The sequence below is a fragment of the Phyllostomus hastatus genome, unplaced genomic scaffold (genome assembly GCF_019186645.2).
Source record: "Phyllostomus hastatus isolate PE091 unplaced genomic scaffold, TTU_PhHast_1.1 phas_contig_58, whole genome shotgun sequence".
NCBI classification, from domain to species: Eukaryota; Metazoa; Chordata; class Mammalia; order Chiroptera; family Phyllostomidae; genus Phyllostomus; species Phyllostomus hastatus.
The window spans coordinates 20,620,303-20,681,250 of record NW_025333916.1 but is presented as its reverse complement, the minus strand read 5'-3'; the positions used below and the strand labels follow the sequence as shown (position 1 = coordinate 20,681,250).

The 60,948-nt window shown below is 38.3% G+C and overlaps 1 protein-coding gene across 9 annotated transcripts; it reads right to left on the bottom strand.

Annotated features, from left to right (window-relative positions):
• Positions 1 to 228: 228 nt before the first annotated feature.
• POC5 (POC5 centriolar protein) lies at positions 229 to 38,515 on the bottom strand. Of its 9 annotated transcripts, none has more exons than XM_045848223.1 (14): positions 38,368 to 38,482; positions 37,555 to 37,690; positions 35,149 to 35,244; positions 32,873 to 33,014; positions 30,858 to 30,944; positions 24,361 to 24,566; positions 22,805 to 22,981; positions 20,041 to 20,145; positions 14,994 to 15,173; positions 13,696 to 13,849; positions 7,407 to 7,675; positions 5,428 to 5,547; positions 3,876 to 4,052; positions 230 to 653 (listed from the first exon to the last, which is right to left on the bottom strand). In XM_045848223.1, the coding sequence occupies exons 3-14, from the start codon at positions 35,230 to 35,232 to the stop codon at positions 510 to 512; spliced, it is 1,845 nt and encodes a 614-aa protein (XP_045704179.1). In that variant the 5' UTR covers positions 35,233 to 35,244; positions 37,555 to 37,690; positions 38,368 to 38,482; the 3' UTR covers positions 230 to 509. The 9 variants fall into 9 exon arrangements, with proteins under 9 accessions (XP_045704181.1, XP_045704179.1, XP_045704178.1 ...); XM_045848222.1 differs by having other exon boundaries at positions 37,555 to 37,653; positions 38,368 to 38,479; XM_045848224.1 differs by having other exon boundaries at positions 37,555 to 37,650; positions 38,368 to 38,477.
• Between the last annotated feature and the right edge of the window lie 22,433 nt (positions 38,516 to 60,948).

Genomic DNA, 60,948 nt, shown 5'->3' with positions numbered 1-60,948 from the left:
CCTACTTTTAATTACTAAAGTACTAGAAAATGAAGATAAATATACTATAGTCACAAAAAAATTTGTGATGAAAATATTACTCTTAGTCTTTATCTTTTTCACTTAAAGATAAAAATACCTTAGTTTCTAATAGTTTTAATAATTTTTAAAGTACACCTTTGAAAAGTTTACTTGGTAACACGGGAAATGATTAATTTTGGAATAATATATAGAGAATAGAATTTATATACTTTGATGATATAATCAGCCACAGGCTGAATCTATTAAAAAATATAGTCCAATTTCTTTTTAATTTAAAAAAGTTTTACTTAATTGCTTAAATTAAAAAATAACATTAAAATAATCCTACATATAGTTACAAATGATGGTGTGGCTTGAAAAAGTCTCTTGTGATTTTGAAAAGATGAGCATCATGTATCCACGATGGAAAAATGTAAAACTAACGACTTCTAATCCTTGATAAAACCAGAGGACTTAAAATAAAAGATCCTAATATGAACATATGCATTTTAGTCAACCACTTTGATGGAATGAACGCTTGCGAGAGACTGAGTATGAGTTGATCTGGTTCCCAGAGATCTGGAAGCCAAAGTAGTACTTTCAGGATGAATAGTCCGGGGATATTTTGCTGCAGCAGCTTGAGGAATGGTTTGCTGAAAAGATAAAAACCTGTTTTAATAATCCCATAAAATTATACATATTAAATATCATTTTATCATCTATAATTTAACCCAACAATCATTGTATCAGTGGATATAAGCAATGAATTGGATGAAGCAGCCATTAAAACAAACAAGATGTGGTCCTTATCTGTAAGGAACCCCACCAGTTAGACTGACTGCCCAATACCCACAGTCTGCACCAGAGCTGTACTCCAGAGGAGCACGAGAAGAGCCATGGGAGCCATCTATTCCTCAAGGAGGCCTCGGGTGGGTGGAATCTTGTCATGTTTATAGAAGCTAAGTATAGAAAGGGACTTTGTGGTGTTTGGAAGAAGGGTCCACCCCAAGCTCTCCTATCCGCTCATTCTATCCAACTTCCTCCTCCTCGTATCCGATTGTAAATATGTGGAGTCCAATCCTGGGGAACATGCAGGAAGCCCTGGAGGAATCCGGTCTGGTCCTTGCTTCAAACCAGTGTAAAGCAGGTCCCTCATATTTCACCTGGTTCACCTGGGAGTTGACTAAACATTTTATGATCACACATGAGGTAGTCTTCCTAGAGGCCTGGTGCTCTCTTAATATGGACCACAACTTTCTAAATACGTAAAGAGATAACTAGATGCTGAGCCCCTCTGCTGAGGGGAGGATGTGTGCACTGTGTCCATGCTCAGAGGAAATCTTAGACATGAGCACTGAACCATTAAAGTCAGGGCATATATGCCTTCACCTGTACATGCAAGACGTTCAAGTTCATACTATGTTCATAAGTACATGTTACATGTATACACATGCATAATATATACACATATAAAACTTTCCTGTATTATAGCCAAAACAGCTTCTTAGTAGGCAGTAGTGGGATTTGTTATGCAGATGAGTCACTCAGTCCATGTCACTGACCAGCACATATAGATTCTGATTCAGTCTTCTACTTAGAAAAGTCATCTCAAATACTTGAAGTAAAATTATATATTTGATTAAAACATTCACTATAAGCCCTGGCTGGTGTAGCTCAGTGGATTGAGCGCGGGCTGTGAACCAAAGTGTCGCAGGTTCAATTCCCAGTCAGGGCACATGCCTGGGTTGCAGGCCACGGCCCCCAGCAACCGCACACTGATGTCTCTCTCTCTCTCTTTCTCCCTCCCTTCCCTCTCTAAAAATAAATAAATAAGATCTTAAAAAAAAACAAACAAAAAAACATTCACTATATATTTCAAAAGCTCTATGACACAGCTATGCAGGTCTTCATTTTAGATTCTGCTTTAAGAATAAAAGTTCCTTTTTAATAAAATGGAAAAATAACCTTCTTAAAGTATTTTATATAAATGTTTCCTTGTACATAAATAACTGGGTAATCATTACAAATGGAAGATATTCTTGCCACTAGTATGAAATTTTAGTTGCTAACCCCCTAATCTAACCCTGTTCAAAGAGGTATTTTTCCTTGAGGAGGACGGGCAAGAGGAACTGTGGAAGTGGATTTGCGTTACCACTGTTATCATGGTCTACAAAATCCGGAATGAAGTAGCCCTAGGGGCAAGCAATCACCCCGCAGGTGGGGCTACAGTGTCAGAGATTTGATTACTGTTTTATTAGTAATAAGTGTTTCTAGTAGTTCTAGATTTTGATTCCTGGGGAAAGGTGAAAAATTTTACAGAGGACTGCCACCGTGTCTGTCACATAATCCAAATTAGGCAACGATTGGAGCTGTGTGTGGCTTTCTGATTCCTGGCCAGTTACTGGAGAAGTGCTGCATGAGCTGAATAAGCAAAGGGCAGTTTGGGAGATAAACATCATAAACAGGTTATAAGTCTTTAGTTCAGTTCCTTATTTCTCTTCTGTAAAACATGAATTTCTATTATTGATCCAAAAGCAAAAGGTTGTCTAAATTAAAAATAAACACATGTGTTCTGTGAGCCTTCTTTGTCTCAGTGGACATCCTTATATACCTCGTAAGTGCTGATAAAAATAAAATGTGTTCATGTCTTCTCATTTCTGATGATCTCACATATTAAACAATACATAGAGATGTCATCTAAGGACTTTCAGAGTCCATCCAGTTTATGAAGCCTGCGACGGCCCTCCCCCTCCCCGTCCTCTATCTGACTGGTGCCTCTGTGTCAGTCTTCCACCTCACTGTGGTCACACTTTACCTGAGGCTAAATTTAAATCATCAGTCCAGCTTCTCTGGACTTAATCTAGTGACCAGAATAAAAAGGATTTAAAATCATTCCATATGTCTTTTTTGCTGATACTCTGACGTACTGAGCAGGCAGGATGTTGTCTAATATTGAGAATTTATATAGAGGGCTATTCTCTTTTGAAATCAATCCTGTTTCTCTTTAGGGATATAGTCTTATAGCTTTAAAAATTAAACTTTTTGACATAATTATTGATTACATACAGTTTATAAGAAATAGTACAGAGGTACCCCTGTATCCTTCCCTAGTAATTTTTATTAAATTAAATTTGCTTATAGTTTACAGTTTACAAAGTACCTTTCTACATCTCATTTAACTTTCACATTAACCCTAAATTCTGACAATAAACCCTAGGAGCTAAGTAGTCTCATCACTCCCATTTTACACAAGAGAACATGGAGGCCCCCATATTTTACTTGTTTTCCATATGATCACAAAGGCAATAAGTAGCACAACTGGGGCACTAACTTAGGGGTATTTTTGTTTATTATTGCTTAAATTCCATATACTTTTCTTTATGGCACATGCATTTATAGTAAATTGAATTTTTTTCCTAACTAGAAATATGCCAACAATTGTATTGAAAAAGGGGAAGATGACTTTTTTTAAAAGGAGCAAAAATTAAAGTAGGGAAGTGTTTCTTGTAATCAAAAACCTGCTACATGGACAGCTAGTTAATGAGTTGACTGTTTTTCATTATTTTTTTAAATTAATGAGTAATTATTTATATATTTTACCCTTCTGACCATTGACGTACTAGATTACTTTTTGTATTTGATCATTTTTACACTATTGAGAAGAAACAATGTTTTTGAAATTAATTTCTTAAAAGAAAAAAGGCAGATTCAGAGCAGGTGTGATCATTCTAAGTGTAGAAAGACATAACAGTAGAAGGCAGAATAAGAACTGGTCATCATGAATGTTGATCTCCTCAGCATGTCATTTAAGTGTTTAATTGTGTACAAATCTCAGGAAAATGATTTTGACAAAAGGTTATTAAATGCGGACTCACCACCGTGACTGGATGATGTTTTTCCACAACAACTGAGCTCATGGGAGGAGAAACTCCCATTATAGCTAAACTGCTGCTAATTCTGTGTTTTGAAGCGAAGTCACATCTCCCTGTGATGCGGGCCGTAATTGTCCTTCCAGCTTTCTGCTGTGCAGATGTCACAACTCTGGGTACGTGCTAAAGAAGCAAAGAAATACCCAGTTGGTAGAAAATCCACAGCCAAATTTACAGTACTGTTGGTTCTATAACTTATGAAGAAAATACATAGGCACTTAAAGTAATTGTATACTGAACCAACTTTAACGTGGAAAATATAAAAATTTAAAACAATGAGACAAAAATCAAAACATAAAACCGAGCACTGCAAAACTTTAACTTTGGTATGCCAACTATTTTATAGGACTTCATAAAGTTTTTAAAGGAATTTTATTTAGAAGTAATTATAGATTTATAGGAAGTTGCCAAGAAGGTGTAGAGAGATCCTGAGTATTCTTCACCCCGATAATTGTGATATTAAAACCAGATAGCTAACGTTGACATAATGCATGGGCACAGATCTGTATCACTTTATTACATGTGTGGATTCCTGTAACTGTCACAGCAATCAAGAACCATCACATAGAACTATCCCATCACCACAAAGACCTCCCTCACACACCCTTCAGTCATCTCCATCTCCCTTCCCCCACCACCCCTAGCCCTGGGCAACCACTCATCTGTTTTATGAACTCTTCTGACCCTTATGCATGATTAATATCATCATTAATCAAATGCTTTGTGTTCTGCCTTTTTTCTTAGCTTTTTTAGCGTACTTTTCCATGAATAGAGAATTGCTATAATTTTTGAGAGATTTTAAAGCCAACAAACTGCAGTTTATCTAATTATCTCAGTTCTCTTACTATTATACATAGCAAAGTTTTGTAAAAAAAAGAATTCCAATTTTCTTATGAGATTTCCTGTAGAATATACTGCAAAACAGTGCAATAATCTGATCAAAAGGTCACACACGGGAGCTTTTACAGCTTTTGTTGCTTCCTGCTTGACAGTGCTTCGTAAAAAATATTTACATCAGGAGCAATACATATGTGTACTCACTTTTTCCTTCTGTCAGCTAATTACATTAGCTGGGCCAAAAGCAAAAGGAATAAGAAAAGAAAGGGAACTGCAGTATTTTATATTCTACTTCTGTTATTAATTGTGTCCACAGCCACGTTACTCTCTCTAAGCCTCAAGCTCGTCATTTACAAAATGGGAGAGCAGCAGCAATGGCCTAATGATACCCTTTCATATTCATTCAGATGAAGAAAAAGTTAGAAGATAAACTTTACTAAATAGCTTAAAAATCCAACAAAATCCCTCAGTTATATATCTCAAATGCAGTTAGAAAAAGCAAAGCACCACCTATTGTTCAAACTCATGAACTGCAATTTATTTGCTTGTATAACTGCTTAATGTTTTTTTTTTGAAAAATGTTTCCTACCATGAAATTCTGAAATTTAACATATTGAGAATGTATGCAGAAAGGAAAGACTTTTGCAAGTGAGGAGATTACTTCACTAGAATGATTATCCTCCTTTCTCCAGTTACTTGTTTCCCAAATCACACTCTTCCCTTTAGCTGGTGGATGTACTGAGGAAGACTGGAAAAAGTTTTGAGTGTCCGCAGGAAGCCTCTGTGAGTAAAATGGAGAGAACAATAACTAGGTCTGGATCACGAATCTCTCTTCTTTTCCTGTTCCTAACAATGATGATTTCACACTAGGTAAGTTATCCAGCTAATTTACAGGGTGGGGGAAAGGAGGTGTACAGTTGTGGGCACACAAACAGAGCTTATTCTTGTATTATTATTTATTGCATTAAATTGAACAACTGTAAATCCTACTTTTGTTATTTTGGTTCTTTTTAAAAACAAGAAGACATATTGAGGTGAATCTGAGTATTATAATTATACAAGGAAGGACAAAACTAGCCTTACACTTTGATTTGTGGTTCTCTTCTCTCCCCAGCCCTACAGGCTATACATCTGTGGATGAAACTGAATGTGTATTTGTTTCTGCAGGAGTAGAACATAGCTGGAGGGGTGGGATTGAAGAAGGGCTGTTTTTCAAGTTTCAAAGACTTCAAAATTAACTCAGGTGATCAATTGTGTTTAAAAGTTAGTAACAAAAAGTGTGGTAAGCACACTCATTCATTCAATTCTTCCCATGCATCTTCAGATTTATATATAAATGCAGATGAATAAATGGTGTAGTCACATTTTAAGAGAATTTTGAAAAAATCTAGCTCATGTGTGTTATATGCAATATGAATGACAAACCAGAAATTTAAATGTTTATTTAAATGAGATCATCTGTATAGAATCACAAATCAAAGTGCATAATCATGAAAAATAAACACAGCTGAATATATTCAGGGTTGAATTTTGGTGTCTTATTTCTAAGTCAAAGCTCCCTCACACATTCAAGTTTCTCTTAACATTTTTTTAAACTTCTTTCAATCAAGAGCAAACATGATAAAGAGCAGATCTCAATATATTTTCCCTTAAAGTTAGCAGTTCCCAGAAGGCAGCTGGAATGCTAAGGATGACCAGTTGCCCTGCTGACTCTGAGCAAAGGTGCCTTCTGATGGCCTGCAGGGGGACAGTAAGACCTAAGACCTGCTCTGCCATTACCTTTCCTCCTGTGTAAGTGGTCAGGTGGGAAGAAGAGGGAGACAAGCACATCAAAACCATCTCAGGATCTTTACAAAATTATACATGACTTTATGCTGAGCTAGAGGAGGGAAGGGTATAGTGTTTTAAAACAAAGCCCTGCAGAGGTGAGCCTGATAAGCTTGCCTTGTATCCCTACACCTTTTCTCTGAGAAACATTGAAGGTACAGGTTTAGCACCAGGAGGCTGAGGAGTCAGAAGCACAAGGTACTTGCTCTCTCTGCCATGTTTTCTTACCATGTTTTAACAGCATGGTTCTTTTCACTTTGCGCCAGTTCTTGCACAATTACTCCACTCCCAGACAACACTCTTCCGCTCTAAGCATTCTGTAATGGTGACTCTAGGAACACTGTTCCTATTTTCACTTCATTTGTGAATCAAAAATTAAAGCCTAACCAAATCAAGACGGTGTTACTATGGAGTAGTACTGTTAATAATATCCTGCATCCAGGAAAAGGGAAAGCTGCCGTTGAACAGCAAATATACAAAAGGGCCATTACCTAGTAAGTCCTTTAATATAACAAGTTTTCTTTAAAATTAAAAAAACCCTCTAAATTAAATCTATTTTTCCCAAGTAGTTCTGGCAAATGTAAAATGAAGAAGTTATTTAGTTTTGTTCAATTATCACTACTGTAATAGAAGTTTTAATAGAACTTACAAATTAATGTTTTAGCCACTTTGTGTATTACTTTCTGTGACTTGGCCTAAAACCATATAGGCGTTTTTCTCCATGAGATAGTATGTTCTAAGTTCAAAATATCCAATATGCAAACAAGTCAGGAACACTTTCCCAGCGCAGGCACCCACATGGACCTCACTAACCATTTCTTCCGGTGCAGCAGGAGCTGTAGGTCCAGCACCGAGAGGAGCGGAAACAGGAAGGTGGGTGTAGGAAGCGGAAGCAGCCCCGGTGGAAGTGATGGAAGCCACAGAGGGAAATGCAGCAGTGCTGGTCACTCCCACAGTGGCTGCTGATGAGGATGGTGCTGGTGCAACTGCTGAGGGTACCGAAGAATCCAAATGAACAGGATGTTCTTTTCCTTGAACACTGGGACCATATTCTTCCTTTTTATTATTTGTGAAGTCTACCCCTATAAATTACAAATTAATTCCATTAAAATTCTACCAAGATTGCTTTCACCCCCACCCCCCAACAATAAAAATACATAATAGGTAGGTCATAGGGAGGAGGGGGATAAAGGGGATAAGAAAAAATAGGAAAAAAATATATAATAGCTACAATTTGTTTTTTTAATTTTGATATAGCTTATTGATGATGCTATTACAGTTGTCCCATTTTTTTCTCCCCTCTGTTCCCCTCTACCCTGTACCTCCCCTACCACCATCATTCTACCACCTTAGTTCATGTCCATGGGTCATACATATAAGTTCTTGGGCTTCTCCATTTCCTATACTATTCTTAACCTCCCCCTGTCTATTTTGTACCTACCATTTATGCTTCTTATTCCCTGTACCTTTTCCCTGATTCTTCCCCCGCCCCCTCCCTGCTGATAACCATCCACATGATCTCCATTTCTGTGATTCTGTTCCTGTTCTGGTTGGTTGCTTAGTTCGGTTTTGTTTTTTTGGTTCAATTGTTGATAGTTGTAAGTTTGTTGTCATTTTACTGTTTGTATTTTTGATCATCTTTTTTTTAAGATAAGTCCATTTAACATTTCTTCTAGTACGGGCTGGGTGATGATGAACTCCTTGAACTTGACCTTATCTGGGAAGCACTTTATCTGCCCTTCCATTCTAAATGATAGCTTTACTGGATAGAGTCATCTTGGATGTAGGTCCTTGCCTTTCACGATTTCGAATACTTCTTTCTGGCCCCTTCTTGCCTGCAAGGTTTCTTTTGAGAAATCAGCTGATAGTCTTATGGGAACTCCTTTGTCAGTAACTGTCTCCTTTTCTTTTGCTGCTTTTAAGATTCCTTATCTTTCATCTTGGGTAATGTAATTATGATGTGCCTTCATTTGTTCCTCCTTGGGTCCAACTTCTTTGGGACTCTCTGAGCTTCCTGGACTTCCTGGAAGTCTATTTCCTTTGCCAGATTAGGGAAGTTTTCCTTCATTATGTTTTCCAAGTAAGTTTTCAATTTATTGCTCTTCTCCTTCTGGCACCCCTATGTCTTGGATGTTGGAACATTTAAAGTTGTCCTGGAGGTTCCTAAGCCTCTCCTGTCCCCGCCCCTGCCCCCAATTCTTGTTTCTTCATTCTGTTTTGGTTGAATGTTTGTTTCTTCTTTCTGCTCCAAATCATTGATTTGAGTCCTGGTTTCCTTCCCTTCATTGTTGGTTCCCTATACGTGTTCCTTTATTTCACTTTGCATAGCCTTCACTTTTTCCTCTCTTTTGCGACCATACTCAACCATTTCTGTGAGCATTCTGATTACCACTGTTTTGAACTCTGCATCTGATAGATTGGCTATCTCTTCATCACTTAGTTGTATTTTTTCTAGAGCTTTGATTTGTTCTTTCATTTGGGCCATGTTTTTTTTTGCCTTGGAGCACCTGTTACGTAGTAAGAGGCAGAGTCTTAGGTGTTTACCAGGGTGGGGCAACCCATATCGCTGCTTGGTGATGCTGTATGTGGGGGAGGGATCCAGAGGGAACAGTGCTGCTTGCTCCACTCTCTGCCAGCTTTCAGTCACTTCTTCCACTACCCACGAGCAAATTGGGCCTTTCAGGTACTGATTCCCGGTTTGGGTGGGTTTGTGTGCATTCTAGGACCCTATGGGTCTCTCCAACGAACTCTCCTGTGAGGCTGTGAGTTTCTCCCGCTGCTGCCTCAACCCCCACAGGTGTTTTCAATTGGTATTTTGAGGCTGTATGTCTCCCTCGCTGGAGCCCTGGGTTGCGTGGTTTGTCTCACTCACCAGTTGTTTCTCCTGGTTTATCCGCACGTCAATGTGGGACTGCCAGCTCCACTAGCCCCTGCCTTGCCTTGAGTCCTCTCTGCCCAGCTGCCGTCTCCACTCTTCCTACTGGCCTTGATGAGTGTTTCTTCTTTAATTCTTGGTTGTTGGACTTCCATACAGTTTGATTTTCTGGCACTTCTGGGTTTTTTTTTTTTTTTTTAGTTTTTACATTTGTTGTTGTCTTCTTTTGGTTGTGCAAGGAGGCAAAGTGTATCTACCTATGCCTCCATCTTGGCCGGAAGTCTCTACAATTTGGTTTTAATAGAAGTGTAGAAATTTGTCATAGATTGGACACAATGTTCAGCTACTAGTTTGTCAGTATTAACTGGTTAATGTCAGCATTAACCACTAAAGACTTCAGACCACTTCTTTCAACATGTAAAAGCTAATGAATGGCTTGCTCTTATTTAAAAGATAAAAATAAATTATGTGCTCAGGCAGAACCTCAGTTGAGTAAAGTGTACTGCAGTCACAACCATTACAATAGTAAGACTGCACAAGCCTAAGGACACATGCCCTTTCACATTATTTCATGCAACTACCCCGATAAATGACCTGTTATTTAGATCTTTAGAATAATTTTGTATCACTATACACTCTTTTCCTTCTGTTGCTCCTCTCCTAACCAAAACAATGTATTTTTATTTTTGATTTTCCAGCAAATAATAATAAATCAGTAAGTAAATTTTGACATTGTAAAAAAAAATGAGCTCTTGCAGGTAGATTATGTAAGTCATGAATTAAGAGCATATTTTGCACACTTAACTGATTTTTATGAAACACATGTAACCTTCTCTCCTTAGGTCAAGGGAGTGAATATCAGCTTCCACAAGCTAGGATAAAGGGTACTTTTTAGAGTTTTTGCTCCCAGTATTAAAATTTGGTTAAAATTTCTAAAACTCTATGTGATGCCAAAGACCAGGGTGAGGGTTTCACAATTCAGTCACTGAGATGTTTCAGACTATCTAAATAGAGTGTGTAACCCTGTGGATAAATAGTTTTCTATGTTATTCTCTTTCCATCTACAAATTTGGGCCTTGGAATAAGTCCTTTTCTTAGACTAAATGTGTGTAAAATATGTAAGCTTTATTAACAAAGTTTAATGAGGATTATAATGCAGGGGTCTTTTGAAATCATTTGATAAAAGGGACTAATTCAATATAAAATACTTTTACTTTGAAATACACACACACATACACACACTGAGTTTTAACATGTTTTTGATAGAAAGTGATTCTGACTGTCACTTTCTAGGTGGGTGGTAGACTTCGTATGAGATGTGGGACCAATGCACAGGTCATGTCTGGCCAAGGGACTCCCTGGAAGAAAAGAGAGGTGGACCAACTCTCACTGATGTGGGTGGACGTATACACTTCCTGTTTGTGAAATAACTAAGTTTTCATAATTATTCTTACTTTAACTTCCATAAACTGAGATGCACTACAGATGACAGACAGCAGAGAATCAGGACAAATAAAAAAATCAAATACTAGTTTTGTTCTAACAAGACAGATATATTAGGAACATTGGCATTATTAAAAATTGCATTATGCCCTGGCTGGGTGGCTCAGGTGGTTGGAGCCCTGTCCCATACACCAAAAGATGGCAGGTTCGATTCCTGGTCAGGGCACAGACCTAGATTGCAGGTTCTATCCCTGGTTGGGGTATGGGAGGCAAGTGATCGCTGCTTCTCTCTCACATTGACGTTTGTTTCTCTCTCTCTGCCCCCTTTCTCTCTAAGATCAATAAACATATCCTTGGGTGAGGATTAAAATTTTTTTTAACAAAAAATTGCATTATAAAAAGCAAATGTTTAAAAGAAGGGGCCAAATGTAATTTTTTTCTTGTGAGAATTAACAACTGTCTTTAAAATGCCATAAAACCTAAACATCACAGAGCAAATCCAGCATTAGATTATGAGAGGGGACCCCCCTAAACCCTGGAATTTATTTATAAAAAACTGTGTATTTATTCTTATGTGTTTAAACTTCAGTCACCTTCAAGGTACCCTCCATTTGATGCACTACGCCTATTGAAACTTTTTTCTACTGCTCAAAACAGTTTCTGAACTCATTAATGTTATGCCTTTTAGTGTTTCTGCTGTTTTTTTGTTTCACTTCTTCCACATCAACAAGACATTTCCCTTTGAGGATTTTTTTCATCCAGGAAAAGAACAAAAAAAGTCTTGCAGGGTGAGATCAGGTGAATAGGTATGGTGGGGCACAGGGGTCATGCCATATTTCGTCAAAAACTGCTGAACACTCAGCACAGTGTGGGGAATTGCACTTGTAAATCAGCCATCATGAAATGGACAAACATTAAAAGAGTCTTCAAAAAAATTCACTGGAGCCAAACACAAACTCTCACAACACCATCAGCTGGTACACTGATACAGAGGAGTTCCTAGAACATTCACCTAGTGGGGGAAGCCTGCATTACAAGGGGCCCGCCCTCCAGAAGATAATTCCTGTTTTTTTTGGTCTTGCCTCGTACACTGAACTTTTGCCTTTGGTAGCTCCACCAACATTATTGCTTAACTCTATGTCTTCTTATTCCTGTTATATCTGTCCCTCACTGTTAAGATTAACAAGGCCACTCAAAACAGCTGGGTTCCCAGAACTTGACATTAACCACAGAAGATGCTAATGTGAATGCAACAGGAACAAAACAAATCATGTTTGGTAATTATCAGAGTGTATTTTCTCTGAATCCTATTATGAATGTTTGCCTGTAGGAGACAGCTGTATTTATTTAAGATATTCAGTTTATAAAAGTGGCAAAATACTTTGTCCTAAGTCAATTCATAATCTTCATAAGTAGATTATGAGAAACAGATTAAAGAAATTATATATGTTTTAATAATAATTTGTCACCTTGTGAAGCCCAATATCTCCTCTAAGTAGACAAGTAAATTTTTAATTTAATACATATAACTTGCTAATAATTAGAACTGAAAGCAGACTGTCCTATTATTGGAGATAGTGAGTTGTTTTCAGCATTGATACTTAATTAAAAGACCATTTATTACAGAAATCAAGCACACTTGGGGTATCGGCAAGATAAACTATTTAGCTTTGATAATCTATAATTCTAAGTTTCTAACTTACATATGGGCCACACAGTCAAACTGTTTCAGAGAGAAAATTTGCCTTAACTCACTGCCACCCGCAACATGAACAATTTAAATAATAAAAGTTTGTTGATGCACAAAAATGAGGCACAACAAGCACAGAGGAGTGATTCCCTGGAATGGAATCATGTTAATGCTGTTACGAAATGAAATTGTCTCATTGATAAGTTAACCATGAGTCTCAAATAGGATTTACTATAATACTGCAAAAATACTCATGTGTTTGCATGAAGCACGGGAGGCCAACTTGAATAAATGAAGACTACAGTAACCATATCACAATTATCATTTTACAGGCCCAAGTATTTTTTGTCTTTTAAAGTGTTTTCAAGTATATTTCACTGTATTCCCACAAGAACCACCTATTAAGCAGGTAATAAAAGGTAAATTATCTTCTTTATTCAGATAAGAAAACTAAAACCCAATAAGGAAAATAGGGCTAATTGTAAATTGGTGGCAAAGGATTCTGTCATATGCTCTTCCAAGCCATGGTGATGAAACTGACACAAACAACTCAGATCCAAGGCAATATATGGACTTTTCTTGAAATTAAATTATTATTATTTTTTTACTTCTATAGATAGTCCTGTGTTTATAACTATTGAAACTGAATTTTAGTTGAGGTTTCTCTTAAACTGGAAAATAAGCGATATTCAAAAACAGGAAACCATGACCAGATAAGAAATATTTAATTAAAAAAATAGTCCAAGGAATTTGGCTACTTAGGAAAAAAACAATAGAAGTTTTGAACTTAAAGGCATTATAATTATTAAAGAGCCTTAAAAATGTTACACATTCAAAGCATTATGGTAACATTGAACCTAAATACTTAAGAGTTGACAGTTTACTTGTTCATATCTAAGATACCATAAGTAACCCCACAGGAGTGAATGTTCATGACATTTAAAACTGGAAATGGAACGACACTATGAAGTTAAAAATACAGTGCCTGGATGAGACATAGCTGTTGCAGAAAATTAGCACTGTAGGCCGTACCAGTCACTGAAATCCCAAGTCCTTTCTGAAAGTAGGCAGAGAATCATAAGTAAGACACTAACCTGTATCATTTCTGTTTTGAAATATTGTCATGGCTTCAAGATTTAATGCACAAACACCCCGCATGAAAGCTTTCTTCATGGAATCTTCAAACTGCTCTTTTTCATGCTGCATTCTTTGGATTTCAGCTTTTGCATTTTCCAAAGCTCCAGATAACTAAAATAAGGAGTTTTGTTGTTTGTTAAAAGAAAAAGATTCATAAGGAAGAATATTATTTATTGTTAAAAATAAATTTATTCTGTGAAGTTATTTTTATGTGAAATACTAAATACAATTTCCCACATACCTCTTCTGCTACGTGTCTCAATTTCTTTTGTTTCTGTCAACAAACCATTTTCATTTCTAACCAGGAAGTCAAAGTTCAAACAAAGGGAATTTCATACCAGTCCCACTGAAGGTTGCTGATGTGTTTTAATTATACAAAAAGATAATGCCAGTTTTTACTGTAAATCTTTTATGTAGGATGTTGAACAAAATACATTAAGGGCCACAGATAGCCCTCAACACTTTAGAAAAAAAAAATAACTAAATGCATGCAATATTAACAGAATTTTAAAAAACTAAATGTTACTACAGAATTCACAGTGCAAAGTGGTATTAGTTACAATACACTTTCCCATAGAGCAAATCTAAACAGACTCTTGCATGTCATTTGCAATTGCAGAAAATTATCTGTATTATGACACTGACTTTTAATATTAAGAACCCGTACTATAATGATGATTTTTTCCCTATTAGTATTTGATTTCAAGAGGCCTATTGCATTCTTCAGTATGGTTTTTATTTCACTTTGAGTTTTAAATGTATTCCCATGGAAACAATGCTCATTTTATTATTAAAAGTCAACGGGAAAATAATTCCAATTTATATACAACTGCTTTAAATCAACCTTATATAAAAAAAGTTCATTTACATTAAGACGATAAACATTTTTTTTTTTGGTCTCTATTCTTGGCAAAATAAAAGCCAAAGAAGAGCATAAGTAAGTGCACTATCTTAGAGATGTAGGGGATCTATGGGTGATTTACATTTTCAAGAGACAGGTACACGTCTACAAACAAGATTCAACACAAGTTTGGAGGCCATAAGAGTTATAATATTTGAAAGAATAAATAAGCCTGGAAGTCTGACTTAGTGTTGTTCTTTCCCAAATAGTCAAGTAGTCTCATCTGAAGACAAACTGCATTAAATGGAATTAGAGAGCTAGGTCACGCTGCCCAACTACAGACTGTGAGTGATGCTACCCATCTTTATTTCTTTCTATTAAAGGAAAGTGAAAATTATAAAGAAAATGTTTTACCATAGCAACTTTGGCTTCATAATCATTGGAAATCTGGACACAAACTTCTTCAGCTCTTGCTTGACAAGCTCGCTCCACCACGTCTTTCCACTTCTTCTGCACTGTGGAACGCCAGGCTCTCCAGACTTTCTTCAGCAAAGTTCTTTGGAAGTGCTGGTCAGCTAGTTTACCTTCATAAACCTACATGAAGTGATATAACCTTAAAACAGAGTGTACTGGAAAATATTCCGGCTGTAATAAGACATGTAACAGTGTGGTAAGCATTATACATACATTATCATTCAATCCTGTGTAATTATTATCTGCAGAAAGGAGAACAGACTTAGAGTGGTTAAGTAATCTGCCCAGGTCACACAGCAGATAGGAAAAAGCCGTCCTTGTTTTATCCCAGAGCCGAAACTCTTTCGTATCCCTTACATCATTTTAAGTAACTAATTGAGTTAGGGAAACAACAACAACAAACAAGTGAAAGAAAATGAGTAACTTGCCAATTGCCATCTTAGTTCAGAATCTGCATGCCCTTGAGCTGAAAGCAGGGCAAGGAGAACAACAGTGGCTGGAAGGTAGGAAGCGGACTGTGGCTTCAGGTGGCACTGCTCTCTCTTCGGTTTAGTAGCCACAACCATAAGCAAGATTAACTTAATTTACATACTTTGCATCATATATAGTGCCAAACTGACCCAAACAGGAATATATGCCATTCTTTTTATCAATTAATTTAAATTCTTTTGAAGTAGTTCCAATTTTCAATATTCTTATATTTCAAAAGCTCTTAAAGTGATGACAGCCTCAACTATTTTAGCTAACATTTAAACAATATATTCTCATTATGTCACTTGATAAATAACTTTCAAAATATGGTATACTTATTTTACATAGCTCTTTTCACTTTAATGTAAATTTAATCTATTGGAATTAATAAAAATGAAAGTACTAAGAGGTGTGCTTAAAGAAAAAAGTCATATTTTATAATAGACATACCTTTTCCTCAAATATTAACCTCTTAGAATTAAATGCATAGCGATCAATTGATGGGTCTCATGAGCATTACATGAAAGATTTATATATATATAGTTTTCTTTCTCTACACTGTTGAGACTTTATACTCTAAGATAGATACAAACTTATACTTTTCATTAAAATTTTTTTTCAATTTATCTGGTTACTTTTATTTTTTAAATTTTATTTTAATTGTTGTTCAAGTACAGTTTTCTGTCTTTTACTCCTATCCTAGCCCACCGCCCCCCATCCCTCTCCACCTCCCTCCCATTTCCACCCTCCCTAGTTTTTGTCCATGTGCCCTTTATATTTGTTCTTGTAAACCCTTCCCATTCTCCCCTGAAATTCCCTCCCCTCTGGTCACTGTCAGCCTGTCCTCTATTTCAGTGTCTTTGGTTATATTTTGCTTGTTCGTTTGTTTTGTTGTTTAGGTTCCTGTTAAAGATGAGATCATATGGTATTTGCCTTTTACCACCTGGCTTATTTCGCTTAGCATAATGCTTTCCAGTTCCATCCACGCTGTCACAAAGGGTAGGAGCTCCTTCTTTCTTTCTGTTGCATAAATTCCATTCTGTAAATATACAATGGAATTTATGCAATCTAGTTTTTTGATCCATTCCTTTACTGATGGGCACCTAGGTTGCTTCCAGCACTTGGCTATTGTAAATTGTGCTGCTACGAACATTGGTGTGCATAGGTTCTTCTGGATTGGTGTTTCAGGGTTCTTAGGATATAATCCCAGCAGTGGAATTGCTGGGTCAGAAGGCAGGTCCATTTTTAGTTTTCTGAGAAAATTCCATACTGTTTTCCACAGTGGTTGTACCAGTCTGCAATCCCACCAACAGTGTACTAGGGTCCCCTTTTCTCCACAACCTCTCCAACACTTGTTGTTTGTTGCTTTGTTTATGATGGCCATTCTGACCAGTGAGAAGTGGTATCTCATTGTGGTTTTAATATGCATCTCTCTGATAGCTAGCAATACTGAGCATCTTTTCATGTGTCTCTGGATCCTCTGTATGTCCTCCTTGGAGAAGTGTCTGTTCAAGTCCTTTGCCAATTTTTTAATTGGGTTGCTTGTCTTCTTAGAGTGGAGTCGTATGAGTTCTTTATATATTTTGGAAGTTAAACCCTTGTCTGAGGTATCATTGGCAAATATGTTTTCCATACGGTTGGTTCTCTTCTTATTTTAATACTGTTCTCTTTAGCCGTGCAGAAGCATTTTATTTTGATGAGATCCCATTTGTTTATTCTTTCCTTTATGTCCCTTGCTCTAGGGGACATTATCAGTATAAATGTTGCTGTGTGAAATATCTGAGATTTTCCTGCTTATGTTCTCCTCTAGGACTTTAATGGTGTCAGGGCTTGTATTTAAATCTTTTATCCTCCTTGAATTCATTTTTGTGTATGGTGTAAGCTGGTGCTCAAGTTTCATTTTTTTGCATGTAGCTGTCCAGTTCTTCCAACACCATTTGTTGAAGAGGCCATTTTTACTCCATTTTATTAATTTACAAAAATTTAAAAAATTTTATTCATTATCCTATTATAGTTGTCCCAATTTTTCTCCCTTTGCCGCTCTCTACCCAGCACCCCACTCTTCCTCAGGCAATCCCCCCACCATTGTTCATGTCCATGGGTCATGTGTGTAAGTTCTTTGGTTACTCCATTTCCTATACTGTACTTTCCATCCCCATGGCTATTCTGTGACTATCTATTTGTACTTCTTAATCCCCCTGCCTTTTCACCCATTCCCTCACACTCCCCTCCCCTCTGGCAACTAGAAAACCTCTACTATATCCATAATTCTATCTCTGTTCCTGTTTGCTTCATTTGTTTTATAGATTCAATTGTTGATAAATTTGTATTTTTTGCCATTTTCTTGTTCATAGTTTTGATCTTCTTTTTATTAAATAAGTCCCTTTAACCTTTCATATAATAATGGTTTGGTGATGATGCACTCCTTTAGTTTTTTTCTTGTCTGGGAAGCCCTTTAGCTGCCCTCTGATTCTAAATAATAGCTTTGCTGGATAGAGCAATCTTGGCCATAGGTCCCTGCTTTTCATGACGTTGAGTATTTCTTGCCAATCCCTTCTGGTCTGCAAAATTTCTTTTGAAAAGTCAGCTGATAGTCTTATGGGAACTCCCCTGTAGGTAGGTAATTTCTTTCCTCTTGCTGCTTTTAAGATATTTTCTTTATCTTTAACCTTTAGAATTTAATTTCTTTTTTCTTCTTATTGTTCTGATTGGTTGACTTTTTGCTTCCTTATGTTCCAAATCATTGATTTGATTCTTGGCTTCATCCATTCTGCTGTCGTTTCCCTGTAAATTGTTCTTTATTTTAATTAGTGTATACACTTTTTGACTAGTCCTTTATCATGCTGCTGAGATCCTCCCTAAGTTCCTTAGCATCCCTATAATCAGTGTTTTGAACTCTGCATCTGATACATTGCTTATCTATATTTTGTTTAGTTCTTTTTGTGGAGTTTTGATCTGTTTTTCATTTGGGCCATGTTTCTTTGTCTCCTCTTTTTGAAGCCTCCCTACTTCTGTTTCTATGTATTAGGTAGAGCTGCTATGACTCCCTGCCTGGGGCTATGGAACAAGAGGTTCAGGGACTGGGGGACATACTGAAGCCTACTATTGTTTGGTTAATAGGATTTAGAGAGTTGTGAAGCCTGAGCCAAGACCAGTCAATCATATGGAAAAACCACCATTAATGGGTATAAGTTGGGTGGGAGGGAGTCTCCTGGGATCTCCAGGGTGGGGCAAACAGTGTTATCCAGCTTGATAGAGTCTCAGATATGGCACCTGCCTGCCAGCTCCGTGGCTCTGTGTGGGGAGGGCTCAGAAAAGGGTCAATGGGTTCTGCTTTCATTTCTGTCTGGGAGAAAGCTGTCCCCCAGCTCCCACCTTGATGCCACACACTTGAGTTCCTCCCTGTATGTCACTGCTACCCCAGTGCTGGAGTTCAGAGGGAACAAGTCCGAGTAAGTTCCTGTGTGGGTTCTTTAAGGGATACTGCTTGGGATTCTAAAAATTTCTTCCATTGACTGAATCTGCCCTGGTTTTTGGAGCCAGAAGTTATGGGAACTTTTCTTCCTGGCACTGGAACCCTGGGCTGGGCTGGGGCTGGGACTCCTTGCTCCTGAGATATTCCTCCCAAATTTTTATCTACCATGTATGGATGTGATACCAATCCATTCTTGTCTCTGCCTCTCCTACCAGCCTGGATGGATGTGGTTTCTTTAATTCCGTAGTTGTCAGACTTCCATTCAGCTCAATTTCTGATGGTTCTGAGTAATGGCTGTTCTGTATTTTAGTTGTAATTTGATGTGGTTGTGCAAGGAGGCGAGCCATATTTACCTATGCCTCCATCTTGACTTGAAGTCCATACTCATACTTTTCAGATTCTGACACAATAAACTATTATTCTGTCTCAGTTTATATTTACTCTGATATATTGATTCAGCTCTTATTTAACTAAAATAAGGAATGTTCAAATTTAAATTATGTACAAAGTGAGTATCATTAAAAAGCTATACAGACATGGCTTTCTTTAATTCTTACGCTAAGGCAAGTCTACACAACAAACATTTATACAATTTTATAATGTATAAATATATCATTGCCTCTTCTTGAGAGAATTTTTTTCAGGCACTTTAGAAGTAGAAACAATACAAGAAGCATACATGTTAAAGATTGTAAATTTTTTCTCCACATAATCTCATCTGAGTCAAATCTGTTAAAGGCACATTCCAGGGTATTTGTAATTTAGGCACAATTCTTATTGATGTATTATGAAGTAGGAAATGACATATCAATAGATCTATAAAATATGAGCAATACTACAACTATAGTTATAACTATACTATACTGTATCCCAAACTATACTGAATCAAATTCATTTAAAATCAGAGCTACATTAAATTATAAATTCATTTTGACTTACAAGAAAATAAAACCTTTAACCTTTTTTCTAATATATGATCCTAAACACTTTCAAGTTCAGGAGTTTAGTATTTGTCAGTCATCTTTTCATTTTTATACTTACATCCTGTCTGGATTTGACATGGCCAATTCTCCAGTAGAAGAATGTTCTCATCAACTCTATCCTTTCCTTTTGCTTGCCTATGGCATGAGACAAGCTGGAAATCACCTGTAAGCAGCAGTTAAACCAATTATTCTGATGTTGTAGTAACAGCAACTGGTAAAGCGATTTTTCTCATATATCAAAAAATGTACCCTGTCTGCTGTGGCTCAGTGGACTGAGTGCTGGCCTGCGGACTAAAGGATCGCAGGTTCAATTCCCAGTCAGGGCACATGCCTAGGCTGCAGGCCAGGTCCCCAGTAGGGAGCGTGTGAGAGGCAACCACACATTGATGTTTCTCTCCCTCTTTCTCCCTCCCCTTTCTCTAAAAATAAGTAAATAAAATCTTAAAAAAAAAAGCTAGAGGATACCTATGAATCAGTTAACCTCATTATTATCTTAAAAAACCAAAAAACCGCCCAGTATGAATATACTACATATCAATGAATGAAGGGGAAAAAAAGAGAAAAAAAAATCTCATGTGTATCTTGGTAATCACCAAAAAAATTTTATATACACAAAAATGGCAATGGAAAAAAATACAATAAAAAATAAAAATAAATATGAGTTTAAACTAAAATAGGGGGAAAAAAAGAATGAATACCACTGGGGCAAAAGTAGTTTTATAGTTGTTCATATGGAAAATAATACAATAATTACAAAATAATACAAGAATAAACTCTGTGTTTCATGTACTCACAATTGTAAACCTACTTTTGCCCAACCCTGTATGGTCACTGACATTTAATTTTAGAAAAACCACCATACGTTGAAAGTTTTGCTACATACACAAAAAGGTCTTAATTGACTAGAATTGAAATGCAGAGGCCAGATTTTAAACATCTTTCTATTCCCTAAAATACCTTTAGTACCTTTAATAAGATGTTTCTCAACTGTTTAATAATTTTGTTCTGGATTCAATAAACTCAAAAGCAAATAATTGTTACACTTTGATGTACTTCCTCAGTGATATTATTTTTGTTCTTAAAAAAAAAAGCCATGAAATCTTTTAAATCCTAAGATAATACTCACTCTTATAAAGAACCAAGTAACTGAAATAAGCATCTGAAAAAAGGCCACATTAAAGAGAGATTTTGTAAACTGGATTCATTTACTGAGAGACATTTATCCTGGTTCTTTAAATAATTTTCATTTTTTAAAACTGTTACTCTATTACAGTTGTCCCAATTTTTCCCTCTTTGCCCTGTTCCACCCATCCCACCCCCCCACTCCCACAGTCCATCCCCATACTGCTATCCATGCCTGTGGGCCATTCACCCTTGTTCTTTGACTAGTTCCTTCCTCTTTTTTCCATCCTCATCCCCCTCCCGTGACCCCTCTCCTCTGGTAACTGTCAGTCTGTTCCATGTTTCCATGCCTGTGGTTCTATTTTATTCATTAGTTTATCTTGTTCATTAGTTTCCTCTTATAGGTGAGATCATATGGTATTCGTCTTTCACTGTCTGGCTTATTTCACTTAGCATAACATTCTCTAGTTCCATCCATGCTGTCGCAAAAGGTAGGAGTTCATTCTTTCTCTCTGCTGTGTAAGTATTCCATTGTGTAAATGTTTAAAAATGGAGAAGGGCACACATTCTTAGATATTAACATTCTCTTTCTTAAGCTGTATATTGGCACATGGTTATTCACTTCTTTCATTTTCAAAAATTCGATGTATACATACAACTCTTTATGTGTGATACTTTAAAATTTAAAACATTAAACTTCAAATATTAAACTTAGAATATAGTTTTGAGGGCAATAGAAAAATGACTGACATTAATATCTCTTGTTTCAAAAAAGTAAACTATGAAAAAGTTCAATTTTATATTATATCTTGTAATAGCAACAGAAATGTATGTTTTTTTTTTTATCTTGAAAAACCCATAATCTTTGTCTAGTTAATTCTATCTAGTCATAACGTCTGTTTAGAACAGTGAGTGTTGCGTCTGCAGACAAGCAGCTGAAGTCTTTGCTGTGAGTCCTCTTCTCTGAAAGCCACCATCCTCCTGGGGCAGCCACAGATTTGCTGCCCACCTGCTTTGTTTCAGTTGCTGTCTGGAGGCACAAAATTAGCAGACACCTGAACCTGACTCTCGAGTACTTAATGGGCTAACCCAAAGTGAAATAAAAGGTGCTGCTTGTTGCCCTGACTTGTGTGCCTCAGTTGGCTGGAGCATCGTCCTGTACCAGAGGGCTGCAGGTCCGAACCCCAGTCCATCAGGGAGGCAACCAACTGATGTTTCTCTCTCTCCCTTTCCCGCTCTCTAAAAACAATGAAAAAAAAAATGTCCTTGGGTGAGGATTTAAAGTAAGTGTTGTTTATCAATAAAAGAAAAGACTTCATCTGTGAATAAAAACATATTACGGACAGAAGTGAGAAATGTAATATGATCCCTAAAAATGATGGTTTAAAACGTGGATAATGCTGGTTCCCTAAAGTTCTCTTAAGGGCAGTCAGGAAGTAAAAATCAGTGTTCCCACATTTAGCATGCACACTTAAAATTTCAAGCACACCAAAGTTGATTTCGAAGATAATAAATGGCATGACCATAGCATGTTTAATAGGAAAAATAAATCATATATCTATGCATCTCTTTTTCTACCAGTTTCTGAAGCGATCCTCCCCTTGTATCTTGCATGACCTAAAAAAACCACTTCCTGGCATTTATTATTTAATAAGACATCTACTGAATCTTAGTTAAAAAGAAATATAATAAAAGAACACCTCATCTTTTCTCCCAATAGAGATTTCATAGGCTTTTTGCAGCTCCTTCAAGCTGTTGATCTGGTTGCATAGTTGTTTTAAATGTGCCGCATGTTTCTCTTTCTCTTTTTTCATTTCTATACGATGCCAGTCAATAAAATTTAGTCTCCATTTCGTCAGCTCAGATATGACGTTTGTCTGAAAAGTAAAGATACTAATAACTAAGCAGTTTGTTCCTTACTAGTGCTTCCTAAAATGACACTAAAATTTAGAAACATTTAAAAAAAAAATCAGAACAAGCATTCAACATGAGAATTATTTTTTTAAAAATAAAATCACTAATGAAAATGTTTACAAGTTCAACAGTTACAGTTCCTCTTAGTTCACATTCACCATACTAAGGTTATGAAATTTTTCCTATTTTAAGCTACTCTGTATGAAAACTCATAATTTAAAAAAATTCCAGGTCTCAGTCACTAATAAACAGGTCCTTTGTTTATTCAAGGACTTAAATGTCCATATTAAGATGGATCAAGAAAAAAGAAATGTAGGGGCTATGCCCTACCTGAGCCGAAGGACTGAGAAGTTATTCAGGTAGGGAAGGATGGGGGGGACCGCAGGAGTTGGTGCTTTCTTCCCCCAAAGCATTTCTCACAACGGCCACTTTAACAAATTGCTAAGTCTGATCCATTTTCTCCCTACTGACTGGCCTAAGTAAAAGGACCAAATAATCATGTTATCTGAATATAGAACAATATAAAGGGTTGGTCGTACACAATTGCAGTTGACTGACACCATGATTGGAAGCATGAAACCTCTTCCCTTGGGGAAAATGGGGAAAATGGTAGGAACTAAAAGATTTTATCTGGAATTTATAGTTCAAGTAACTGAGAAATATAGATGCCACTGAACTGTCATGACCATTATGTATCCACTCGTGTGAATACTCAGCTTTGTTGTCTCAAACTGCTTCAGAGAAATGATTATTTTCTTAATTATATTTAAATAGAAAAAACCCCCCTGCCATTTCTATAATACTTTGTTTCACTTAAAGGCCACTAACATCACCAAAGTAAGAATCAATTTTCATAGATATATCAGTTATATATGGTGGGAATATAAGAGTGGCTATAAAATGAATATCTGTTGCTAAAATTGGATTTTGTGTTTCATATGAAAGGAGACATTTCCATTAGTCATAGCTACTGTACAGTAAAGGCTCAATGAGTGTCTCAGTTGCACGCAGGCTGAGTCTTTCAAAACCTCTGAGAAATTCAGTAGAATGTTCAAAGCTGTTCCAGCAACTATTTAAAACTATGCTATTAAAGTATGTTTTCTGAACCAGCAGCATCACCTGAGAGCTTATTAGAAATGCATCTCAGGCCCTCGCCAAGCCAAGAAGCTGCAATTCAACAGGATTTCCAGGTGATTTATATGGATGTTAAAGACTGAGAAGCACAGATTTAAGACACTGCACTGATTTTATAAAACTAAAGATAAAAAAAACTTTTTAGTTCAAAGAAAAGAAAAACAATGGAATTAAGAGCAAAACTGTCATGCTAATTCAACAACAGTACCTTAAGGCCCGAACTCCAAAGATCCAGTACACTTTCCACCTTTTGAAGGTTTTCCTCAGAAACAAGAAGGTCACCCACCGCTAGTTCATGAACACCTGCAGGACTAGAATTAGACCCTGCTGTGGAAGAGTCACCTAAAAGATTCGAACTGAAAAAATCTATGACTGGGCGAGAGGACTTCCTTGGTGATGATACTGGTGATGACCCTAGAAATTTAAAAAAAAGTTGTAGCTGTCAAGGCAAATTCAAAATAATCCAAATTAGTCAGGACTTATATTGGAAGACTAGAAGATGTCAGTTACAACAGAGGCTGAGAAAAATGCAGAGAAAAATCATTTCCGAATAATCTGGCTATTTAGAAAAAATTTTTTAAATTTTTTTATTTCATTTTAGGGAGAGGGGAAGGGACAGAGAGTGAGAGCGAAACATCAACAAGTTGCTTTGTGCCTTCTGCAAGGGCCCTGACAGGGGCAGGGCACAGAGCCTGCAACCTGGGCATGTACCCTGACTTGGAATTGAACCAGCAACCTTCAGGTTTGCAACAGGATGCCCAATCAACTGAGCCACGCTGGCCAGGGCTAATCTGGCTATTTTTGAAGACTCTTTCAGCGGTTTTGCTCATTTCTTCTTCTTCTTCTTTTTTTAAAGATTATATTTATTTATTTTTAGAGAGGGAAGGGAGGGGGAGAGAGAGAGAGAGAGAGAGAGAGAGAGACAGACAGACAGACAGACAGACAGAGAGAGAGAGAGAGAGACATCAATGTGCAGTTGCTGGGGGTTATGGCCTACAACTCAGGCATGTACCCTGGCTGGGAATCGAACCTGCGACACTTTGGTTCGCAGCCCATGCTCAATCCACTGAGCTACACCAGCCAGGGCGGTTTTGCCCATTTCATGATGGGTGATTTATGAGGGCACCTGTCCATACCACGCTAAGTGTTCAGCAGTTTTTGACCAAAAACGGCATGACCCTGTGCCCCACCCTCCCTATTCATCCAATCCTGCCCTGAGTAATTTTTTGTTTCCCCAAATGAAAAAAAAGGACTCAAAGGGAAATATTTTGCCAATGTGGAAAAGGTGAAGAAAAAAAAACAACAGAAGCACTAAAAGGCATCAAAATTGATGAATTCAGTAACTGGGGCAGTGGAAAAATGTCTCAATAGGTGTATTGCATCAAATGGAGGGTACCTTAAAGGTGACTGAAGTTTAAACATGTAAGAATAAATATACAATACAGTATTTTATAAGTAAATTCTGTTTTTTGGGGGGTCTCCCCTCGTATATCCTCTTCCAGCCCAAGCTGACTCCATTATCATCTGTGTAATCATATCAACATGTTCTAAGTGCTTTGTATGTTTCTATAATAAAAATGTTATAAGAATTCGCTCTTGTAATACATGCTACACTAAAAGAAGGGTATTATTATCTCCATTCTACTGATGAAGAAACTGAGATTCAGAAAGGGTTAAATAATTGACCAAGGTCAGAGTGGCTGTATGTAGGTCATTATTACTTTCTGTCAAACATTGAGGTGGGTTTTAACACCACTAAATTCAACCCTATGAGTAGAGAAGAGACCGGTAATGTACTTCATCAGATACTCAACTGTAAGGTACCCTTTTTGCCTCTGACACATAGATGAGAAATATAACATTTATATATTTAAATAAAATACACACACTTCCATTACCTGCTCATATACATGGGGGATGGGAATGGGGGTGAGAGCCAGAGCCAGAAAGAGAACAGGTATCTATCTTTAAAAAGTATAAAATAGAAAAGTCACTGTTTTATCATACATGTATGTTGGAATTAGAGGTGATTCATCATCATTTCTTACATATCACACTTTTGTTATGAGGTTCCTACAACTAAGACTGAAGGGTTTTTTTCTCATCCTTACAAAATGACTCAAAGATAAATCTACTATAGAACTTGTTACTTCAAAGAAAATCTTTCAAGATGTTTTAAAAAAATGATTAGGAAAATAATTACCTAATATATATGTTTTGCCAAAAAAAAAAAATACATCAACAGATGTTTCAAGCTAGTTAAACTAAGAACCACTACCTAGGCACTTCCAGTCAGGATGGCTACAGAGGTGAACACAGCTTGTCTCATATAACCACATCAAAATTACAACTAAAATATAGAAGAGCCATCACTCAGAACCATCAGATATCAAGGTGAATGGAAGTCTGACAACCATGGAATTAAAGAAACCACGTCCATTCAGACTGGTAGGAGGGGTGGAGAAGTGGAGCAGGCTGGTCCCAGAACCATGTGTGGTCGATAAAAATTTGGGAGGGATATCTCAGGAGCAAGGAGTCCCAACTCCACACCAGGGACCCCAACCCAGGGTGCCAGTGCCAGGAAGAAAAGTCCCCACAACTCCTGGCTGCAAAAACCAGGGCAGATTGAGTCGGTGGAAGAAACTTCTAGAGCCCCAAGCAGTTCCTCCTAAAGAACCCACACAGGGACTTACTTAGACTCACTCCCTCTGAGCTCCAGCACTGGGGAAACAGCTTGAAAGGCACCAGTGGCATATGAGAGGAACTGAAGTGTCTGGAATCAAGGTGAGAACTGGGAGACAGTTTTTTCCCAGACAAAAAGGAGGGCAAAGGCCATTGTCTCTTTTCTGAGTTCTCCCCGACAGAGCTGCAGAGCCAGCAGGCAGGTGCCATATCTGAAACTCCATCAAGCTGGCTAACACTGTTTGCCCCACCCTGCAGATCCCCTGAGACCCAGTTGGACCCTGTCCAACTTACGGGCCCATCCAAACTGTTAATTATGTCTTTTCCATATGATGGCTGGTCTTGGATCAAGCTTCACAACTTCCTAAATCCTATCAAATAAGCAACAGCAGGCCTCAGTATGTCCCCAGCCCCTGTGCCTCTTGCTAAGTGTCCCCAGGCCTGGCTGTAGTAGCAGCCAGCTGAAATTCACAACTTGGCTTTGCCTAGGAATCTCTAAGACCAGCACAAGTAGCAGCCACTTTTACTTTTAGTGACCTTGGCCTGCACCACCCAGGAAATCCCAGAGATTGTGCAGCCATTGGACACCTGCCGACCATGTCACAGCACCACCACTCTGCCTCTGTACAGATGGTCCTCCACAAAGGGCAGAGGTTGGTGGTCAGTGGTCAGAGCCAGTCCTTGCAGCTGACAGGCCTGGGTAAATCCCTCCCATTAACCTATCAACAACAATCATGGCTCAAAGAGAAGGGTGTACTCAGCCCGCATGAAGGGCACACCTCAAGTACACAGCTTGGATGATAGGGGAGGCCATGCCACTGGACCCTACAGGACACCTACTACATTAGGCCAAACTACCAAGACATGGAGTCAAAGCAGCTCTATCTAATACATAGAAACAAACACAAGGAGGCTACTAAACGAGGAGACAAAGACACATGGCCCAAATGAAAGAACAGATCAAAACTTCAGAAAAAGAACTAAACGAAATGGAGATAAGCAATCTATCAGATGCAGAGTTCAAAGCACTGATTATAAGGATGCTTAAGGAACTTAGTGAGGACCTCAACAACATAAAAAAGATCCAGTCAGAAATGAAGGATACACTAATTGAAATAAAGAACAATTTACAGGGAAACAATAGTAAAGTGGATGAAGATGAAAATTAAATCAATGATTTGGAATATAGGAAGTAAAAAAGAACCAATCAGAACAACAAGAAAAAAGAATGCAAAACAAACAAACAAACAAAACGAGGATAGTGTAAGCAGCCTCTGGGAAAACTTCAAGCATTTCACCATTTGCATCATAGGGGTGCAAGTAGGAGAAGAGAAAGAGCAAGAAACTGGAAATCTACTGGAGAAAACAATGAAAGAAAACTTCCTTAATTTGGTGAAGGGAATAGACATGTAAGCCCAGGAAGCACAGAGAGTCCCTAACAAGATGGATCCAAAGAGGCCCACTCCAAGACACATCATAGTTAAAATTCCAAAGGTTAAAGATAAAGAGAGAATCCTAAAAGCAGCAAGAGGAAAAAAGTTAGTTACCTACAGGGGAGTTCTCATAAGACAGCTGATTTCTCAGAAGAAGCTTTGTAGGCTTGAATTCACTGGCAAGAAAATCTCAAAGTCATGAAAAGCAGAGACCTACAGCCAAGATTGTTCTACCCAGCAAATCTATCATTTATAATCAAGGGCATATAAAGAGCTTCCCAGACAAGCAAAAAACTAAAGGAGTTCACCATCACCAAACCATTTTATATGAAATGTTAAAGAGATTTATTTAAGAAAAATAAGTTCAAAACTATGAACAAGAAAATGGCAAAAAATACAAATTTATCAACAATTGAATCTAAAAAAACAACTAAGCAGACAAGAAGAATAGAGACAGCATCATGGATACAGTGAGAGTGTTGATGGTTGCCATGTGGGAGGGGAGTGCAGGTAAATGGGTGAAAAGGGGATTAAGTACAAATAGGTAGTTACTGAATAGCCATGGGGATATAAGATATAGTAAAGGAAATGGAGTAACCGAAGAACTTATACACATGGCCCATGGACATGAGCTACGGTGTGGGGACTGCCCTAGGGATTAGGGGGTCCTGGGCAGATGGGGGCAAAAAGGGAAAAACTGGGACAACTATAATAGCAAAATCAATAAAATATGATTTAAAAGCATAAATAAAATAAAAGAAACACTACCTATATATTCTGAAGATGGTTTAGGAACTCAGTAAGATGGAATGACATCAAGTTACATGAATTGTCTCTTTTAGTAGATTTTACCAACTAGATCTGCATTCATGGGAAAAACAATAGGCTCTGCTTTTTTTCCCCTTTCTTTCTTTTTAAACCCTCACCTGAGGATATGTGTTTTAGAGAGGAAAGCAGAGAGAGGCAGAGAGAGAGACAGAGAGAGAAATATTGATGTGCTGGAGAAACATCAATATATTGTCTCCCATATGTGCCCCGAGCAGGGATGGAACCTGCAACCTAGGTTATGTACCCTGACTGGGGATCGAACAGCAACATTTTGGTGCATGGGATGCTGCTCCACCTACAGAGCCTACCTGGCCAGGGCTTTTATCTATCTATCTATCTATCTATCTATTTTTAAATATTCACCTTTAAAAAAATAGAAGCATGTAACTTAAGAACTTGGCCTCTTCCAGACAGTAGCCTGAGTTAATCTCTGAAAATAATTTGCTAATCACTTGACTTAGAAAACCCTACAAAGTCATGCAAATCAAGACACTCAAATCTTTGAGTTTACTTTAAGAGCACTTGTGAAACTGCCAGGCCATCAAGAGTATGCACATCCGAAAAGCCCCCAAGCATCTGAAGGATGGCACTGTACAGAAGCAATGTGTGGCATTCTGTTGATACAATGGTGGAGTTGGTAGGTGTGCCCAGGCCAAACAGTGGGGATGGACACAGTGTCAATGGATCAAAAAGAGTGCTAAATTTTTGCTGCACATGCTTACAAATGAAGAGAGTAATGCTGACCTTAAGGCTTTAGATGTAGATTCTCTGGTCATTGAGCACATTCAGGTGAAGAAAGCTCCCAAGATGTGGCACAGAACTCAGAGCTCCTAGGCGGATTAGCCCATATATGAGCTCTCCCTACCACACTGAGATGATCCTTACTGAAAATGAACAGATTGTCCTCAACCAGAAGTGGAGGTTGCACAGGAAAACTCAGAAGGCCCCTCGGAGATTACATTGCCCGAGCCCTCTATTTACAAGTGAGGAAACTAAAGGATAGAGGCATTTCTTATGTAGTGGCTTAAATGACCCCTAAGTTAAATAACACTGAATCACATAGTTTGAAAAGTGTTCTATTTATTACATTAATTACTCTACTTCAAAGAAAGTTTCAAACTGGTGCCAGGATGCTTTTGAAACCACTGTAACACTTGCTAATCTCTCAACAAAGAAAAAGCAGACTTCAGGTTGAACACACCATCAAAGATATTCAACCAAACTTTAGTAACTTTGTTTTAGATTCACTTATTTTTACCATTGCTTTCTATTTGTGACAAATGTATATTTGTTTTATGTTACCAATAATAACATATGTGAATTTTTCTTTTAAAATAAATTTAAGGTAAAAATAAACATATCTGAAGAAAAGCATGTGAATGATAGAACAGGTGGTGTAAAGGGAGGATGAAAATCACTAAGTTGGTACACTTAATTGGGAAATGATGCACAGGTTTAGGACAAAATTTTAGTTGGTCAAACTAGCTGGTATCCCATTGAACCTTTAAAAATATTTGCCCTTAATCAGCAGATTTAAGAAAGGATATCACACACTATAATACATAAACCTGTCTTAACTGTATTATTTTGAATCTTGTGAAATTATTTTAAATAATATTACCCAATAAATGAGTAACAATAGCATTTTAAAATCCTGCCAATAAGTATTTCACTAAAATTATTTCTCTTACTACATAGATGATATTCATCAAACCACAAAGTGTTGATATTAATAAAAAAACAAGCTAAGGGAAAGTTGTACCTTCTGTCCTTGGATGATTTATAATATTTACATCATGTCCTTTTCCAACTTCCATCCTTGCTTCTCTCTCTGCAGGGCTATTTCCTACTGAAAAGAAAAAGGTGTTTTTAAAACCTTAAACCAAAGCACTCTTAAATAAAATGCCTGATCACACACACCTAATCTAAGAAGGTGAGGTACATAAGTAAAATTTTAGAACAAGAAATATACAACATGCTGGGGTCATAGGCATGTTAACACAAAGAACAAGGATAAAGAAAAGACTCTCAAACTGGAAGAAGTGTTGTTATGTCATTAATAAGCTCAATTTCATCCACCGAATATGGTGAAAGAGAATTCAGTCTACTATGGCTTTCAGTTCACACTAAGAGAATCAGTGGCTGAATGACATTAGAACTTAGAAAAGACTATGCTGCCTAATAACACTGATACTTCCAGGGGCCCGCTGCTTTTCATTAGCTGCAATCGAAGTAAAGTGATACTGCTCCCTTCAAAACAGGGACTTCCTTACTGCCATCTCAGGAACCTTTAGTCAATACACGGTGAAAAGGAAACCAGGAAAAACCTCACAAGAATAACTTTGCCAACTTTGACACACTGCACTTACACCAAGCAATGGCAGTACTATGAATAGAGAATGGGATGGTAAATTTACATAGTCTACTCTAACCAAGTCTGTGTGTGAAGCAGGATCATCTTTAGATACATTCACTGAATATTGTATGTTTAGGTCCCAAGTCCTTTTTGATAAAGGCAAAGCTTAATGAAATACTAATTTACATGCTAGAAAGAACAGGGTCTTAAATCCCAAATGGCCTTGAAAGGTTGCAGAGTTGGAGCAAGGAAGGGTCTCCCACATTGTGCCACTGGGAACAACAGTACAGTAGTACAGTAGCCAACGGAAAAGAAAACAAGCTTTTGGTGACCACCTTTGGAGCAGAAGTTCAGGAGGCTGACACAGTTGCCTGCGTCCATTTGTAAGACAGTACACAGGACTTTGGGTTTGCTCAGCACGAGCTCCATCCTGAGGTGCCATTGTAATCAAAACATCATCAAGATCACTGATACTAAATAAATAAATCTAAGGGTCATATCACTTCAAGATCAATAAAATTTGGGTAGAAAATATTCAGTATTAGAATGTTTCAGTGGTAGAGTAAATATATTTACTTTACAACTATGATCTATTTATTGATTCAATGCAATAGGCCAAAGATTGAGAAGCAATGAAAACTTCACATCTACAGAGGGAGAAGGACTGCAGACACTAGGGCTGAGACTTACCAGAAACTGAGGAGCCTGTTGATACAGCTGTGTCATCTGCCTTCAAGGAGGGAACCTTAAAGTTACACCTATTGTTGTTTAACTGCCTATTATCAGGGCTGTTTTATAAGGGCTTTCTGTACCCTTATTCAGAGCAAGTTGTTTGGGATCTGTACTTGACTGAATAAGGAACACATAAGTAAAAGGAGTGTCACCCTCCTTTTTCAACCTTTACTCATCGATCAACACACATCCTGATTTGAATTAGTTCTCAACACTGTCACTGACATAGTCCCAAGATTGTGGTGATAATCCAAATAGTCCTTTGTGCCCACATAAAGACTGCTAACAAAGCCTTAGCACATGGTTCATAAACTTAAGGGGTTCTGAGGGCTACCTATGGACCATCTTTAATTTGAGAGATTGGGCATTTATTTTCCAAGATAGTAATGGCAAACTACCATTGAAGCAAGTATAGAGACACAACATACCGCACTAGGAGACATGCAATGTTGCTTTAACTTTATTACTTTTCATAAAAGTAATAATCAAAAGAAGTTCATATAAAAATCCAGCTGTCCTATAAGAGCCAAGAATAACTATTAAAATGTAAAATGTTTCCCCAGATAATAGTGATACACACCATTGACTGAGAAGAATAACTGGAGAGGCATTCTCACAATCATACGTCAATAACATTAATAAGCTCAAATAACATCTTAAATTAAGAGATATTGAAAAATATACATAACCTTGATTATGAAGAATATCATCAATTATAGTAGGAAATCTAACATCTGTCATCACTTCTCCCTTAGAATGAGATGGCTGTGAAGCACGTGATTCAATATTCGGAGTCACTATAGCATAACGAAGCAGTTCTTCATACTCTTCCTATGAGAAACCAGTAATAAACAATGTTTTATAGCACTGCTGCAATGGACACTCAGGCAAAAGAAGAAAGGTGGTACATATTTATTGTGTATAAAAGTGTATAGCTATTTTATTTTTAACATCATTTTTGTTATTTATATTTTGAAATGTTTTCAATAATGGAACATGGGTAGGCGTTCAACTGTAGTCAAGAACCAGTAGGGTTACTAAGGGTTACTAAGGGTTGAGGGTTACTAAGAAACAGAATCTTAGTTGGGCTGACATTCCAAGCAGATAACCAATAACACAAAATGATTTCTGGCACGTCTAGAACATCCTTCCCTGTCCCTCTATTAAATTCTACTCTAGAGGTTTAGTCTTTTGATGTAAAGCTTTGTCTCCCGACAACAACAACTTGAGATCTTATAGGGTGTTGATATTTTAGTAATAAAGTGTTCTAGACCCAACAATTACAATGTATGGGTTTTCCCCACCACCAACGAGCAATTCTTGGACATCAGTTGGGTGTCACACAATTCAGCTCACTTCTGACACTATCTACCAGAGACAGCATCAGATCACACAGGTCAAGGGCTCAGCCCCACAAGACTGCTCACCCCACCCCCAACTTCAGATCCCCAGTGCTTCTAACAGACCAGCTAGCTATGTATCAGTGGTTCTAATGATGCCTTCCTCAGGTTCAATTAATTTCGAGTGGCTCACAAAACGCAAACATTTCACTAGGTTACCAGTATATTATAAAAGGATATAACTCAGAAACAGCCAGATAGAGTTGAGGCATAGGGCAAGGAATGGGGAATGGGCATGGAAGGTCCACACCAGCCACGTAGCACCTTCACGTGCTCACCAACCAAGAAGCTTCCTGAATTCTTTTTTGGGTTTCCATGGAGGCTCCATTACGTAGGCATGATTGATTAAATTGTGGCCATTGGTGACTGAACTCAATTCCAGACCCTCTCTCTTCCTGGGAGGTTGGGGGTTAGGGGGAAGGACTGAAAGTTCCAACTAATTGCACCGTTGGTTCCTCTGGCATCCAGCCCCGCCTGGAGGTGAGGGTTCAAAAATCACCTGATAACAAAAGGCACCTTTATCATTCTCATCACTTAAGAAATTCCAATGGCTTTAGGAATTCTGTGCCAGAAATCAGGATGAAGATCAAATCAAATATTTATTTCTTATTATAAATCATAATATCACAAGTATACATGAGTTAATCGGTTCCTTCTTGGAAGAAGTTCAGATAGAGCAGAGAGGAAGGGGACAGGAAAGCACTGTCACCTAAAGAGACAGCACTGAGTGGGAGAGCTGCCACCCACAGGGAAGGCACGGAGAAAACATCTGTCACAATCCACATGTTTTTACCTGTAAATAATCACAGATATTTTAAAAATAGCTCCCCATTTTTTAAACTGTAATTTCAATTACAGGAACACACTTGTTTCATAAAATATTTTTCTAAAGCTTTTCTATATTATAGTGTCAATAAGAACTTGCTCTACTTAACATACTTTCCTCTTAAGTGATATAAATATAAAACTCAAGATATACCATGTCAGTATTCTCTCAAAATCTACTCTAGAAATCTGGATCCATATTTTTGATGATAGAACTTTTAGAAATAAAGCATTTCATGTAAAATCTATACCTTCTGTAGTCAATTCATCTGTCACTGTCCACATCCTGGGCAGCAGAATGTGCTAAACGTTGTGGCAACAGGGACCGGAACCTAGAGTAGAACACTAAGGAATCCAGGCCCCAGAACTCTGGGTGGTGTGATATTGTATTAATTGGCATGAAAGTGAAAGCAGCATTCATAAAAGATAGCTACACTAAGAAAATGTCAAGAAAGAAAAGTTTCTTGACATTTCCAGCTTTTTCTCCTTGTGTGTGTTTGAAGCCTTTGTACAGAGTGAAAATAATTATTTTCTGAAAGGTTAAAACAACGTAAGGTATTTCCCAAAATTCATAAAGTAATTCTCGAGGTTTGATATACTTTGATATACATTATACATTATATTACACATTACAATTATAAATATAAATGGCATGAATGAATGGAAGAGGATTCCTGGTTTTCCCTTGCATTATTACTTGTTGAAAAAAAGCTAGGGCCTGTTTAGACACGTTTTCCCACCTGCAGGTCTGAAGAGACTGAGCTGCCTCGGTTGGAGTCGTTCTGCGTCACTAGAAGGGAGCACTTCTCCTCGTCTGATGACATGCTGCGTAAATACTGTGAAACATATGTAAACTTTAGTTTTTTCCCCATAATATTTAAACTAAAATAAAATGTTTTATATAGAGATGGAATCCATCCTAACCTATAAACAATAATTGTGACATGTTAAAATCATTCTGGGTTAGAAAAAATAGTTAAAGACTCAATTCCCAAAATTAGCGCGTGTATAAGGGAGCAAAGGAGATGAAACAAATACATGAAAGGTTAAAGAAAAATGGAGGCTCCTCAGGAAAATCTGCATTCGAGCCCGTAGAGAATAATGGATTGTGATCTATTCAACAATGTGTGTCAACCTGAGTGCTGTGCGCTTTCTTTGAAGACACAGAACCAAGGAGAATGAATAATCTGTGCTAATTCCTTGCCTGGGAAACTTATCTTTTGGAAGTATTATTTTAAGAAAAGCATGTCTATACAAAACAACAGATTCGAATACACACATAGACAAATTATTGAAATCCTTAACCCCCCCAAAAAGTACTTTTAGTAACAAGTAAATAAATTATTTAAAAGACAAGCAGTGAGTATTCAAACTACCTGAATACTAGTAACATGTAAGACATTGGTGAGGAAGTAAGATGAGGAGTCCTCAAGGACTTTAGAATGTATAGAGAGGGCCAGCGACTGATGAAAAAAGTGCTGTTAGATCCTGAAACAACAGAGGTGCAAGGGAAGGAGGGAGGAGTAGCCACCTCCCCTGGGGTGAGATCATGATGGTGTGAAGCAGTAGAAATGGACCCACAGAAAATTTTATAGAGAAGAGAACCCTGGTGCTGAGACCTGAAGGGCAGACGGAAGCTACCAGGATGTGCCAGGCAGTAGAGCAGCATAAGCAGACACACGGAGGCATGGACATGTGTGCTGAGAACATAAGCAGTTTATAAGGCTGAAGCAAAGGGTGCAAAGCAAGGCTTAGCTAAGGATGAAATAGGCACACATTAGGAATAGCCAGATTGTGGAAAGTCATGATTATGTCATGTTAAAAAGTTTGGTCTTTATTTTAATGAAGATATTAAAGTGTTTTAAATGAGTGATAACCAGATCACACTTGTCTTTTAGAAAGAGCACTCTGCCAACTTTCAGGGTGAATTGGAGAGTTGGGGTCCTGAAAAAACAGAGATCTATTGAGAGCTGAATGCAGCAGTCTGAGAACTAAGTGTTCCCTCTGGCAGTAATCCAGGAAAGAAATGAGGCCCTTAATGTAGGCGTCAGCAGTGGGAGGTGGATGGAGGGTTTGACTATGAGACAGCTGTGTTATGGCCATGAGAATGACAGATCATGATCAGTAATTAGTTAAGGGGTTAAAGGGGAGAATTGTTGATGGCTTCCAGATGTCTGGCTTGAGTAACTAGATGAATGGTAGTGCCACGCACCAAGGCAAAAAATGTAGGATGATGAACAAGTTGGGAGGAAGAACAGTGGGTTCAATATCAGATGTTTTGGGTGCCAGGCACCTATGAGGCACTGAGGTGAAGCTGCAGGTGTGCAGTATATGGCCGCACCCATTATGCTGTGTACCACTCCACGGACTGCCACTAACCATGGATGTGATGTGAATGGTGCTTCTTGGAGTTAAGCAGTGTGGGAGCCCTGCACTGAAACTTTAGTTGGAGATACAGTTTGAGGAATTGTCAGCCAATGGGAAATGCTGAAAAAAGAAGAGGATAAGATTACCTATGAAAAGGAGTATGAGAAAGAGATCTTACTCTGAAGCCATATACCCAAATTGTATGCAATATTTTTTAGTATAAATGCACACATGTAGTTTTCTAGGAAGAGGACTCCCTATCTTCCAATATGTGTTTAGAGGGAACTACACCCCTAAGAAAATTAAGGATCACTACCACAGTGAGAAGAGGTTAAAGCCAGAACCACTAACATTTAAAGGGGGAAGAGAATAGCCAGCAAAGAAGACTAAACAGGAAGCAGACTGGTAGAACTTTCAGAAAGAATGGCCCCACAAAAGCTTCAAGAAGGGAGAAGTAAGAATCACATGGCAAAGAAAGAATAAACCTGGAGAGAGTCCCTTGAATTCCGAAATCGGGAAGTTGCTATGGTATTTGCCTGAACAATTTCAGTGGAAAGTAGAGCAGGTCTCAATCACAGTGGGCTAAAAAATAAGTGAGAGATGGGTAAATTGAAGGAGAAAGTGCTATACAGAAGAAACATGGGTGGGGGTTAGATTGTGGAAATGTTACTTCAACTTTATTCAATGGGTATCACTGAGTATACACATGATAAGTAAACTAAATCTCAGCATGACTATCTTTAGTTAAGCCAATTAGGGAGGATAAAATAAGCACATACATCTCAGCAAGGAATGGCAGTTTCTCAGGACTTCAAATCCACCACTGTGGTAACTTGGTCCATTTGTTTTCATTCATTTCTTCTTTTAGGATGTGTCTGCTGATCAATTAGGTATAGGAGTGGGGGTGGGGTGAGGCTGATTATTAAAATAAAACAAAACAAATGAACGGAAAAGTATGACTGGCCTTAAAAAGAGTTTTTAAATATAGATACTGCAGACACAAAACAACTATTATACTTTTGGAAAATATGCTCTAAATCTTCCAGCTGTTCTCTGATGCCAACAAAGTAAGATAGTTTATTTAAAACTCTGCAAAGTAGCATTTTCCTTAGTGCTTCTAGGTTCAGAAACAAAGGAGGAAAATGAATCTTGCTTTACTAGGTGACAGATGTATATCATTTCACTAAATTTCATCCTTCTCTAACCCAACAAATCAGAAACCAGGAGACAGAAAGTTCTGAATGTTTTTCTATTGCCAGAGAAATAAAATATAGCTTGGTAATGACCTGGCTGATGGAGAAAGAGCGTTCCGGGAACTCAAAAGTAACCCCTAAGAGGTAAGGTAGAGTGAATTAAGGTGCAAGCTGGCGGCAGGGTGACATCCCTGCGCCCATTCATGGATCCTACGTGCAGACAAGAAAAGAGAGCCCAACAGCCGTTCCCCACGCCAAGGACTAGAAGCAGAGGGACAAAGCAGTTGCGAGTAAGCAGAGAGGGTAGTTCTCTTGGGTCACCTTCCTACCCACCCCTGTTTTAATCAAATTCTTACTTAAAAGCAATAAAGAGTTACACATGGTTGTCCTTCCCCTTACGTTTTAAATGACCAGAGTCTACGGCGACCTTAATTGCTATACTCCAGGCACTCCTTCCTCCTGTCCTCTCTTCTCGACGCTTCGGAGAGGAAAAGCTCTCGACCTTGCTGCCCCGCAGAACAGCAGGAAGGCCCGCGTCCGGGGGAAGATGCTCCCAGCCCCGTCTTGTATGAGCCTCGAGAGCGAAAATCCGGGCCAAGGAACTTTAAATCCCACTCCACTGCCTCCGCCAGGGGTGCGGGGTCGACCAGGGGCGCAGCTGCCCACCGTCGCGGCTCTGCACAAACCCAAACTTCTGCGTCCTCGTCTGCTCTCCGAGTCACCGCTAAAGCCACAGCCAGTACATGGGCTTCCTTAGCAGCAACCTGACAGTTTCAAACTGCAGAAAGGAATTAAGGACGGCCCTGAGCATTGGTCTCGAGCTTCAGCAACCTACCGTGTGATTGGTCAGAGGGCTAGGGGCGGGGTTCTAGACCAGGCGGGGTGAAACCGAAATTAGGTTACTAAGGAGAGCCCCGCCCCCTGCGCCCGCTTGGTTCCCCACCCCCCAGGAGGCGGGGCTGAAGGAGCCCAGCCTTCCGTCTGGGGAGAGCATGCTCAGTTCAGTTCTGCGGCTGCAGACTGGGAGGTGACTTCTGATACGGGATTTGATCACGCTGAACAGTCCTGAAGTCAGCAGGGTGAATGCTGTTGTCTTTCCATAATACCAAGTCTTTGCGTGTGGTCCTCCTGCAAGAAAGTCACTTGCGTCACCAGGTGCTTTGCAAAAGGATCTCTTGGATGTGGACTTTTTTCAAGTACAGATTCCTCACCACTCCCCGCCGCACCCCCACCCCCACCCCCGCCATTCCTTTATTTTTTAATAGGGCCAGGGAATGTGAATTTTTAACTATGTTCTGGAAACTGTACTCAGCTCACTTAATTCTCAGATTATCCCTGTGATGGAGATGCTATTTCCATCGTCATTTTACAGATATAAAAACTGAAGCCTAGAGAGGTTATGTGACTTGCCTATGATCACATGGCTAATTGAGGCAATCTGGGCTCCGGAGTCCGTGTTCTTACCACTCAATATGTTCTGTCGGGAACAGTGAGGCCGTTATGGATTGAACGGTGTCCTAAAAGAAAAAGTATGTTCAAGTCTGAACCTCTACTCCCTGTAAATGTGACTATACTTGAAAGCAGGGTCATTATAAATGTAATGAAGTTAAATTAAAATTAGATCATACTGTATTGGGGTGAACCTAAATTCAGTAACTAATGTCCTTATCGAAGGAAATTTAGACACAGAAAGAGATACAGGGGAGAAAATGGAGGCAGAGATTGGAGTGATGTCTCTATAAACTAGGGAACACAGAGGATGCCAACAACCACTAGCATCTAGAAGAGGCAGAAAGATCTTTGGCTAAAGCTTTCAGAAAGAGAGCATGGCTCTGTCCATTCATTGCTTTTGGTCTTCCAGTCTCCAGAACGGAGAATACATTTGTGGTGTTTAAGCCACCTAGTTTGTGATAATTTGTTATGGCATCCCTACGAAATAAATACAGTGGCTCAGACCTTGATATAAGAAAGTGTTTATTGTATTTGGATGATGAATAAAAGTCTTAGGGGCAGAGTGGCACAGGTTAAGGCTACAGATAGAGATGGGGACCTATGTTAAGGATTTGAGATTTTATTTAGAGTTCAATGAGATGTTTTTAGATGTTCTGGAAAGAGATGAAAGCAACTTTAACTAAAGGGATAATGAGGTTAAATGTTACTTCCATTCATATAACTTTGACTTCAAAGTGCACTGGGAAATGTAGTCTAACTAGGCAGGTAGTCACCCAGCTTCAATTTTTTTATTATAGAAGGAGGGAATAAATGTTTATTGATGGATAAATGGATATATACTTATGTATGTGTGTATGTATGTATGTATCTATCCAACCATCAATCAAAAGAACATTGTAGATTATTTTGGGGCAAGTGACTCACCATGCATGTCTCCAAACAGATCTGTAGCTGGACTACACAGTCTATTTAGAATCACTTCAAACAGTGAAAGCCAAGAAGATGGATTCATTGCACACGTTTAACTGTGGCAGAGCAGAGGAAGAAAGACTGTCACTAAGCAAAGACACAGGTTGTTGTAGGCATCGTGGCTGCAGCAGACAGTGCTATGCAGGGGTGGATATTTGTCGTGGAATAAGAGCTTATTCAGAATATTTTGTTTGATGTCCTGGATTCCACAGTTGTGTTTTGCACTTCCTGACTCTTTTACTGAAGAAGGAACTTATTTCTTAGCCCTCATCATCAGCCTTCTGTTCTTCCTAATTATAAAGACTCATCCCTGAGCCTTTCTGTTACCATCCTCTAGCCATACAAAAATCTTCTTACTCTTAGCATTTCTTTCCCCTGATAAAGCAATCTGGGACTAGCTGTGAGGTAGGACTAACTCGTTTTTCAGAGAACAATGTTAATGAGTCGCACTGATGTTTGAGTCCTATACAGATGCTGCATTTCGAGTCTTTAGGGCTTCTGAGGGTAGTTTTGCACATCAGGGTAACTTCTCTCTGAGAGAAAGGGCAGATCCTTAGATTGTGGGGTGCTTAACCCAAAATGTATCACACAATATACTAGGCCATTTCACATATTCTGCTATTAGTTGTTATAAAATTCTACATAATTAAGCCATGGCACCAGCAATACATTCACAGTAAAAATTTGATAATGTGCAAAATATTGTGATGTACTATTAACTAGTATTACATATTACAATACTGTATTGTATATTAATCTCAAAAGTTTAAGAATTTTTAGAATGATTTTTGCCCTTCAGAATTTTTATTAATAAGAAAGCAAATACATGAAACCAGATTAATTTAAGGTTATGTCTAATCTACAAACATCTAGAAGAGAAATTACGTTAAAAAATGAGATTTTGAAATCCTCAAGTGTCATATTTATCTATTAAGATATATAAGATATGTAATCCAAATACTATGTAAAGCAATCTCTATCATATAACTTTTAAAAATATATAGATTTTGTTAACATGAAAAAAGGAAAAAGTTCTTTTTAAAAGTTAAGGGTTAATAGAATTATGTATTTAAAAAGTATTTTGTGTTGGGTATTATTCAATTTACACAAATCATTATTTTCCCAAAATGAGTGGGTATTATTTAAGACTATTGTAACAAAAATTCAAGTCATTGATTTATTTCTATGGCACAGAACACTTACAAAATTTGTGCAAACATTCCAGAAATCTGAGAAAAACATATGCCAAGAGCACACTCTTCTGTAAAATCAAAGTTTAAATTCAAGATTGCAAAATAAACTGATAGCTCTGTCTGGACTATAATTCAAATAATTGATATGGTATTTGAAGATATTGACATCTACAGTATAAAAGCATTAATTTTATAATTAGAATGAGGGGATGAAACTAATTTGCTGAATTTCTAAGAATCAACACCCAAGCATCTACTAAGAAAAACTTTAAAAGAAAACAGTTATTAATCCATTTATGGCCAGCAAACATGCAATTGTTATAAATGTATTATCTGAATTATTTTAAATTATAATTTTAATAAAATTATAAAAAATATATGGGAGAGTGTTTGTCTTTTTTTTTGAGGCAAAGGGGATTTAAAGAAACCTTAATGGAAGTATTGCTATCAAATACTATCATTTAGAAATTACTTTTTAAGAAAAGCAAAATTTAACTGTCAGTTATTTAATTTAAATATTTTTCACCCTTCTAATAATAGAATTCTAATCACAAGTGACTGTGAAAACTGCAAATTTTCTCTTGTGAACTTTGCTGTTGATAAAATAATAAAATAAGACTTTTATAACTAGAAGTTTTAATTTATTATTTTAGTATTTTTGGCACGTATATTTTTCTCATCCTCTTCAGTTCTCTGATCATAAAATTCCAAATCTTCTTCTAGGTCTATCCCAAATACCACTCCTCTGAGAAGTCTGTTTTTGTTTTGTTTTGTCTTGTTTTGATATTACTTCTTGTGATCTCTTACCCATTCATGCACTTTGTGTGCTTAACTCATACGGTATTCTGCTACAGGGATTGTCTTCCTCATTTCTGGGTCACCTGTCGGACCACGCACAAACCTTATCTGCAGTGGCCCTTTAATAAACATTTGCTGAATTAAAAATGCTGAATACTTATGGTTTCCCCCTTCCTCTATGAAACGATTTGTGTTTGCCGTTGATGCAAACCTCTCTCCTGGCTTTTGTATGCCTGCAAAGTTCTCCAGAACGTTGTTGAACCTGAGGTATGACTCAGCAATGCAGGGTCTGAGTGTGGTCCCTGCCCTAATAGTTTTCACAGAATGGAAGTAAGTTTGTCTCAGCACACCAGGTGGCAGTGTGACCCATGCCTGCACAGCCACCAAGGTAGGTGTGTGAGGAAAAACAAGGCAGTGATTCTACAAAGAAAACATTTGAAAATAATTTGACACAAAAGGGCTAAATGAACTTAATTTTCTGTATTTTAACCAGAGATTTCAAGACAAGCTGCTGACAAGGAACAGTGAAAAAAAGTTTTATTATTTGCACTGTCAACAGGTACACAGAGAGAATAAATATGTGTCCTGGCAGACCAGAGTCAACTTCTGCATTTATATAAAGGAGTAGAGGTGATCATATTGAAAGTTAATGGTATTATACTATTTTGTAAATATGAAAATAGCTTTAAAGGCACAATTATTCTTAGAATGCAAATAGTCAAACTATCTTTCCTATAAAAAATTAAGATATTAATCTGATTCTCAAGAAACAGTATTTTGGGGGTTATAAAATGCTTAGATTTTGGTGCAGGTGAATTATTTGCACAAAATGTTTTCTGAGCTTTTAAATACCATTATTGTCTTAAAGTTGGGATTATAGCTGAAGTTCCTCTGAATCTGGAATATGATGAAATAAGGGACAATTGCATTATTCTGGTATTGGGACCAAATTCCTCTAAGAAGGAGCACACTCTGCGGGACTTGGTAAGTATCATCATTTCCACATTTCAGTTGGTTTTCTGAGTATTCGATGGAACCCTAAGATAGAGGAAGTGAAGGAGGAACTCAGTAGTTGGAAAATTTTAGTTTTAGGTAATAGTTAATAAGTTTGGTAGTTAATGCATGTAAAAAGCTATTGTTTTAGGAACTGAAGATGCAGCCCACCCTGACTCCAGGAGACCATGAGCAATTCAATCTTTGTGCTCCAGAGGAGACCATAAGCAATCAAGATGGTATCTGAGTCATTGTGTTCCTGGGAGAGACATCCCGATGCCCAGGACACATGACCCAGATAGAGAAACACTGATCAATGGATTAAAGGGCATTAGGGACATTGCCAAACTGCAGCTTTTATCTGATTAACCCCTTTCCTGAGTTCCAAATTCTTTTCCTACACTTTTTCCCCCCTTGAGTTCCAAATCCCCTACCTACACTTTTTCCTCCTTATAAAAAGGCTGGCTTGAAAGGAAATGTAAGACAGTCTGTTAGGGTACATAACTTGCTGTCCTCTTAGATTTCCAGCCATCTGAATAAAGCACCTATATTCAATTGCTGTCTCTGCTCATTGGTTCTGGTAGTGACACGCAGCAAGAACACCAACTTTTCCGGTTTCAGAAGCGCTCACTAAGATAGAAAAATCTGTCCCTGTGGACATTTGTCTCATGAACATCTCTGATTGCCCATCACCCTTTAAACACTCTTTAATGTTTGGGAAATGTCTTGTCTTATGAGTTTCACTGCTGCAGGTTGAAGCAGAAAATTGGCGGTCCCAGGTTCCCTTGCAGCAAGGACACAGGTGTATGGCCTGGATTCCACCAATTAGATGCACTTGCATCTGACTTTGGTTCAGAAGTGAGCAATGGAAGAAGGAAAGCATGCAAAATTTGTCTGCTAGAAAGCATGACAACAGTAGTATTGGGATCTTCAGGGGCATCAGTACCAGAGTTTCAGGCATCCACTCCTGAGCATCATCAGTGTGAGCTGGGCAGCATCTGTGCAAGTCCTGGCAGAGGTGCCTACCAGTGGCAGCAGGGCTGTGGGAGCTGTAATGGCTCCTGCAGGAGTAACTGAACATTGTTCCTGACTGCTAAGCCTTGAGCCAGATTCTTAAGCCTCCATAGAGCTTCTGTGAGCTACCTACTTGCCTTTAATTCTTTTTCCACCTAAGAAGCCAGCCAAGGTAGATTTTTATCATTTGCCACCTCACACCCTGATAAGAACAAGGAATAAAAATATCTACTTTTTTTTTCTAGACATAAATTTTGGGATAACTTGGAAAAATTCTACCATGTTATATATAAATCTAGGTAAATTTTCATATGAAAACAAGAAATGAAAAAAGAAAGAATACAATATAATCATTGTAATATGGAAATGATTAAATATCTAATAAATGAGGTAAAGCAACCACAAGTGATTAAATGTAAAGTCATTTTAACATTTACATCTATAAGTAGCATATTTTCTATAAATAAAGGATGTTTAACACTAGGGATTTTAATGTTCGTACTAGGAAACACTTAAATTTGATATCAAAGAGGGATTTAACAAAGTACCAGTCTTTTAAAAAGCAGAATAGAAGATTGTTGCCATTTTCTGACCAGAACTCCATTTTACTTCTAATTACAGAATTCCTTTTTATTTTGGGGAACCCTTCCATGAGAAGATAAGAAATAGTTGCTGAGAAGAGTGGCTCAGAGGGTTAACTAGGGCAATGTTGGTAGTGCCACAGGCCACCTGGAGTTAGTGGTCATGAATTTAAAATAAGTCCAGTCATCCTAGTGGTGTAGTTTTCTCCAACCCCACTCAACTGATTAGATGAAAGTGCAAAGTAGGCAGAGTGATTTAACCTGGGATACCATTTAGCGAATTGAAGTGCAGGGCAAGAATGATGAGGGATGCATGGGAGTGATTCTAAAGACAGACAATGGAACCTAAGTGGGATAAGGGAGAAAGGGTGGACATGAAGTAGGAGGAGAGTGAAAGAGGGCCCAGTAGGGTCAAAGAATTATAGCATTGGTAATATACAGAGTGAGGGAGAGGAAGAGGTGGTGGTCAGAAAATGGAATAGTTGTGTTGGGAACCGCCCTGCCTGTTTTCAGAAGCTGTAACCACCCATGGCTAAGGCTGAGTAAAAAGACAATGGGACCTTAAGCCACTGAGGAGACAAAGCTTATCTCCCTGGCAGGGGTGCTGCCTCTGCCCCCTTTTACTTCACCCTGCTTGGCCCCAGGCGGATGATTGGTTAGTCAATGACAGGTAAGATTCCTTAAGGGAGGCATGACCTAAGACAGGCATGGTTGCGAAGGGGCCCTCAGGGAAGGACTAGAGGGGCTATAGAAAGAGATGGGCCCTCACCCCTTGGCTTTGACTTAGCCTGAGTCCTCATTCTGTCTGCAAGAAGTCTCCTAATCTCTTGGCTGCCTTACTTCCCCTGCCTGATTTAAGCCTGAAACAATGCCAGAGGGTGGTGTAGCTCTGGGCAGGAACAAGTGGTTCCCCAGGGTGATCAGGCCTAAGAAAGAATGTATAAAATCCTGTGAAACCTGTTTTGCTAAGAATGCTCTAAATTTTCTGATAAGGGTCCAAGAATGAAATGAGTTTGTTTCCTAAAGTCTTATGGCCCTTTAGCTAACTGACCCTGACTCAGAATAAGCCCTCGTATTTCTTTGCATGTTATTTATTGTTTGATCCTTACTGCCTGACAATGATTGATGAGCTTTACCTGTATTCCTATGCAAATTGAACCCAAAGAAAGCCCACTGGTCCTTCTCCTTTGAGAGGCTGGCCACGTTTCCTCCCCAAGCAGATCCTGTCTTAGACAGATGGGGATTGCATAGGGGAAGAACTCTGTGCGTGGAGCACCCCCCCAGAATTAAAGTTGATATTTAATTTTTTAAATAAAAAGATAGTTTATTCATTACTTTTCAATAATACCCCTTCTTTAAGTTAATTTTAATGTACAATTTATAATAATGTATAGGAGAGTGTTCTGTGTGGCATGGGTCCAGCTCCCACTTGGAAAGGCCAGTGGAAATCGAGGTCTGGTACACAGGACCCACACCCATGGATAGGTTCTCCCATGGGGAATCAGGCCTGTATTATACCTAGGCTGCTTTGAGACTTGCTTTTTGCTAAAACTCCCTCAGCCTGAATTGAGGCAGCAAACATTTACCGCATGTCTTTAAAGTAACTTCCTAAAATCTATGTTAAGCCTTCCAAGGATGAGTGTAACCAGCTCAACCACTTTTCCCTTTGCATTTGCAAATATCCTTCTTTTTTGATATAATTAGCAACATCCTCTCCTTTGTTTTCTGTAAAAGGTAACCACCTAAAGTGAACCTGTGCATAGTAAATTAGGACCATCCTCAATGTAATGTGCTCAGAAAAGCAATAAAAGCTTGTCAAGGCAAGGGTCCGGGCCCTCTCCTCTTGAGAGAGTGGCTGAGCCGTCCCTTTTTCTCCACAGGACTCGGTAGTCTGTGTGAATTTGTCTCGTCTCATCCACAATGCCACAGATACTGTTGGCCGGTGACCACATCAATAATAAACTCACATATTTTAAGTATATAGGTTCATGACTTATCAAGTATATCTACCTATGTAATTGCAATCAAAATCAAGGTATAGAAGATTGCATTTTTCATAGTTCACTTGTGCCACTTGGCAGTTAACCTCCCTGCCATGGACTGAGTATTTCCCCTCACCAACTTCACATGTTGAAATCCTAACCTTTAATGTGACAGTACTACGAGGTGGGGCCTTCCTTGTAAATGGCATGAGTGTACTTACAAAAAGAGACAAGAGAGCTAGCTAGCCTTCCTCCACCATGTGAGACACAGAGAGAAGATAGCCATCTATGAACTAGGAAGCAGACTTTCACCAGACACTGAATCTGCCAGCTTCTTATCTTGGACTTCCCAGCCTCCAGAACTGAGTAGTAAATGTTTGCCATTTAAGTCATCCAGTCTATGGTATTTTTGTTATAGCGACCCTGATGGACCAAACACCCCCACACCTTCACCTTAATGAAACACTAGTGTGGTTTTTAAAAGTCACTGTAGATGAGTTTTAACTTATTCTAGAATTTCATGCAGGTAGAATCGTATAGTATATACTTTTTACCCTGGCCACTTTTACCTAGTGTAAAGTTTGTGAAATTCATCACGTTACTGTGTTTCTGAGTAATTTGTTCTTTTTTAATGTTGAATGCTATTTCATTGTATAAATATACAACAATTTATTTATTCACCTGAGGATAGATATTTGGGCTGTTATTAACATTCCTATGCAAGTTGTTTAATGGGCGTATGTTTTCATTCTTGAGCAAATACCAGAAACTATAATTGCTGTCATGTATCATGTTTTTATATTTGTTGGGTTTGATTTGCTAATGTTTTATGTAGGATTTTCCTGTCATATTCATAGAGCTAAGGGAAGTCACCACAACTATCAGTCAAAGAGGAAAGCATTTAGTCCTTTGCTGGAAGGTGAAGGCAAAATGAACCCTTTGGCTCTTTACCTGTGTTGGAGCCATGGATAAAGGGGGGAAAGGAGGGAAGGGTCATCAAGGAACATGTGTAAAGGACACCTAGACAAAGCCAAAGTGGGGGTAGGATTGAGGGTGGGAGGCGGGGATGGCTGGGGTGAGTGGGAGTGTGGGAAAAGAACCAAAATGAGGTAATGGATGTTTAACTAGACTTACTATAATGATCATTTTGTAATATATACAAATATTGAATCATTATGTTGTAGACCTAAAGCTAATATGTTAATTATACCTTGATAAAAATAAAAATAATAAAATAAAATGAAATAAGATAAAAAATTTTAAAAAACTGGCAAATGGAACCAGAGTGTGTATAAGCCAGGTGGAATCCTCCACCCCCACAGGAAGGAAGGTGTAAGAAGTAAATATGGGGTCACAGCAATAAGGAAAAATGCAGATATGCAGGGACCACACAACTTCCTCCTCATAACTAAATAAACTTGCCCTATACTCTTTCCAATCTCTGTTCTTTGGAGATCTATGTACATATATTCTTAGGCAACCAATCCTTAAGTAGCTGGTGTTTCCTGAATTGAAATTCCTCTGCTGTTCTGAATAAACTCGATTTCTTTGTTTTCAAAATGCAAGTCTACAAATCACAGGGCTGAGAGTAGGGGCCACTCTTTAAAAAAAAGCATGGACAGTTGGTGACTCCCCAAGGGGCCACCACATTTTTGGGAGGCAGACTCTTTTCAGTTGTAGCAGGGTAACCACTACACCACTGTACCTGAAGGTGGGTCCAGAGTGAAGTAGCCCCCTGGATCCATGGAATTACAGCTTTTGACATCTGGGTCAAATATCCTCTTCCTTAAGTGTTAAGTGATTCTGGAGGGTTATTGATTTAAAGACTGTCAAATTCAGCAAAAGTAAGATTTATTTATTCCATAGTAAATAATTAAATTTGCAAGTTCAGGTTTATAACTAATTTACAGGAGCTTTTCTTTCTTGTATACTTTTTAAATACCCAACTGAATCTCTGGCACATACTAAGGCAATCAGTAGATTCTTAAGAAAGCAATCAGTATTCCAAAAAATTTCATCACAAAATTAGGCATTAAGATAATTGAAGTAAAAGACAAAAGAACACATTGTTTACTTCACTAGTTTCACTGCTTTCCTGACAATGAATTTTTATGAGCTGCTTGGACCGTTAAGGTAGTTGACATTTTAAAGTCCGTGATTATTTGTGATGGGAGTACAATATTGTAGGCTCTTGTTTATATATTTATATTGACTACCTATGAACAATTGTAAGTAAAATAACTTCCATTTTTAAATTGCTCATTTAGTATAGTATTTGCCAAACATCACTTAAATGCATACTTATTATACAGCATGGGGCAAAAATAGGTTTACAGTTGTTCATATGGAAAATAATACAATAATTAATAATAAATAATAATACAAAAATAAACTGTTTCCTGTAATCACGCTGTAAGCCTACTTTTGCCCCACCCTGTATGTGAAACACAAGTGCTTTGTAAGTTGGCTTTAAAATATTTAATTAAAGAATGGAGGGTAAAGGAACTTAGAGCACAGTATAAATGGCTTATATGACTTTGAGGGGAAGGACATGTTAGAATAAGTTTTCTGGACACCTAAAACTTATACCTTCAAGAGCTGCCTTTTTTCTTTTAACCAATGAAGTACTTTAAAAAAATATATTGCTTGAATTCCTGCCATATTAAGCAGAATATACAGAATATAACTTATGCATTCTGTAGGTGACAATTACATGTCAGTTCACCAAGAGGTGCTGCCCTTGAGGTTTATTGAAGTGCAGACACAAAGGAGGGGATCAGAAATTAGGCAACAAAGCAGCTTGAGGCCATATATTAAATGATGGGGCCACATATTAATGCCTCCTCTCTCCCCCACTGCCCTTCTTACCACACCCATTTGCTTCTAATCTATTTATTTATTTATTTACAAACAGTAGGACTGGGGGTGGTACAAGGAACCAGATAACCGTGGTTATTCCCTCGCTAACTTAATTTTATATTCTTGTGCATTTTGGTTTTGCAGTGGGGGTCCAAGGGTAACTCCAAAAGCTTTCATGTGGATGTCAAGTGGATATATTCATAGGCCTTTTTCTCTCATTTTTGTGCCATAGGTCTTCCAGTTTATCAAAGTGACCAGAAAATGACTTCTGGAGACATGGCACATTATTGGACTAAGGTCTATGTACTCCACAAACTTGCAGTTATAAGATGAATAACTTATGGGGATTTAATGTACAGCATGGTGATTAGAGTTTATAGTAATTTATTACACACTTGAAATTTGCCAGGGGAGTGGATCTGAAATGTTCTCACCACACACGCAAACGCACACACACTGGTACCTATGTGAGGCGGTGGACGTGGTAACTGACTTGATTGTGGTAATTATTTCAAAATGTACACATATTAAATCACATTGTTCCCCCTAAATACATGCAATTATTTGTTACTTATACTTTAATAAAGCTGGAGAAAAAAGGATGTGTGTACTTCAAAGTTAGGAAGAGCATGCATGGCCCACTGAAGACAGGATTTCTTTACTGTCTATTGTCCTAGAAGCAGATCCTGAGATAAGGGTTCAACTAAGAGTACAGCAATTCCTCAGATAAAATCATTTTGTTCAATGTTGTTTTAACATTTCGTGAAATGCTATAGGAATGTAACTCGTTTCTATCAATTAATCTACGGTAAAGTTGATTTCTCTATGCTTCTTTCACTCAAAGTTGCAGAACCTATGGGCAATGTTACCTGAGGACTTAGTTTATTTGGGAGGTAAAGGAAATACAAGCAGGGAAGCGGGTCTCGAGAGAAGGAAGGGAAGGCAGGCAAGAGTGTGTGTTATCGAAATTCAGCCCACTGGGCACTCCGGCGGACAGTGCCACATCACCCTGCAGAGTCACTAGGCCAGCGCCCAGGAGTCAGTGCACGACGCTGAGGGAACGCTAGGACTTCCGCACTTTCCGCGTGGCGTGAGTGCGTGCGTGTACGGCGTGCACAGCGTGCGTGCCTGCGTGCCTGTGCGGGCGGTCGGTGAGGAGGTGGCTAAAGAAAGCTTTCATGCAAAGAGATGCTGCGTTGGTAAGGTGGAGGAGAAGCTGAGGCATGTTAAAATTTTTAAGAATTTATTTGAGCACTAATGGATTCAATTGGCCAGTGCCAAACTCAAAATGGTGCGGAGCTTTCCATGGCAGGAGCTCTGAGAGAGATGTTTATAGAGAAAAGGTGGAAACAGTAAGAATTGTTGATGGGCTAGGCCACAGGTGGCAAACACAAGGCCAATGGACTGAATCCGGCCCTCCACCCTGTTTTATCCTGCGGAGTACCTTTCTACTCCGTGGCAGCACCAAGCTCCTTGCTCCTAGTTAGGAAGTAGTTGCATTTATACAGTCATAAAATTACATTCAGGCCTTTGAAGGCAACCGAGAGGCTGATGTGGGCCCCAATTAAAAATGAGTTTGACACCCTGGGCTAGGCTTCAGTTTAAAACCTTGTGAGCTGTGTGTGATTGGTTGTCCTTAGGTTTTCGTTTCATAACCTTCAGGCCTTTATAGCCTAACACAGGCCACCACGGCATTAAAACCATCTTGGTCTAGTGGTGACCTTGTTTAATTAATTTAACAGTTTGCTTACATTGAAGTGGCCTTGTCAGGGGATTAGATGGGGTACTATTAGTGTCCACTGTAGCTGGAGATCTTGGCAGAAGAATGACTTTTACTTTCAGACTTGTGAGTTGTAGACTCACACTTTGAGAACAAATTGTCCATCTGAATACAGAGGCAAACGAGGCAGATGACTGGAAATTGAGTTTATTCAGAGTAGCAGAGGAATGTTAATTCAGGAAACACAAGCTACAGGGGAATCAGGGGAAGGTTTGGGTGGGTTCTGTTCATGGGCAAGGAGTATAAAGTGGGGCAGTTTGGCCAGCGCCCGCACAGTGAGTTCATTGTCTTGGGGACGGGGAAAGATTCTTGGCTGAACTTCATTGGGCAGGAGATAAGTTTTTGGTTTTCTGTAAATCAGGTAAGTCTCTTAATTATTAAGTTTCATTTTCCTCAGGGCGCCTGCATGAGATTCTCCTGTTCATATCCTCTGGTTCTATTTTAGGCTAAGATCCTTTCACAAAATTAAGAGACAGTTATGTGTTTCCTTTTACTCTACTGGTGAATGTTTCTTTATTGTTCTATTGATACAATGTTTCTGGAAGAAAAGCTCAAGCACTATTAAGTAGGTCTATCATGTACCCTTTTCTGGTTTATATCCTGAATAAGACAATGAATTGTCTATCTCTACTTTCCCTGTCTCTACTTGTATAATAATTTATTGCCAATTGTAATTTCTGCTCTCTTGAGTAGTTAGGTGGGGTGGGATGAAGGAGAAGCATTTGATTTTCTAGTGTCAATTTACTCCTTTAAATCAGACAGTTCTTAAAATTGTAATGATTCTGAAAAATATAAGTAAAGCACTGTCTATTTATAAAAACCATACTGTTGATAAGATGTTCTGTTATGGGTGGGAACACAGAGTACATTAAACAGAGTTCCAGTCTTATGTTGTAGTGGGAAGCTTTTTTTTTTGGCCAGCATCTTTTTCCTGTGGATCTGTCTCTCTCCAACTTCCTTTGACCATGTGTCTGTGTCTGTAATGAGGTCTTACATATCTATATACCCTTTCCACAGTCGATAAATGGCGATGATTAATTTTATGTGTCAACCCAACTGGGCCACCAGCTGTCCAGATTAAACATGATTTCTGGGTGTGTCTGTGAGGGTGTTTCTGGGTGAGATTAGCATTTGGATCCATAGATTCAGTGAAGTAGGTGGCCCTTCCCATGTGGGTGGGCACCAACCAGTCCTCTATTGCTGAGGGCCTGAATAGAACAAAAAGTGGGAGAAGGGAGGATTTATTCCCTTCTTGCTTGCCTGCTTGAGCCAGGTCATTTTCAATCTTCTGTTCTTGAACTGAGATTTACACCATTAGTTCCCCTGGTGCTCAGGGCTGTGGACTCAAATTAGAATTATACCACTGGCTTTTCTGCTCTCCAACTTGCAGATTGTGGGGCTTCTCAGCCTCCATCATAATGTGAGCTAATTCCTCATAATACATCTCCCTCTATATGATATCTATAGCCATATACCATACAGGGATAAATATCACATATAATAGAGTGGTACCTTGGTACTTGTTGTTAATTGGTTCCAGAACTCGTGACAAGTGCCAACACCACGAGTGGTGCCCTGGCTGGTGTGGCTTTGTGGATTAAGTACTGGTCTGTGAAACCAAAGGTTGCTGATTTGATTCCCAGTCAGGGCGCATGCCTGGCTTGTGGGTCAGGTTCCTGGTTGGGGGAGTGTGAGAATCAACCGATCGATGTATCTCTCATATATTGATGTTTCTCTCCTTCTCTTTCTCCTTCCCTGCTCCTCTTATTTATTTATTTATACATTTTTAAAAGATTTTATTTATTTATTTTTTTAGAGAGGGAAGGGTGGGAGAAAGAGAGAGAGAGAAACATCAATGTGTGGTTGCTGGAGGCCATGGCCTGCAGCCCAGGCATGTGCCCTGACTGGGAATCGAAGCTGCGACACTTTGGTTCACAGCCCGCGCTCAATCCACTGAGCTATGCCAGCCAGGACTTTAAAAAAAAAGTCCATAAATAAATAAAATCTTTAAAAAAACCTACAAGTGGCAAGTAAGTGATTAATGATGAAGCATCATGACTCATACAAGTTCAGGCAAGTGCGATAAGTCCTGAGCAAGTGCTGAGTGCCGAAATATTTTTTTTCTCATCAAAATGCGACAAGTACAGGGTTTGACAGGTTCTGAAGTTGACAAGTATTGAGGTATGACTGTATATGTGGCTATATGTGTGTGTGTATATATGTTTATGACATATAGTATATATACAGTAGTTCTATTTCTACAAAGAATCCTAAAATAGCATGTGACCAGGGCTGGACTAAGCTTAGTGCACTATTTGGTTGGGCACACAAACTGTGTATACTGACAGAATGAAGGTCTCTTTCTGCCTTATTTGCTAATCTGAGATAATATAAAACTAGGCATGATTGTGGTCACTATCTTGACTGCTCAGGTGGAGAGACTGCATGCAGAATGAAGCCAGTGAGAGGCAGGTGGTGGAGACAAAAGGTCCTGAAGCTTTAGTGTCTGGATCTGGCTATGCTTGAGCTCAGTCTCAGTGCCTGCTGAGTAAATTTTTCTGAGCTAATATGTATTTTTTTGGTTTAGTTTAAGTTAGGGTTCTAGCACCTGCTATAGAAAGAGTTCTGACTAATACACACCCAGAACTGGCAAGAAACTGAAGATGCAAATTAGAAAATATTTGTATCAGAAAAAAAATTTTTTGAGAAACTTAGCTTGATGATGTAAAAAAATCTCCTCAAACACAATAACACTTATTTAATATCAACTAAGAAGATGTTTTTAAAAACCAGAATATGTGTAAAATTACGACCTCTTGCATTACCATACCCCTGAGAGAAAAGAGTGGCTTCCATTTATGTTTCCTTGAAGAAGAGAAAATTATTACTGGATATGTTTGTCTCCTGGCCTCTGATTCCAAGTAGGTTTGTGAAAGATGGCAAGTGAATAAGTGTGTATGTATTCTTTTATAATTTTAATTCCTGTGTACAACTTTATTTCCAGGGCTGGGGGTTAGGGTATGAGGTGAATCCCAAACACGAAAAGCGGATGTTGGTGTGCAATATTATGATATACAGTAAATCAGATGGCATTTGCGATTTCTTTAAGAACTGGTCAGAAAACCATTTCTGGCCTTGGAAACCTGAGAGGCCTATTTTGGGAGTGGTGACATTCGTGGCAAATCCCTGCTCTCTCCTAATCACCAGGACCTCTCATTCCCACCAAGCAATGATCTCAGCTACACATGCACCTTCAAAGCAACCCTTAGTTGTCCAACAAAAGTGAATGATGTATAGGGAGGCAGTGGGCCAGGGGCCTCTCAGTGCAGCAGTGCACAGCTGTGTGTTCTGCCATGTAACGGACCCATGGAGGCAGCTGGGGCTGTAAGAAAAATCAAGGAGGGTCACATGATTATCGGGACAAATCATCTGTTGTCAAACTTTTTGTTTTCAGGACCCCTTATACGTTACTGAAAAACCCAAAGGACTTTGGTTTATGTGGGCTACATCTATTTATATTTACCATATTAGAAGTTAGACCAGAAAAATCTAAGTTTTAGGAAGCTTATAATACTTAATCTGTAAGTATTGCATTCCCAGTATTCTAATTTATATTGAAAGATTAGAGTTTGTAATCAGCAACAAATACTGTGTTCTTTTTCTTAAAGTAACTAGAATGTGAAGTGAAAATGTCTACCAATACCCAAATCTGAATAACCATACCTTGTTAGTGTTTTTTCAAGACAACATTGTGTTCCATGAAAAAAGTGTCTAGTTTGGCTAGCGACTTAAATACATAGTTGTTTTCCTTGAGCCATTGTACTTTGGTGTACAGAAGTGCTTTGTAAGTGCTTCCCATGTCATAAAATAGAATGTTAAAAGGAGATATACTCAAGGGTTGATAACTAACAATTTTCAGTGCTGTATCAAGGGTGTTCTTAAGTGAAACTGTTCTTTTTTTTTTTTAAACTGGAGTGTATGGCGATGAAGAATACAATGACTACTAGAATAGTTTTGTATCACTGTCTTGATTGGTGCTAAGGTGCCAGCAGTTTTACCCACATTGCTTTGCACCATCAATGTAAATATCAATATAGTGAAGAAGACAGCTATCATCTTAGTAGTGTTATGAAAATAGTTTTGACCTTGTAGGTTCCTTGAAAGGATTTGGGAATCCCCAGGCGTTGGAAGACCATATTTTGAGAATCACTGTTTCAAAATGCTATCATTTTATTATTCAGAAACAGACTTAATGAATACTTATTATTACCAGGCACTTCTGAGGGCATGGGATGTGTTAGTGGACAAGACAAGATCTCTCCCTTTTTGGAGGTTACTTTTTAGCAGCAGTGGTGACAGGCAGTAAGACAATAGATATAATAAATAGATAAATTTGGAGATGCATTAGGAGATAATAACTGCTATGGAAAAAATAAAAATTAGAGCAAGCAAGATAAGGGTGATTAGGAATGCTTGTAGGTCAAAAGTAGCAGGTTGAAATGTTAGAGTGGTCAGGATAGGCCTCATTGCAAAGGTGGTATTTTAGCCAAGTCTTAAAGGAGATGAGGCAGTTAGCTATGTGGTTGGTTGTCTGGTGGAGGAGCATTTTAATCAAGGGAACAACCGTATAAAGATTATAAAGTGGGAGTATGTATGGCATGGTCAAAAAAGCACCAGGAAGTCAGTGAGGAGGTAGTGGAGGGATTGAATGATAAAGTCCTAGCATAAGTAGCCAGAGACAGAAGGGAGGGTACAGATCATGTAGAGAAATGGGAGCTACTGAAGGGTTTTTAATGGAAGGGTGACCTGATCTCTCTTGTGCTTTAAAAAGGTTATTTTTAAATATATTTTATTGATTATGCTATTACAGTTGTTCCATTCCCCCCTTTATTCCCCTCTGCCCTGAACACCCCCTCCCACCTGCATCCCCCTACCCTTTAGTTCATGGCTGTGGGTCATACATATAAGTTCTTTGACTTCTACTTTTCCTATACTATTCTTAACCTCTCCCTGTCTATTTTGTACCTACCATTTATGCTACTTATTCTCTGTACCTAAAAGGTTATTTTTATTGCTGCATTGAGGATAGACTGTACAGGACAGGGAAGGGATATGGAGATTAATTAGGAGGCATGTATAGTAATGGGATGAGAGATAATAGTGGGTTAGGCCAGAGTGGTAGATGTGGAACTGGAGGGAAAAGAGAATCAGAACTCCTGAGTGGTTTTGATATGGGGTATAAAAGAAAGAGACAAGTCAAATGTAATTTCAAAATTTTTGGCCTTAGTAACTGAAAAGATAGTGTATCCCATACAAAAATTACCTCAAAATTTATCATCAGTCTAAGTGTAAAGTTCTAAAATTTTTAGAAGAAAATCTTCATGACCTACATGGTTAGGCAAAGAGTTCTTAAACATGACATCAAAAGCATGATTCATAAAAGAAAAAAACTAAAACATTGGACTTCATCAATATTAAAAATATATAAAAATTTAAAATATTTTGCTCTCTGAAAGATACCATTAAGAAAATGAGAATAGTTGCAGTAAGGGAAAAATTATTGCAAATCACATATCCCACAAAGGATTTGTACCCAGAATATATATAACAAACTTAAAAAAAATCAACAGTAAGAAAACAAAGAATCCTATTTAAAAATAAGAAAAGGATTTTAACAGATACTTTAAAAAAGGGATGGCAAATAAGCACATGAAAATATGCTTAAATCATTAGCCATTAGGGAAATGCAAATTGAAATCACTATGACCTACATTGTACCTATTAGAATACCTAAAACAAAAATATAGACAGTAGCAAGTGCTGGTGAGGATGTGGGGCAATTGGGTCTCATACATTGTTGACAGAAATGTAAAATGGCTTGACTACTTTGGAAAACAGCTTGGTGGTTTCTTATAAAGTTAAATATCTGTTCATAAAACCTATAAATCCCAATCTTTGATATTCACTCCAGAGAAAGCAAAATATATTTAAGAAAAACCTGCATATGAATATTATAGGTTTTATTTGTAATAGGGAAAAACTAGAAACAATCCCAATGTTGTTCACCAAGTGAATGGATAAACAAATTGTAGGATTCCTACATTAAAGAATATTGGCTCTCCAATTAAAAAATGGGCAAGAGACTTGAACAGACACTTCTCCAAGAAGGACATACAGAAGGCCCAGAGACATATGAAAAGATGGTCAGCATCACTAACCATCAGAGAGATGCAAATTAAAACCACAGTGAGATAGCACTTCACACCAACAACAATGGGCATCAACAAACAAGTGTTGGAAAGGATGTGGAGAAAAGGGAACCCTCGTGCATTGTTGGTGAGAATGCAGACTGGTATAGCCGCTGTGGAAAACAGTATGGAATTTCCTCAGAAAATTAAAAATGGAGCTGCCTTTTGACCCAGCAATTCCACTGCTGGGATTATATCCTAAGAACCCTGAAACACCAATCCAAAAGAACCTATGCACCCCAATGTTCATAGCAGCACAGTTTACAATAGCCAAGTACTGGAAGCTACCTAAGTTCCCATCAGTAAATGAGTGGGTCATAAAACTATAGTACATCTACACAATGGAATACTATGCAGCAGAGAGAAAGAAGGAGCTCCTACCCTTTGTGACAGCATGGATGGAACTGGAGAGCATTATGCTAAGTGAAATAAGCCAGGCAGTGAAGGTCAAATACCATATGATCTCACCTTTAACAGGAACCTAATCAACAAAAGAAAAAGGGCAAGCAAAATATAACCAGAGACATTGAAATTAAGAACAATCTGATAGTAACCAGAGGGGAGGTGGGAGGGGATAATGGGGGGAAGTGGAGAAGGGTTTTCCGGAATAACCATAAAGGACACATGGAAAAAACCCAGGGGGGGGTGGAAGCAAGGGAGGAAGGTGGGTTTGGCTGGGGTGGGGGAAATGGTGGGGGTTAAACACAGATAACTGTAATTGACAACAACAAAATAATTAAAAAATACTGGCTCAGAAAGAAAAGAAATGGAATACATGGATGGATGTCAAGAGTATTACGCTGAGTGAAAAAAAGTCAATCTCTTTTTTTTTTGTTTCTTTTAAAGTACATTTTATTGATTATGGTATTATGGTTGTCCCATTTTTTCCTCCCCTTGTTCCCCCTCCACTCCCCTCCTTAAGTATTCCCTCCCCCATTAGTTCATGTCCATGGGTTGTGCATACAAGTTCTTTGGCTTCTCCATTTCCTATACTATTCTTAACCCCCCACCCCCGTCTATTTTGTGCCTACCAATTATGCTTCTCATTCCCTGTACGTTTTTCCTTCCATTCTCCCCCCACCCCCTACTTGCTGATAACCCTCCATGTGATCTCTATTTCTGTGAAACTGTTCCTGTTCTAGTTGTTTGCTTAGTTTTTTTTTTTTAGGTTCAGTTGTTAATAGTTGTGAGTTTGTTGTCATTTCAATATTCATAGTTATGATCTTCTTTTTCTTAGATAAATTCATTTAACATTTCTTATAATAAGGGCTTGGTGATGATGAATTCCTTTAACTTGACCTTATCTGGGAAGCATTTTATCTGCCCTTCCATTCTAAATGATAGCTTTGCTGGATAGAGTAATCTAGGTTATAGTCCTTGCTTTTCATGACTTTGAATACTTCTTTCCAGCCCCTTCTTACCTGTAAGGTTTCTTTTGAGAAATCAGCTGATAATCTTATGGGAACTCCTTTGTAGGTAACTGTCTCCTTTTCTCTTGCTGCTTTTAAGATTCTCTTCTTATCTTTAACCTTGGGTAATGTAATCATGTTGTGTCTTGGATCCAACTTCTTTGGGACTCTCTGAGCTTCCTGGACTTCCTGGGAGTCTATTTCCTTTGCCATATTGGGGACGTTTTCCTTCATTATTTGTTCAATTTGTTGCTGTTCCTCTTCTCCTTCTGGCAGCCCTATTATTCAGATGTTGAAGTGCTTAAAGTTGGCCCAGAGGTTCCTGAGCCCCCTCTCATTTTTTAGAATTCTTGTTTCTTCCTTCTGTTCTGGATGAATGTACATTTCCTTCTGTTCCAAATCTTTTATTCTACTCCCAGTTTCCTTCCCTTCACTGTTGGTTCCCTGTATACTTCTCTTTATTTCAATTTGCATAGCCTGCACTTCCTTCTCTATTTTGCATCTGTACTCAATCATTTCCGTGAGCATCCTGATTACCACTGTTTTGAACTCTGCATCTGATAGGTTGGCTATCTCCTCGTCGTTTAGTTCTTTTTCTGGAGCTTTGATTTGTTCTTTCATTTGGGCCATATTTTTTAGTCTTGGTACACATATTGTATTGTAAGGGATGAAGCCTTAGGTATTTCCCAGGGTGGTGCAACGTACTTCACTGTGTTGTGGCACTGTATGTGGAGGTGGGGTCAGAAGGGGAACAATGCTGCTTGCTCAGCTCTTTCCCTGCTCTCAGTCACTTCCCTTGCTTCCCACAAGCAGATTGTGCCCTTTCTTGTACAGATTCCTGGGTGGATGGACTTGTGGGCATTCTAGAGTCCTGTGTGCCCCTCCAACAGACTTTCCTGTGAGACTGGGAGTTTCTCCCACTGCCACCACTCCCCCTCCCAGATTTTTACAGCCAGTGGTTTTGAGGCTTTATTTTTCTGTGCTGGATCTCTTGGTTGCATGGTCTGTCTCACTCCCCAGTTGTTCCTCCCAGCTTATCTGCATGCTGCTGCCTCATCCACCTTGGTCCGAGAGCCACTGCCTTGCCAAGTGTCATCTCTGATCCGGTTTCCTGTCTTTGTCCCTCTTACCAGTCTAGATGAACATTTGTTTAACTCCTTGGTTGTTGCACTTCCATACAGTTCAATATTCTGGCAGTTCTTGTTTTTTTTTTTATTTTTTTTATTAGTTGTTACCTCCTTTGATTGTGCAAGGAAGCAAAGACTATCTACCTATACCTTCATCTTGGCTGGAAGTCAAAAGTCAATCTCAAAAGGAGTACATATTATATAACTCCATTATACAAACATTCTTGATATGACAAAATTATAGTGATGGAACAAATCAGTGGTTGATCAGTGGTTGCTAGGGGTTAGGGCTGTAGTAAGAAGGATGTGACTTTAAATAAGTAGCATGACCTGCATGATATAAGCAAATACCGACTGAAAAAAAAAAGTAGCATGAGGAAGTGTCCTTAGGGTAATGTAACAGTTCTATATACTTATTTTATCTACATCTGTTTATAAACATCTAAACCTGTGATAATATTTTATAGAACTGTGTACCGAATGAAAAAAGAATACACACAAAAACTGGTGAAATATGAATAAATTCTTTATTTAGTGACTTGTACCAGTGACAACTCCCTGGTTACGTAAGATGT

What these genes read in the sequence shown, in the direction of transcription:
- POC5 (XM_045848225.1), bottom strand. Translation starts at nt 35,232, where the DNA reads ATGTCATCAGACGAGGAGAAGTGCTCCCTTCTAGTGACGCAGAACGAC. An exon ending in TGATATTCTTCATAATCAAG is followed by an intron (nt 30,945 to 32,872) that starts GTTATGTATATT and finishes TTTTCTTTTCAG; the next exon opens with TAGGAAATAGCCCTGCAGAG. An exon ending in AACATCATCCAGTCACGGTG is followed by an intron (nt 654 to 3,875) that starts GTGAGTCCGCAT and finishes TTATCTTTTCAG; the next exon opens with CAAACCATTCCTCAAGCTGC.